Source organism: Mauremys mutica, chromosome 10 (assembly GCF_020497125.1).
Source record: "Mauremys mutica isolate MM-2020 ecotype Southern chromosome 10, ASM2049712v1, whole genome shotgun sequence".
Lineage (NCBI taxonomy): Eukaryota > Metazoa > Chordata > Testudines > Geoemydidae > Mauremys > Mauremys mutica.
Genome location: NC_059081.1, coordinates 17,201,133 through 17,273,221, shown reverse-complemented (window position 1 = coordinate 17,273,221; position 72,089 = coordinate 17,201,133). Strand labels below are relative to the sequence as shown.

The 72,089-nt window shown below is 42.5% G+C and overlaps 1 long non-coding RNA gene across 1 annotated transcript; it reads left to right on the top strand.

Moving 5' to 3' along the window:
- The first annotated feature begins 23,541 nt into the window (after positions 1-23,541).
- LOC123378879 lies at positions 23,542-56,282 on the top strand. Its single transcript, XR_006582775.1, has 3 exons — positions 23,542-23,667; positions 34,770-34,819; positions 55,218-56,282. It is a non-coding gene; the product is annotated as an uncharacterized LOC123378879 (long non-coding RNA).
- Positions 56,283-72,089: the final 15,807 nt, after the last annotated feature.

Below are 72,089 nucleotides of genomic sequence, written 5' to 3'. Positions count from 1 at the left end.
AGTTAGTGTTGGAATAATGTCCTGTGTTGTGACAGATGCCTTCGTTCTAAGGAACTGCTGTAATCCTAACATGAGTGCAATCTCATATCAATGAGAAATCCAGCCAGGGAGAGTTGTTCCAGCATTCCATCACTTACAGTTTAGTAGTGTTGCTCCGAAGTGACTGGAGGTGATGTATGTATGTAGATAATTGGGTAGTCTAATATCAAACAGGAATTGTATGAAGCATGCTTGAATGAGGCTAGTGCTAACACATGCCACACAGAGAGAAGGCACTGGTTATAAGAAGGCCAAATGGTCTCTTCAGTTTATTCTCTTATATCAGGGGTCCCCAACCTTTTCAGGACCAGGGACCGGTCATGCCTGCGGAGGGAGCGCTCATCCCGCGGCTCAGCTGGACCGCCCGCAGGCGTGCCTGCGGGAGGTCCACCGGCTCCGGTTGAGCTGCCGCAGGCATGACTGCGGACGGTTCGCTGGTCGCGCGGCTCAGCTGGACCGCCCGCAGGCATGCCTGCGGCAGCTCAACCGGAGCCGGTGGACCACCCGCAGGCGTGCCTGCGGGTGGTCCAGCTGAGCCGCGCGACCAGCGAACCGTCCACAGTCATGCCAGCGGGAGGTCCACCGGAGCCCCAGGAGCAGCGGACCTCCCGCAGGCATGACTGCGGAGGGAGTGCTCGTCCCGCGGCTCGGGTAGACCTCCCGCAGGCACGCCTGCGGGAGGTCCACTGGGTCGGTTCGCGGCCCGGTTTGTAAGAGGCCGCGGGCCGGTACCGGGCCGCGGACCGGGGGTTGGGGACCCCTGTCTTATATGACAACAACGATCAGATGACAATGCATGGCTGCATTCTATCTGTGAAATGCTAAAACACGTTATAGTAACACCATTCACAAGTAGGCCACGACAGTAGTTTCAGTCTGAGGGCTGGTCCACACTAGCACTTTAAATCGAATTTAGCAGCGTTAAATCGAATTAAGCGTGCACCCGTCCACACCAGGAAGCCATTTAATTCGACATAGAGGGCTCTTTAGTTCGACTTCGGTACTCCACCTCGACAAGGGGAGTAGCGCTAAATTCGACATGGCTATGTCGAATTAGGCTAGGTGTGGATGCGAATCGATCTTAGTAGCTCCGGGAGCTATCCTAGAGTGCAACACTCTGCTGACGCTCTGGACGCCAGTCCGAGCTTGGATGCTCTGACCAGCCACACAGTCAATGCCCCTGGAAAATTTGAATTCCTTTTCCTGTCTGGACAGTTTGAATCCCATGTCCTGGTTGCTCATCGGGGCGAGCTCAGCAGCACCGGCAACGATGCAGAGTTCTCCACCAGAGGAGTCCAGGCAATCTCACACTACAAAGAGGTCCCCAGCATGGACTGACTGGGAAGACTCAGATCTGATTGCTGTGTGGGGTGATGAGTCTGTGCTTTCGGAGCTGCGCTCCAGCAAACGGAATGCAAAGACCTTCGAGAAGGTCTCCAAAGCCATGAGAGACAGAGGATACAGCCGGGATACAACGCAGTGCCACGTGAAAGTCAAGGAGCTGAGAGAAGGCTACCAGAAACTCAGAGCGGCAAACGGACGCTCTGGAGCCCAGCCCCAGACATGCCGCTTCTACGAGGCACTGCATGCCATTCTCGGTGGGTCTGCCACCACTGCCCCACCAGTGACCGTGGACTGAGAGGATGGGATACTGTCGACGGACTGTTCCTCGGAGATGTTCGCGTACGGGAAAGTTTAAGAGGACGAGGCAGTCGACAGCGCTTACAATACAGATTTCCCCGACACCCAGGATCTCTTCGTCACCGTCAATGAGATCCCCTACCAACACTCCCCACCCGTTACCACGGACCCTGAATCAGGAGAAGGATCAATCGGTAACTGCTTCAAACATGTTAACATTTATTTTTTAAATAAACTGGGAAAACAACTAGGCGAACACAAGGTCTATGTACAGGTGGATGGAACTGTCATCTTCCTCTGACATCTCCAGGAAGCTCTCCAGGAGGTAATCGCCAAGCCTCTGCATGAGGTTCCTGGGCAGGGCTTGCTTATTGGGTGCCCCGAGGAAGCACACTTTTCCACGCAACGCTCTCAGCTGGAACTCGGGGACCAGCGCCTTCACGAGCATGGCAGCATAGGCCCCAGGGTTGTGTTGGCTTTCCTCCAGCATGCACGCTCTCTCTCTCCGTGACACTCTCCTCAGTGTGATGTCGCGCGCAGACTCCTGCATGTAATTAGAGTAATTTGTGTACCATTAGTAATGGTTGTGCTTAACTGTTCCTTTGCATAACAAGAAGCGTCACTGTACAGCCACGTGTAGGAGGCTGCAGAGTGGGAGAATACAGGGATCTCTAACAGGGAACGGCCGCGAGGGGCTGCAACAGGGGCACCGATTCTGCTTTCATGTTTGCCTGCAGCAGGAGGACAGTGCTGTAGATGCAACTTAAAGCTGCAAAAAAAAATTGGCTTACCATGCCTGGCCGCTCCATGGATTCTTCTTTCCTGCCCCGCTTCTCTGGTCTGCAGTGCAATACCACAGGCAATGAAAGCGAACCCAGAGAAATCGAACTTTCCCCGAGTGAGTGCTCATGAGAGAGGTGCTGTGCTTGCTCTTGTTCACACACACTGAGTAGACTTTGTTTCTTTTTTGACCAAAAATATCTCTCTATGGAATTCACTCACTTTTTCCCGTCACACAGGTGCAACTGTATCCCTACCTGATCCAGGCGCCTTGTCGATGTTCTGCAGCACCGCAGGAAGGAGGACGGAGCTCCCCTTCACTGCATCTGCGACCGCCGCCCCCCGCCGCAAAGTCCAATCCCACCATCACCCAAAATGACAAGAGGAAGGGGCACCAGGGGCCGTGAAAAATGTTAATGCACCACAGCAGAGTGCTAAACTTACAAAACGCTCTCAGTACCTTACTTTTGAGAAGTCCTTCCCTTAATGTGCTGTTCATTATAAAAAGTTTTTATTTTTTGGTAATTTCTTTTCCCGTCAGGTTTCTTTGCAGAATACTTTCCGTGAAGGGGGGAGAATGGTTTGGGAATTGCATAGGACTTTCACCGTTAATAGTGGTACAGATATGGGGGCAAGATCAACAGCTGGTCACTCACAGAGTGCAGCCTCTAGTCACCCTGGTCAGTCTGTGGGGTGATTTTCATGTTCTGCTCATAGGCGGAAAGTGCCCTGCGCCAGGTATATTTGCAGGTGGGTCTCTCCACCGGCCATGCCTGGATCGTGCCCTGTCCCACGCGGGTCTCCCCCAGCCCCGTTAATTCCCTGCCTGGAGCAGGTACCAGCCCCCACCTGCCACCCCTCCCCCGGCATTGTCTCTATGTGAAGGAACAGACTCTGCATGTTGCAGAATAGCTCGCAGTGAAAACTGCATGTAGATGTAATTGCAGCTAATCTCATACTCACTGTAGTCTTCAGCCCTTTGTTATTGGGGAAAAGAAGAGATGGGCATATCTGTAGCTACACTACCACAGGCAAGATCAGCAGCTAGATATTGTAACCTCTGTAGAGTGGAGATAAGTCAATTTATTTTCCAATTCTGTGCTACATAATTCCTCTATCTGACTTAAAGTATTTGCACAAACCATGAACTCCTATCCTTGCAAAAGACTACAGCTGGATTTTCTATAGGAACCCTCTAAATACTAAAAGTGGAAATTATAATAAGATTAACTTTCTTCTTCTCCTTAAGAATCAAGTACCAGTGTTTAACCTAAGACAGTTATGTCTACACACAATTAATAATTTAAATTTCTTTTTTATGAATAACACTCAAAAATACCCCACTCTTACAGCACAGCAGTTACAATGGACTCTAATGAGACTAACATCACTAACTAGAAATGTATTTCCCGTTAAAATGAAGAATATAACACAGGGCCTAGACCCCAATATATATGACATAACTGTCTTAGGTTAAGATATTTATAATATCTTACAAACGGGGCGGCTCCAGGCCCCAGCACACCAAGCGCGTGCTTGAGGGCAGCATGCCGCGGGGGGCGCTCTACCGGTCGCCGGGAGCGCGGCAGGCAGCTCCGGTGGACCTCCGGCAGGCGTTCCTGCGGAGGGTCCGCTGGTCCTGCGGCTTCGGTGGAGCATCCGCAGGCATGTCTGCGGGAAGTCCACCGGAGCCGCGGGACCAGCGACCGGCAGAGCGCCCCCAGCGGCATGCTGCCGTGCTTGGGGCGGCAAAATGGCTAGAGCCGCCCCTGCTTACAAAACAGATACAGGGATTGCGGCTTCTGACACTGGGAGATCTGTTTTCACATAGGTTCCCCCTGCTTATTACATTGACAATTAAATAAAACACTTAGTTGTACAACATACCCAATTGTTTCAGCATCCACACTATTGAGCACCTACCCAACTTCAAATAAATAAAACTTCTATATAGGGAGATATACCTATTTTATAGAACTGGAAGGGGTCCTGAAAGGTCATTGAGTCCAGCTGCCAGCATTTGCTATCTGTACCAAGTACTGATTTTGCCCTAGATCCCTATATGGCCCCCTCAAGGATTGAGCTCATAACCCTGGGTTTAGCAGGCGAATACTCAAACCACTGAGCTATCCTTTCCCCCACTTGACAGTAACTGTAGCTCTTTGGCTCATACAATGTCTTTGGGTCAGTGGTGTAATACACCTCCTGAAGGCATTTGGCCTCCAGTCTGTGATTCTTTGTTTTATGGTGTTTTCCCAGTTTCAGTCCCACTGATTTCTTTGTCTTCTCCCTTCAGGGTTGGGCTGGATCTGACTAGTGCTAAACATGGCTGTTAGTTTTGCACCCTGACAGATCTCACTACTGGTTGGTCAGGAGCTTCCAGTTTCTAACTAAGGGGCAGGGACGGGGAGTCTTCCCATGCAGGAATGTTTTCCCTTAATGAAGCCTTTCTCACAGCTTCAAAACAGCTACTGAGTATGGCTGACAACTTCCAGCACACTACAGAGAGTGCAGGATTAGCAACTACTTTGCAGTCCCTCAAGGTTCTATACTGTCATCTTGTCTGGAAATGTTTCCATATCAACCCCCAGAGCAAGTAGAAACAGCTGTAATTATAGCAAAATGTGTGTGTGGCTAAACTAGAGTGGCCATATTTCCCAAAGGGAAAATGGGACACCACGTGGGGCTAGCCTGAGCTCTCCCCCACCCTGCCATGGGGTTGGAGCCAGCATCATTACTTGTCTGTCCCCCATGCAAGACTCAGCTGGTGTTACTGCTTGTTCAAGCCCTACCTCTCCTCCCCCCTGCCCATGCAGGGATAGCACTGCAGCTTGCCGCCCAGATGTTCCTCCACACATACACTCTTTTTTTTTTTAAAAACAAAAGTGGCATTTCTCCCGTTTGCTCTTGCGAACTGATCAAATTGGGACAGCCAGGATAGGGCTTAAAAAAGGGACTGTCCTGGCCAAAATGGGACATATGGTCACCCTAGGCTAAACACCGCAAAATAAGAAAAAGTAAAGGGGGTTACACAGGAGTGGGTAATGTTCCTGTTGCATCAAAGTAAATGGAAAGTATAAAGTTTGCATGTGTACAATCTGGATGTGCTCTCTTAAATTGCTGTAGGATGATGCCAGTTAGGGGCATAAAAGTGGTAATCTCTCCCAGTATATTCACTGGAAGTAGGAATTTCATTGTCAGTCATCCTCACTTTGCATCAGCCGCAATTACTAAGAGCTATGTAGCTACTACTAGAGCTGGTTGAAAAATTTCTGATGGAACATTGTTCTGCTGGAGAATCCTGATTTGATTAAATCAAAATATTTCAATGAGGTTTGAAGCACGATAATGTCTAATGTAATTATAAAAGTGGAAATTATAAAGTTGTAACAATGTTTTGACCTCATTGAAACAAAATGTATCAATAAGGCCAAAATGAAATTTCATCCTGATTCAGATGACACTGCATTTGGAAGTCTCAGAATTTCCTATGGGATGGAAATTCCACTTTTCAACCTGCTCTATCTATTGCTGTTATCTGTGTGATGAAACAATCGGTCAGCTGGGATTGCTACCACAGAAAGTCTGGGCTTCACCCTCTTCTCCACAGCTATATCTCTGACCTCTGTAGAGATCAATCCCTGTAAAGCTGCTGTGGTACCAGAATGCTGAGACATTTTTGTGACATCTCTAATTTTGAGAGATGTAGGTTGTCAAGTTTGTTTGGCAACAAAATACTCAATTTTCACCCTTTTAACCCCAAATGGAATATTTAGTGACTTGCTAAGTTCAGGTCAAGTTCTTCATGTCAGTTGACATTGTTCCAGTTAAGTAGCTAAAAATACTGTATCGATCCTGTCATTCCCTCCATCCAGTAACCAAGAGATTTCAGTTTTGACACTAGTTTAGATCCAGCTCCTTTTCATACCAAGCTTCACAAATAATTTCAGAAGGTAACTTTAGCTTCACTATTACTTTTAAGATGTGACCATGGAATCCAATCTCTGAGTTAATGTCTTTGCTGATATTGTCGTTCTCTGAGATGTATCAGTCTATTTAATCTGTCTACTCCTATGTCAATGTCTAGCTAGCTGTCTGGGTTTCAGGACACAGCAGAAGAGCACAATCACTCAGTCACCTGTCAGTTCTGCTGGCTGATGCCATAACATGCATTTTGTTGTGCCTGCTCCTTTTGTGGGAGGGCTTGTATATGTGTGTGGCATCAAAGGCAACGCATAGTCAGTCCCTTTGCTTAGGAAAGCACAGGGACTAATTTCTCCTACTGACCTCAGAGGCACAATCTACTTGAAAGGGAGCAGGAAAATGGGACAGCCCTGGCTCCTGTACATCCAACTAGCACTCTGGCTGGGTGTGGAGAACAGAGCATGTAGGATAGTGCCTACTGGTCCAGGAGTTGTGCTGCCCAACAGCAGGGACATGTAGCAAGTGCACAGCCTAGCACTCTACTCTAAAAAAAAATCATGAATTTGCTGGTGAATATTACAAACCAAGAACCCTTGCTAGAGCCTGACATGGCAAAAGCAGGTACAGTGCAAACACCCTCACAGCAGTTTCTCAGCATGGAGGCTCTAGGTGTTTTCCAGTGAGTTTCCTAATTGTTTTACAGTGATGTCGCAATCCGATTTATAGTTATGGCTATGTATGGCCACTTGTCGGTCCACGGCCATCAAAGGACAAGACAGCCTCCATGTTGGACCAAGTTCTTGTTAAAGGGCAGAGATGCTATCCTGCCCAGCAACACTGGTTGTGTATGCTTTTTCCTTTTTTTTTACTGGGTCATCTAAGGGTCAGGCTAGTGCCGTGTGCAGAGACCTGATCCTGCCCAGCAACTTGTAGTGTCGTGTGCAACATTTTGGTGCTGTGTGCATTTTTCCCGCTCTTTTTGGGCCCGGTCGTCTGGAGGTCAGGCTGGTTCTGCCCAGCAACTCCAGAGTACTGTATACAGAGACCTGATTCTGCCCAGATACTCCAGTGTGCCGTGTGCAAATCCTTCCGACGTGGGGTGGCAACAGCTCAAATCCTGAAGGGAGGAGGGACCAGGGAGCCAATCAGATGCTGACACGAGGGAGTGAGACCTTTCAATAAAACTAGGTTTCCCCCCAGAAAATCTTGTCTTGACCATTTTCTTTTTGGTGGAGTATCCGCGTGTTAGCCGAAGGACCTGATCAACCTTTTGGCCAGGGTCTCCTCCCGGTAATAGCTAGCTCGTGTTCGTGTGGAGTATCCGCGTGTCAGCTGAAGGACCTGATCAACCTTTCAGCCAGGGTCTCCTCCCGGTATTGCTAGCTCGTGTCGTGTCGTTTTGGATCCATTTCCGTCAGCTCGTCATGCTCCTGGTGTCTGTTCTGCTGGTCAGCTGCGCCTGGAGTGCGGTATTTGCTTTTTGATATCTGACAGTTAACTTATTTAGCCTCTTATTTGTTCCCTTCCTTAACTTGGTACCAAATATCTACTCAGAATATCAGGATCGTATTAGTGAGCTCAGGATTGCACAATTGTTTAGCTAGCTTGTATTATTGTTCTCTTTGTTATTGAATTGTTAATTGCAAACTGCTTTATGTGTTTGAATCACTGCTCTGTCTGTGTCCAGTGTGTGTGTGTGTTTAACTGGGGAGCTGCCTCTACTTAGAGGGTGGCTGACCAAAGGGGTCCAGTCCCCGCGGTCTGAGTGAGTGGAATCTGCCCAGCTGCAGCCGCACCACACTCTGGGTTTACCCTCTGTGTGAAAGCAAGGGTGGCTGAGGCAGTGGCCCGTGGGTCTCCTTTCTGTGTTTGCACCGGGCACCGCCCTGACGAACCCGATTCCTATCTGTGTGATTGGTGTGTCTGCCTATTTGGTGTGGTGTGGTGAGCAGTATAAAGTGTATTATTACTGTGTTTTGGGGTGTGTTTGTACTTTTGATACCATCCCAGCCAAAGTTGCCTATTCCCCCAGCCCAAGTTGTAAAAATCCCTAAATAAACGCAGCCACTTGGCTTTTCAGTGTTACCCTGGTCCTGCCTGTCTTTTCCTCACTCAATACCAAGCTTGAACGAACCCCCAGCTAATTCAGACAAGTGACAGCTGACATCCCTAATGCATTGAAGTAGCTCCCCATACAACTCCACAAAGCCACTGTTATCCATCTTAAAACATACCTCTGTCATCAAATGTCTACAAAGCACTTGACTGTGTCTAGGCAGCTGGTACACAGTAACTGCTGTTTGTTACACTGATGGTAATTAGGGCTGTCTGGAAACAAGGATTCCAGTATGCAAAATAACTTGATGTTTTGGAATTGTTTTTTGTGCTGCATCAGAATGAAACTGAGACCTTTCCATGTTGTTGGTTTTTTTTTGGGGGGGGGGAGAAAATAAGGCAACCCCCCCACCCAAAAAAGCCCCTTGACTGCTAGTTAGGGCACTCAGCACTGATGTGGGAGACCTAGGTTCACATCCTTGCCTTGTCTGTTTTTTCCCTCACTCTCTTCTGCCCAGTGAATATTTAATTATTTATACAAAGCCGAACAGTTCAAACTGACTCAGGTAGAGCAGGGACTTAAACCTGGGTCAGCTACATCTCAGGTGAATGCCATGGCACTATGACATCAGTCTTTTTCCTGCATCCGTTTGTACCCACCAGATGTCTCTCATCATATACTTACTGTGTGAATATTCTGAGGCATTTTTCATTGTGTTGAGTGCCTTGTCCAATGGGGACCCAATCCCTGACAGGGCCCCTAGATATGGTTGCAGTACAAATAATAACTGGGGTCAAATTAATCCCTAGTGTAACTCTATCAGTGATAAGGGATATATTTTGCCCCAGACGACTGCTTTGTGTGTTGTGGCCTGTATTTCCCTAGTCTTGGGAAACCTCAGCACAGATGAACCAAGGCTGTTGGAGAGGTTAGAATTTCTTTCCACTAGTTTTTTAGCAGACTGGAAAGAGGTCAATGGAGGGTAAGTGGCTCCCTATCTTGCAAGCATATCTTTGGTCTAGACGAGAACCAAGGCTCTTCTTGGCTTGGACTTTAGCCCAACAAACATGGATGGCCCTGGTCTGGCCTGAACTGAGTTATGTGAGGCACCACCAAATGAATTTCTAAGTTTATTTTTTTCATCCCAACATGTTCCTTTCTCCATCTTGTCTGGTTTTCTTTTCTTCCAGCTTCATGGAAATGTTCTTTCTTGGCAAGAGAAATCCACTTTCCAAAACAATGATTGGCTTGTCATTAAATTAGATAAGTGCTGAGATAATACTGCTGTCAATAACCCCGTGCCCAAAGAAATACAACATGTAATAAATCCATTGCACACTACATTGCATGGAGACATCTCTTAAACCACACCTCAGTAGCTTTTGGATATGGAACTCATGTTCTACTCCAAGTGTACATACGTTTCTGTTGCTCTCATTAAATGAGAGTCCCATCTAGCTGTCATAGCAAGACTCTCATCCTCTTTGCACATCACCCACTTAAGCAGGCATGATCGCACACAACTAAGCAAGTCTCAGGCCACCCAGCAGAGAGCGCTGATACCAATACTCGGTAGCCAGACATTGCAACAGGTGCAAAGTCAGCCCCATTTACCTGCTGACAATCATTCCAAACAGGAAGGGCCACAACTCTTTGATATCAGTACCAGAAGCAGCACCTCCCAAAGATGGCAGTAGCAGCAGTTAATTGACATCTTCAGCTATAGGGTGCAGAGTGATGAAAAACCATTAATTTGTTATTTATGCAATACTGACAGTTTGCTCAAACAAAGAGTAGGTAAAAGACAGCCCTGACCCCAAGGAGTTTTACATCTATTATTTATGTATTTATTAACTAGTTAAATAGGTCCATAGATGTACATGGTTCTTGGGTCGTTACAAACATGAGAAGACAAAAGGTGATACCCTGACCCCATTGAAGTCAATGGCAAAACTCCTACTGAATTCCATGGGCCCAGAATTTCGTCCAAGATCTCTACCCCAAGGAGTTTACAATCTAAGGATTAGAGTGTGATTGGCCCTTATGCAGGTCATCAGGGACAGGGCATAAAGTCAAGTCCCTCCCTCTTTGCAAACCCCATGCAAGGGCCAGTCACATCACACACATGCTTTATGTGCACCATAGAAGATGCATGTTACCTCCTAAGGGGGAAGAGAGGAGGGAGGACGATGGCCTTGCCCTCTCCATACTAGTCTCCCATTCTAATGGATGGTACAGCCTGTGCAGTCCCGTGGTCCTGTGCCCCAGGAAGCTTCTCCCTTCCTAACCATTCCTGGCATGGTGCAGTTCTATAACCCTCTCCTCAGAGCTGTGCCTTAAAGGCAAAGTCTAATACTAAATTAGACCAATTGTAGGGATGCAGGAACCACAGAATGGCAAAAATAGGAGGAGAGACAGGGGATACCCAGGGTTGTGAAGCACCTTACCACTACCTGCCTTTAGTGGGAAGCAGTGTTGTCTGCCATGTTACTAGAAGGTTGGCTGGAAAGACCAAATATCTTACTGGAAGGCAATTGCTTCAGCCTCCAAACGGGCTTTCCTCACGTTGAAGGTGCTTGGAATGGCTGAGACAGTGACTGATTAGGTAATACATGCACTAGAAGCATTCATACGCTAATTTTACCACTGGAAGATTAACATTATGACACTTGCAGAACTGTGTTTCTGGATCTTTTCCAAGAAGCAGATAAATGGAGAAAAATTGCCACCAATGGGGATGCATTTATCCCTGCTATCAGGAGGGCAAATGATCAAGCAGTGGAGTGGTTTCAGGATGACTGAGCGCATCCAAAACTACCCTCTCCTGTCAGGCATGATGGGTCTTGGAGAACGGACTGATCAAACCAGTTATGTGTAAAGTACTAGGCACTCCCGAATCAATCCCTCAGCTAATCAAAGTGAAGTGTGTGCAAAGTGAAGATGCCCACGACCCAGCAAATGTTTTGCCAGCAGCCTGCCTTGTACGGAAATGCGTGAGTGTGACTTGAACAAGGATCAGTGTGACAATGTGTGCCCTAGACTGAGATGACACTGATGAGGACTTTGATGAATACATGTTTTCAGGCCTACATGTCAAGGCTAACTTTCCTAGGATTTCAAGACCAATGACGTGGCTTGGCTTAAATCTAATTGTTCCTCTTATTTTGTGTTTCAGAAATTACCTTTTAGTAGTTTACTCTGACATACCTCTTGGAAATTGAGCTATTCCATTTTTTTGTACTGCATTTACAGTGAGAGTTACTTACTCTGGCATGAAAGCTGGCAGAAAGCAGAAGTGAAACAGCATTCAGCTGCTGCCAAGACACACATGTGTAATACAGACCCAAAAGGAAGATCACAATTTTAATGCAGGAAACTTAAAATGCTGTGGGATGTAGCCGCTTGCTGTAACTCAGTCTTTCTGGCACCTCCATTTCTTGACTTTATTTTTGATGTAAATAATCTTCAAGGAGGGGAGGGCAACAAATACATGTGCAGCATAGGTAACTTTGGGCATAAAAAGAAAGGCATGACCAGCTTAACTAGCTATACTGGACTTTCAAAACTCAGAGAGAGCCAGAACAAACACAGACTTTTACAATGGAACTCTCTCTACAACCCTCACTTTTCCCTTTCACTCCTTTGGCTAAAGCCATAGAAGCTCAGGAAAAGACAGCTGTTTAGACCTCTTAGCTGGGAATCTCAGGGTACGTCTTCACTACCCGCCGGATCGGCGGGTAGCAATCGATTTCTCGGAGTTCGATATATCGCGTTTCATCTAGACGCGATATATCGAACCCCGAACACGCTCCCGTCGACTCCGGAACTCCACCGGAGCGAGTGGCAGTAGCGGAGTCGACGGGGGAGCCGCGGATGTCGATCCCGCGCCGTGAGGACGGGTAAGTAATTTGAGCTAAGGTACTTCGAATTCACGTAGCTGAAGTTGCGTACCTTAGATCGACCCCCCTGCCAGTGTAGACCAGACCTCAGTGAAGGCATATCTGTAGTCTTTTGCATGAGTTCAGTCGTGCCCATCAGGTGCAATGATACGGTGCCAGCTTCCCAGTTGGTTGGATATTTAGCCTAGAGCAGAAGTGCCAAGAAGTAATGGGTTTAGACAGGATACTTGTATAACATCGTAGGTGCCATTTCTTCCACAGTGAGTCCTGACTTTGTTCCAACATTCCCATGTTGTAGCTACTTGCATCCATGCACTTGATGATTTCTAAATGTATTCATCAGGAACAACTGAAGGTAGAGCTTGTCAAACATGTTCAGTCAAAACCTTTTTTAGTGGAAAATGGCCTTTTTTTTTCAAAATAAAAACTTCTATGGAAAATTTTTGTTTAATGTGAAATGCTCTTGTTTTTTAGGGGGAAAGAAGAAACTTTAGGTTTTTTTTTAAAAACTAAAATTCTTCAAAATTTCTTGCAAAAGAAACAGGTGGCATGTTTTGCCTAGCTTTCCATTAAGTATTTTGGTTAAGGAGGTTGTTTAACAAAACAAGTTGTCCTGCATCAGATGCCTTAAAAAATCACGGTTAAGCAGAGACTACAGGGAAACCACAGGACTGATTCTGGCTCCAGGTGACAAACGATACCACAGAGTGAATGAAGCAGATCTTAAAATACAAGTTGAACATTTGGGGACTGAATGGCTTAGGGGACTGGCAGCGAGATGTGCAACCTTTCACTTCTGGATAACTGGGCTATTTCTGGCAGAAAGAAGTCATAAGTCCATTAAAGTGCTACAGTATTTGGTACCAATATAAAATGGGTTTTGTGGTTTCAGTCCAGTTCCTACTGGACAGATGACCACAGATGACCACATTACAAAATCACCTTTGTAAATGGCACCATCATCAGCAGTCTCAAAAAGTGAGAACAAAAAATGGTGTGATCTGGATTGAGAAATACCTCTCGCTGTTAATTCTTTAATAGCTTATAGACCAATGCTATGAGACTGGGTAAAAGCGAAGGGGAACTGGAATTGTTCACTTATGAGAATAAATTCAATCTGGTTGGCATTCCTGGAGCCTGGTGGGATGGTTTGCACAACTGGAATGTTAAAATGAATCTATTTAGGAAGGATTGAGTGGACAAAAAGGGAGGGGGCGTGGCAGTCTGTCAAAAATGGCATAATGTGTTTGAGTCACTGAGAACTTGGAAAAATTATCTTCTAACAGATAAAGCACAAGATGGGGCATTAGTTGGTATCTGCTACAGACCACCAAATCCCGCTAGGGCGCGGGATGACTGGCTCCTTACGCATCTATCGATAAAGTGTAGGAGAAAAAGCTGTGTGATCATGGGGGACTTCAATTTGAGTGACATATGCTGGAGATCTCATAGTGCCAGTATTAAAACATCCTTGGAATTTCTAAATGTTATAGATGACAATTTCCTAACTCAAAATGTGTATTAAGTGACTGGGGGGAAGTCTATGTTAGAACTAGTCTTCTCAGAAAAAGAGGAACTGATTACAGACCTAAAAGTTAATGGTAGCTTAGGTACAAGTGATCATGACTTTATCACATTTATAATGTGCAAATGAAACAAAGTCCAAACCAGTAATATGTATACTTGGTGCCTTAAAAGGAACAATTTCACAAACCTGAAAACAGTTATGAGCCAAATCAGTTGTGAGGAAGAGTTTAATCAGAAAACTGTGAATGATAATTGGGAATTGTTTAGAACACTTTACTAGATTCCCAAAAAGCCACAAATCAAGAAGACTGTATGGGTTAAAAAACTGACCTTGTTTAAAGGAAAGAGGAAAGAAAGAGGAAGCTGATGATGATGAACATAAATTAGATGTTAGGAACTGTAGAAAATTGTCAAGGGAAGCAAAGGGATGCAAGGAGAAATCTATGAACAGCAGAATTAAGGAAAATAAAGAGTTTTTTAAGTATATAGGAAAAAATATCCTGACAATGGTATTGGTTCATTACTAGATGGAAATGGTAGAATTATTAATAATTAAGAAAAGGCAAAAGTTTTCAATAAATATTTCTGTTCTGTATTTGGGGGAAAAACAGATAATATAGTCTCATTTGATGATTGATGATAACATTATTTCCATTCCACTAGTATCTGTGTAGGATGTTAAATAGCAGTTACTGAAGTCAGCTGTTTTAAAATCAGCAGGTCCAAATAATTGGCATCCATGAGTTTTAAAAGAGCTGGCTGAAGAGCTCACTGCAACATTAATGTTGATTTTTGATACGTCTTGGAGCACTGGGGAAGTTCCAGAAGACTGGAAGAAAGCTAATGTGTCAATATTTAAAAAATGGTAAATGGGATGACCTAGGTAATTGTAGGCCTGTCAGTCTGACACTGATCCCAGGCAAGATAATGGAGCCACGGATATGGGACTCAATTAATAAAGAATTAAAGGATGATAATATAATTAATACCAACCAACATAAGTTTATAGGAAATAGTTTGACAGGATCTAACTTAATATCTTTTTTGATGATATTGCAAGTTTGTTCAATAAAGGTAATAGTGTTGATCTAATATACTTAGATGTCTGTAAGGCATTTGACTTAGTACCACATGACATTCTGACTAAGAAACGAGAAAGATATAAATGAACATGGCACACAGTAAATGGGTTAAAAACTGGTTAACTGATTGGTCCCAAATTGTAAATGGGAAGTCATCATTGAACAGGTGTGTTTCTAGTGGAATCTTGCATAGATTGGTTCTTGGTCCTATGCATTTTACACTTTTATCAATGATCTGGAAGAAAACATAAAATCATCTCTGATAAAGTTTGCAGATGACCTGAAATTGGGGAGTGGTAAATAATGAAGAGGGATATATTACTGATATACAGAGTGATCTGGATTGCTTGGTAAGCTGTGTGCAAGAAAACAATTGGCATTTTAATACTACATCTAGGAACAGGACTGGGGACTATATTTGAGGAGGCAGTGACTCTGACAAAGATTTGAGAGTTATGGTGCATAGGCACAGACTTCTGCTCACGTCGGTGGGAATTCGACCCCCACCCTCCGCCCCTGGCCCTGCCCTGACTCCACCTCTGCCCTGCCCCCTCCAGTCCCTGCCCCACCCCCATTCCAACCCCTTCCCCCAAAGTCCCCGCCCCAACTCCGCCCCATCCCTGGCCTTATTCCGACTCCTTCTCCAAATCCCAGCCCCGGCCCCGCCTCTTTCCTGCCTCTTCCCCTAAGCTCGCCATGTTCCTGCTCCTCCCCCTTCCCTCCCAGAGCTTGCTACGCTGCCAAACAGTGGCAAGCACTGGGAGGTAGGCAGAGGAGCGGGGACGTGGCGTGCTCAGGGGAGGAGGTGAAGGAGGAGGTGAGATGAGGTGGGGCGGAGAGGGGAGCTTGGCTGCCGGTGGGTGCAAAGCACCCAGTAATTTTTCCCCATGGGTGCTCCAGCTCCAGAGCACCCACGGAGTCGGCACCTATGTTATGGTGGATGATCAAATGAACATGAGCTTCCAGTGAGAGACTGTGACCGAAAGGACTAATGCAATTAGGGTCACCAGATAGAAAGTGTGAAAAATCGGGATGGGGTGGGGGGGTAATAGGAGCGTATAAAAGAAAAAGCTCCAAATATCAGGATTGGCCCTATAAATCGGGACATCTGGTCACCCTAAATGCAATCCATGGATGCATAAATAAGGAAGTCTCAAGGAGGAGGAGAGAGCTTACGGTACCTCTGTATTGGGCACTGGTGCAATCACTGCTGGAATACTGTGCCCTGGTTGGATGTCCACAGTTTAAAAAGGATGTTGATACATTAGAGAGGGGTCAGAGAAAAAGCCACGAGAATGATTAAGGGATTAGAAAACCCGCCTTATAGTGATAGACTCAAGTTGTTCAGTCTGTTTATCTTAACAAAGAGAAGGTTTGGGGTGATTTGATTACAGCCTAAAAGTAACTACATGCGGAATAAATATTTAATATTGGGCTTTTCAATCTACCCGAAAAAGGTGTAACACCATTAAATGGCTGGAAGTTGAAGCTAGACAAATTCAGACTTGAAATAAGGTATTAATTTTTAACTGTGAGAGTAATTAACCATTGGAAGAACTTACCAAGGTTCATGGTGGATTCTCTATTCCAGGCAATTTTTAAATCAAGATGAGATGTTTTTGCAAAAGATATGCTCTAGGAATTTTTTTAGGGAAGTTCTCTGGCCTGTGCTATACAGGAGGTTAGGCTAGATGTTCACAGTGGTCCCTTCTGGCCTTGGAATCTATGAACCTGCAAGAGGTTGAGCAGGAGGTTGAGCCTGCAAGATACAGAGCACTCTTGGCCCTGATCCAGCAAAGTACTCAAGCAGGTGTTTAACTTCAGGCATTTGCGTAGTCCCACTGATTTCAATGAGACTACTCATGCATAGATCTGAGCAAAATTTGCAATATCTGTCCCATAGGAAATTGCAACATTTTAACATTTGTTTTTGCCCTGAAAGGGGATGAAAAGTTATTACAAAATACCATTGAATGGAAATTCTAAAAAACAAACAAACAAAAAAAACCCCAAACCCCATTTGGAAATGTCAAAACATTTTGTTTCAACTCTTTCAAAGACTGAGACATTCTTGAAACAAACAATTAGTTTCAAGTCATTTCCACATGAAATTGCATTTTTCTATTGTCGCTCATTGCCATATGGACACTGAAATTGGGGAGCCTGATGTCCCCAGTTTCCCCTATGGGCCAGGTTTATTGGCTAGACTTCATCTCCCATAATGCACCCAGAGTCATGTAATTTCCATGATATACCACACAACTCAGTCAGAGGGTAATCAGTACATTCCCTTCTGAGACGTGTAGTACTTCAGGGAGCCTGGCTCATAGGAGAGAATTGGGGTCAGAACTACAACTCCCATAAGACAACGTCATAGGGAAGTGCAGTTTAATGTTTTGTTGATCTGATTAAAAACTAAATATTTCAGGTCAGTTCAAAAATCAAAATAGTCCAATTGGGTCAAACTGACCCAAAATGAAATTTGGAGAAATCAATTTTTTTTGGCAAAATAAAAAGTTTTCACAGAAAAATTTTGAATTTTGTGGAAACTGGATTTTCCATTGGATAATCACACCAATGGAAAATTCTTGATCAGCTGAACTCAGAATCTGCTTAAGTGTCTTGCTGGAATGGGGCCCAGATTTATTCATCATCTTTCATTTGCACTAAATTTACTCAAAAATTAACACTTCTAGATTACCTAAAATAGATATATTTTAAATTATTTTGCCCATTTTTTGGTGCTTAGGGAAGCACCCTGATTGTATGTGTGGTATAGCTAAAGGGAACAGTAGAAACAGAACACAGACCCCTGATCATCATTCTGCTCTCACTTACTAGTGTAATTCCCTCTTTGTCAGTGCTACTCCTGATTTACCCAGGGTTAATGAGCGCACAGTCAAACCCTCTGACTGCAAGTTAGTCAGATGGTCAGTAGTAACTCATTCAGCCAATTTATTCCTATGTGAAGCAATTATGTTGAACATGTAAAGGCCTCTTAGCAAACTCCTGGCATTTTTCATTCAGGATCAGAAAAGAGAGTGAAAGTAAAAGTAAAATTAGTTAGCTACATTGTATGTACCATACATATGAGAAAATAACATTTAAAACGGAGAGATCCATACTATATTTACTATACTATAAGTGTGAGGGAAATGGTGCGATGAATGTAGAAATTGCTATTGATGCCTTAAAATAAAAAAAGTGGTAGAATTCTATTCTTGCTCATTTGCATATATGAAAAGAAGGATTTGTTAGTGGAAAATAGCTAATAGTTACTGTCCATTGTGTAATTCAACAGATACAAAGAATCATAAGATCTAATATCTGAGCTAAATTCATCCCTAATGTTACTCCACCGGAATGACTTGGGATATATTAAGCCCGGTCTTCTCTTGCTTCCAAGCTCTTCAGATCTGGTGGTGATGCCAGTCTGCCTCTGTTTGATAGCACTTTCTTTTCAGTAAAGCATCTATCACATCACCAAGATGCACCACACAACTGTGGTGTGACTTTGTTCTAGTTGGGTTGGGGGTTTCCCAGCCTTGCACTTAGAGTAGCATAGGAGCAGTCCAGAAACAATGAACAAACAATCAAGAGTAGAGTTAATGGCAGCTGCATGTATAAAAATCCTGTGTGAATCTTGCTTGCCCAAACTGTGGAAGTCTAATTACTCTATATCACAATAGACCCTGTGTCAAGTATTGGGATAGCCGTATTAGTCTTTATCCACAAAAACAACAAGGAGTCCGGTGGCACCTTAAAGACTAACAGATTTATTTGGGCATAAGCTTTCGTGGGTTTACATTGGGTTTACCCACAAAAGTTTATGCCCAAATAAATCTGTTAGTCTTTAAGGTGCCACCGGACTCCTTGTTGTTTGAATAGACCCTGTATTTAGGAAGGAGCCTCATGAACATGGGGGCATTTCTAACATTATATTATAAATGATTTAGTTAGGGTTCCAATGTATTCTCTTCTCCCTGCACATGTGTCGCTTCTATTGATGGAAGTAAAACATACTTATCAAGAGGGGAACAGGCTCTCCTAAACAGCCGAACATTTAGTGTTTAAGGAAATATCAAAATTGTGTCATGATCATTATTTTCCAGCAGATGGCAGTACATGGCCTCTGAACAGTAGCAGGAAGAGGTAAACAGATTCACTGTAAGACACAGAACAACATAAATGCGATGGAGATGATACCAGTCTTATTAAAACACAGATTCTAAAGTATTTATCATATACGTCCCCCTTTAAAATACCCTATATTTTACATTATAAGTTTAAGTTATATAAACTTTCTATACAGGTACTGTTCCATAGTAATCCAAACAGGTTCTTGCTGCTTGAAAAGGAGATGAAGGAGATGGATTAACTGGTACTGAATAAATGCAATGGAATAAAGTACATTTAATAACCTACCAACGCATCTGTAATGAGTTAAACCTATAGAATGACTTCACGATTACTTTAGGGCTTCTCTGTTCAAGTTATAAAAGAAAAGCTACATAGTGATCTTTAAAATCTGCCTAGTATCCTTCCTATTGCTAGCTCAAATACTGGAAGCTCTTACTTAAAAGGTCACAAGGTGGCTGTTTAATCCCCCCCTTCCTATCATATTTAATGAAATGCAGGTCCCTTCTCTCAATACTAAAATAACATTGAGGTTTGTTGTGACCCAAAGCAAGAAAAGGTAGAATGGCAAATGCTCGGCTTGTGCCAATAACTCACTTGGTTGTAAAACTCAAGGTACAACTGTGCAAAGGAGGATTATGACATCACCTTTGTTATGTGATTCTTGACTATTGTCGGCCTCTGTCCAAACCTTAATGGTAGTGTATTTATATGTAGTTTATATATTTAATTTCCACATTAAAGAGGAAATCCATTCATGGAAAATTAGAAACTGTTCACTATTTACCCCTGAGAAACCTGCTCTCCCACAGCTGTTCTAGTCCATATGCAAATTTATACTTAACCTTTTTAAAAGTTACATAGCTAGCTAGCAACACATTCAGTCAAATTGATAGGTGCTTCTCCAGTTCCTCTGGAGCCATTCTGAGTATACTTGTGTTTTCAAGCTAGAATGCAATTGAGAAATGGCCTTGTAAGAGCTGTTCTAGCCTACAGGGTGAGCATGTATTTACAAATGTTGTTAAAATATGCAATTTTTTAACCAACAGGCCATAGTGACTTTCAAAAATAAGTAATACAAATAATCAAAACATTGTTACTCTGCAGCTAGCATCCTAGAAGTTTTCCCAGTATTCACAGCAAATAGTCATGTTAGTGGACATGAGTGATTACCAATATACAATGTATATCCACTTATGTACTGTATCAACTTTCATTCAAGGATCTGAAAGCACTTTAAAAACATACATTAATTAAGAATCACACTCCTATGAAGTTATATCCATTTTACAGAGGGTAAGGAGAGAGAAATGACTTATGCCAGTGAAAGACCTGGTAATAGAATACAGGAATCCCAACTCCCAGTTCTCTGCTTTAGACACTAGGATACAGATACTAATCCTGTCCTGTTACTTCAACTTCATTACATTTTTCTAAAAAGGTTAAAAAAAAACAACCCCAACCTCAACAGAAACATTTTGTTTTACCCGAAAATGAAAGTTTTTCAATTTTTTCAGTTTGCCAAAAATTTGTTTTAAAAATTGTTTTAGGTTGACCTGAAACAATTAAAATTTTTTAAAGTTCATCCACTTAATCAAAAAATTAGTTATTCACAGAGCTCTGCTTGGGACTATAGAATGCCCTGGTCTGGAGTTGGATGTATGAATCAAGCACTGTGTTTATGCCTTGGAGTCCAATTCTGCTCCTTTCATGTTGTGCACAAGTCTCTTACTTAATGAATGACTTTCCAGATGGGGAAACTTTCAAGAGTAATAAGATCTGTCTCTGATCTAGTGATTTTTCTTCCATAAATCTCTAAGTGCTTTAATAAAGGAAATCAATATCACCCCCACTTTACAGATGGGGGGACAGAGCACAGAGAGGGAAGTGAGTTGCCCAAGGTCACCAGCAGAGATTGGAATAGAACCCAAGTCTCTCAAGTCCTGTTCCAGTTGTCTAGCCACGCGACTTCAGGCATAAGCCCATTTACCTCACTCATATTTTTCAGGATTTTTATCAAGTTTGCTAATCACTGGAGATACTTGTATTTAAACAGGAATTTCATGCTTCATTGGATCCTGCAACTGATCTTTTCCAAAAGAGATTTCTGATAATAAACTAGAATTAACAGAGTCACAACTTAAATTTTTTCTTTGGTTTCAATTTTAAACCTCTAATAACTTTAAGAGGCCCCGGGGAGAAGGCTGATCGTAACAGGGTTGTAGGAGTCATGCCCCATGTTACAGCATTAGTTTAAATTTAATCTGCATAATACATGATAGTCATGTTGGTCTTTTGACTTGTATGTGGAAAAGGGACATTATGCAGATGGGCAAGTTCTTCCTATGTTCCCCATAATCTCTCTTCCTCTTGTTTCTATTTTTTCCCTTTGCATTGACCTCATGAAGATTCCCATGTGCAAGCTTCTGTCTAATGGCAGAATTCATTCCAGTTACAAAGTAAGTGAGAGGGCCAGTTCAAGTGGTTCCTTTTCTTAAGGCACTTATGGTATGAAGTGCCAAGCAATCTTAACTCTGTCTTGTGGTATGGGGAGCCAGTAGGCACATATAGCTTCTGCAGGGGTAAGTGCATTAGGAATCAACTGTGAGTAAGGGCAAACACCCCCTTACCTCTCTTTATTATTTCTTATTTGTATTACCATAGCTCCTATGAGCTCTGGCCATGGACCAGGACCCCATTGTGCTAGGCACTGTACAAACACAGACTGAAAAGATGGTCCCTGCCCCAAAGAGCGTACAATTTATAATCCTCTGTGAATCGTCCACATCAGTCTATGTGAGGGACACCACTGGATTGCTACTCCTCTTCCTGCGCAGGTGAGTGGGGAGTGGGTGGAGTCTTGGCTGGGTCATGACACAGGGGCAACCAAGTCAAGCCTGGGTGATTGGCACTGTTACCTGGAGCTTGCCACTTCCCCTGCTTTTACCATAACCACCAAACTATCAGAAGGCTCTCCACAACCTTCCAGACAGCCCGGGTTGAGAACTTCTGTTCTAGTTGTGGGAGGGGACACACTGAAGTTTTGCCTCCGGTGATAATTTTCTTGTATCTCATGTGCTCTGTCTAGTTCAAGGAAGGTGGGGTTCTCCACAATTTCTATATTGCACAGGGCACCAAAATTCTTTAATCTGGGACTGCTCGACCCTGATGGCAGGTAGAGGTTTAGGGCACCTAATGTTTCACAAGATTGGCTCTATAATCATCCAGAGACAGATTTGTTCTGGCCATTCAACTGAGAAATAAAATAAATTCTAGCTGCCCATCTCTGATAAGGAGGATCAGTGGAAAATTGTATACAGAATTGCAGTGGTCATGTCATAATGTTGAAATTTGTGGGAAATTGCAGGGAACTCTTTTTAGGCTATTTCATTTTACAATTTTGCAACTTACTGTAATGGTCACTAACTACTAAATCTGTCACTGTTGCTTTACAATGATATTAAATTGTATTCTCGGGCAAATAAGGGCTAGGCGAAGTAGCAGCTAGGGGTCTCTGTGTAGCTATGGCTGGCAGCAAAATAGGAGGCCTAGATGTATATCAGGTTCTGCATTTTACTCTGAAAGTTTGTAGGCACTCTACTTTGCAAAGGTATTTGCTGCTAATCCAGGCTTTGCGATTCCACAGCACCTCCTGCTCCTTATTCTCCCATTGACTCCTTTCCTTTTGTGTTTCCCACTCTCACATCTCCTAGAAAATGCACATCAAGGATAGGAATATGATACCTTTTACTTTTTCCCTTGGGGTTTAAAATGCTGCTGCACAGATTGCTTGGAAAAATGGATCAGGGTCTTGATATATACTTGTCTCCTATTTTGCTGCCTGCTACAGCTACTCAGAGGCCCCTAGATCTGTTTTACTTGAGAATACTATTTAATACTCCCTGAGGACAGAATTTGGCCCAATATTAATGGTTTGCAGTACTCCAGCCCCTTCTGGTGCTTTCAGATCATCCCAGCACCCTGAGAGATAGGTAAACATTGTTAATCCCTTTTCACAGGTGGGGAACTGAAGCCTTGTGATGAGGTGTCCACCCCACACAGGACTGACAGGGGTTAAGATGGCCAGGAAGGCCAATTAACTCCACAGGCTGCACCTGGAGGAGGAGCCCTGGTAGCAGGGAGCTAACTGAAAGCAGGCTCAGCTGGGCAGAAAGGGGAAGGTGGTGGGGGCAGGCACCAGCACGCCAAGCGCATGCCAGGGGCGGCAAGCTGCGGCGGGTGCTCTGCCGGTCGCCGCGAGGGTGGCAGTCAGGTTGCCTTCGGTGGCATGCCTGCAGAGGTTCCGCTGGTCCCGCGGCTTCGGCAGACCTCCCGCAGGCAAGCCGCTGAAGGCAGCCTGCCTGCCGTGCTTGGGGCGGCAAAATACCTAGAGCCGGCCCTGGGTGGGGGAGTGCCTATAAAGCCAGGTAGCTGGCAACAGAAAGGGCTGCTGCTGGGAAAGGCTGCAGTCACTCCCTGGGAAGGCGTGTGGAAGGCTGCAGAGACAAGTTGCCTAAAGTTATTCCCTGGAAGGAGGGAGGGAAGAGACTGGCAAACTCAGAGGAGTGGGGAAGGCCAGGAGGTATGGAAGTGACTCAGGGAAAAGCAGCAAAGTGCAGGGAACACTTCTTGGCTGTTGTGTAGAGCAAGGGCTGCGGGAAGTGGCAGCCAGCACATCCCTTGGCCTGGGCCACTTCCTGCAGAACCCATTGGCCTGGAGCAGCCAGGGGTGGCTCCAGGCCCCAGCATGCCAAGCGCATGCTTGGGGCAGCATGCTGCGGGGGGTGCTCTGCCAGTCGCTGGGAGGGCGGCAGGCAGGTTGCCTTCGGCGGCATGCCCGCAGAGGGTCTGCCTGCGGGAGGGCCACCGGAGCTGCGGGACCAGTGACCGGCAGAGTGCCCCCCGCGGCGTGCTGTCGTGCTTGGGGCGGCGGAATGTCTAGAGCCACCCCTGGGAGCAGCGAACCACGGCCAGTTGGAACCACGATCGGCCGAACCTGCGGACACGGCAGATAAGCAAACTGGCCCGGCCCGCCAGGGTGCTTACTCTGGCGGACCGCGGGCCAAAGGTTGCCGATCACTGGTGTAGAGGGTCCCTGATCCAGAAGCTGGAGTAGACAGTGGGCCTGAGTTCCCTGTCAGCCCCTGCAGCAGTGACACAGTGAAGCAGAAGACGGCCTGAGGCTGCTAGAGAACAGGAATTTTGATGCACTTCCCCCCCCCCCCCCGAAAGGGAAACCACAATGGGGACCTGGCTGGAGGGCTGAGTCACAGCTGAGGCTCCTGAGAGTGAGAAAAGATGGCTTGCTTATGCGATGGAGCAGCGCTGTAGTCCATGAGTAGCCCCACTTTCTTCAGTGAGGCTATTCGTGGAGTAAAGTACAACTCCTCGTGTATAGCGGTAGAATAGTCTGGCCTTATGTAACTTGAACGCGTTCACACAGTATTTCTGTGGCAGAGCCACCAACAGAACCTAGTTCTCTGAAGCCCCAGTTCTGAGCTTTCAACAACAGACAATAGTTCCTTTCCTCTAATGGACTCTACATCGGGGTGCGCAAACTTTTTGGCCCTAGGGACACATTGGGTACAGAAATTGTATGGAGGGCTGGGTAGGGAAGGCTGGGGGAAGCTATGCCTCCCCAGACAGTGAGGCGTGGCCTGGTCCCTGCCCCCATCCAACCCCCCCTTGCTCCCCACCCCTGACTGCCCCCCGGGACTCCCACATTCTATCCAAACACCCCTGCTCTCTGCCTCTGACCCCCCCTGGGATGCCTGTCCCCTTTCCAATCCCCCATGACCACCCCTGGGACCCTCTCCCTATCCAATCTCCACTCCTCCCCACCCTCTGAGCGCCCCCCTATCCAACCCTCCCTGCTCTCCCTGTCCTGTGTTACCTGTGGGGTGGGGGAAAGGGGTGCTCAGTCCTTTCCTTGTGTGTTTCCCCTGCTTGTTTGGCTGCTTTTCCTGGCAGTCGGGCAGGGCTCGCTCCCTGTCTGGACTTGGCTGCTGGGGACAGGGGCCAAGCATGGTGTGTGTGTTGGGTGGGGGGCTGGCTTGCTCTGTCCCTGTCCCTGGCAGCAAGGCCCTTGACTGCCCCCCTGCTCCCCGCCCCCTGACTGCACCACCCTGGAGCACCAGGTCTGGCAGTGCTATAGCCGTGCTGCCCCGCTGGAGCTGCAGCCATGCTGCCCAGGTGCTGGGGGAACTGTGACTGCGAGGGAGGGGAGCAGAAGAGGAGGGGCCAGGGGCTAGCCTCTGCCCCGCTCACCATGCTGGGGAGTTAGCCTGGCTCCTCCGCAAGCTTGTCTTGACCCTGCTCCCTGGCAGGAGCTTGGGGGCCAGAGGGAGGGGTCCTGCAGACCAGATGTGGCCCACGGGCTGTAGTTTGCCCCCCCCGCTCTACATAATAATTGGTTACATTTTCCTAATTTTAATTTTAAAAAAAATTGCACAAGAAACTGACATTAATCAACTATCAGAAGACAGAGGAATTATGCCCAGAGTGGGTAATGGTCTGGTTCAGTTCCCTATGGCCAGAAATTTTTAGCTCAAGGAAGTGGACAAAGTTATACAACTAGAAACATGACACGTCTCCAAATCGCAGCTCCTCTGATTTTATTCATTTACAGGGGTAGCTGACTCACAAGGGAGTGAATGATGTGGGGGTTTCTTTATTATTAGATCTGAAGATCACCAAAGGATCTCTTTGAAGAATTTGCTTTAGTTTAGGTTATTGATAAGCAGCAGGTGGCTTGTGGATGCTGATGTGATAATATATAATTCTTTAGGGTACTTTTTGCCAACTAAGAGTGTGGGGTGGTAGTTTATAAATCTGCTTAGTTGATTAAAGCACAAATCTGCCCACTTGGGCGATGGCTACACTAGAGATCTTACAGTGGTGCAGCTGCACTGATGCAGCTGTGAGCTCTCTAGTGTGGTGGCTCTAAACAGACAGGAGAGAGCTGTCCCGTCAAATTAACTAATCCACCCTCAATAAAGTGGTGGCAGTTATGCCACTTCTCCTGCCAACATAGCGCTGTTCACTCCATGCTTAGGTCTGTGTAACTTATGTCACTCGAGGGTGGCTTATTCACACCCTTGGGCAACGTAAGTTATACTGACATAAGTGGTAGTGTAGACATAGCCACTGACTTATTGATAAGGCCAGAAGGGACCACCATGACCATCTAGTCTGACTTCTTGCACATTACAGGCCACAGAACCTCAGTCAACCACTCACATAATACTTTAAATACATTCTGAATATTTTAACCTAGTTTGTGGATCTAGTTTAGAAATTAACTTTCTCAGCTTGTATCAAAACTTGTGACAATATGAAGAAGCAGCCCACTTGCATGCTGTGTGCTCATAGTCTACTGTATATGAACCACATGACACGGCAGAAATGGCAGTCTCATTCTAAAATTAACTACTTTGGGCTTTGTCTACAAAGACAGCTATATCTGTGAGCAAAAATGTTTTCAGTGTTCTGTACAGATCGTCAGTTCTACTATATATGTAAAATGATCATTGTTTTTAAGGAATTTTAGCCTCTGGTTGCCAGAAGCTGGGAATGGGCAACAGGGGATGGATCACTTGATGATTACCTGTTCTGTTCATTCCCTCTGAAGCACCTGACATTGGCCACTGTCAGAAGACAGGATACTGGGCTAGGTGGACCTTTGGTCTGACCCAGTATGGCCATTCTTATGAATTGTCATCTTGGCATCCATTATGCACCTGGGGAAAACAATGTAACAGTCAGTGAAAACATGCCTGTCATAACAGGACAATCTAGATAAGGGTCAGAGCCTGTAAGGATTTGAGCAACTCCTACAAAGTGTCAAGTACTCCTTACTCAGTCAGTGGAGTCAATGGGATTTGAAGACACACCACACCAGGAATTTAGAATGTTTAATCAAATCAATTTTAATGCACCCATTGCTCTGCAGGTTCATGTTGTATAAGGAAACAGAGCAGTGATGTGATGTTATTACTGACATTTTACATTTTACATGCAAAGATACAGTTTCCATAGCAATGTAGGCTAGTTGCTTTGAGCATCATGAAGGGAGCATCACTCCCTTATGGCTCTTGATAGGAAATGAAATAAGTCAGAGAAGTGGGCAAATGTTGCTCTTCCACATACAGAAAATCACATAACACATAATATTAACCCTTAATATTGGTAAGCAGCCTACCTGAGTGGGAGGATCCAGAGGTCTAGAACTTAAGTCTACTGGTCCTTGAGTGAGTGTCACATCCACCCTGCCCTCTAACCGATCTAGTAGAACAGCGATTGACAGGCTGTGAGTTTTGTGGGCCTGAGCACTGCAGGTTGTGCTTCCCATAGAGGGCCTGATGTCAGTGCTCCCAGGTCTCTGATTGGTCCAGGTGCACTACTTAAACCAGGAGGGAACACCCGGGAGTTGTGTGTGTAATGAGGTGGCTGCTATGACGGATCTTGCTTTTTTTCCTTGCTGTGATCCCTGACTTCTGAGTTCGGCTCTGTCCCTGAGCTCTTGGCCTCTGGCTCTGGCTCCACACACTAGGCCTCTCCTACTAGGCCTGACTACCCATGCCCAGACTGTGACACAGTTCGTTGTGGAGCTCCCAATAACATTTTTTTTTAGTTCTAATTAGACAGTAGGCCTTACCACCTTTCCCACCAAAGTCAACAGAAGTTCTGTTTTTGCCTATGGTGTGTTGCATCAGTTAAGTGACTTAATGGATAAATGGTGGGATTGAGCCCAGTATCTGATATTTTATGATATTTTATGAGAGATTCAGCGCGGGACACAGATTTTAAGTCTAGAAAGGACCACTCTGATTATCAGGTCTGCCCTCCTGCATAACACAGGCCAAAGATGTACAAGTACATTTGTGGTACCATCTCTGATCAGTAGCCAAACAAGGATATCAGAGTTTATCTACACCACTGGGACCTGTGTATGTGGCTCAAGGACATTGTGCAGTCTGAATGCTCTCATTAACTACAGTCCAAAAGCTTCTCCCCCTCTTCCCCACACCTGTATTTTGTTGCTAGGGAGAAGCAGCCCCAACCTGGATGCCAATATCTACCCTCCCCTTTCCTTCTCCTTTAGTACTCAGGGCCCCACCCAGAAGCCATCTGGTGTAAACCTATCTTCCCCATCCTTTGTCCAATGGAGGAGTGGAGCTCTCCCTGCGTTAGCAGCTGTGATTGTGATCCTTCCCTGACACACAAGTTGGCTTCACAGAGAAGACACAGGAGACATTTTCCTTTCTCATGTGGTCCCAGGACACAGTATGCTGGGACATTTCTTTTAGCCCAGACCATCAAAGTCACAATTGCAGCTTCCACATTCACCCGGAAATAATAGCAAGGTACATCAAAGTAAATATGATTTTATTACTCTGTAATTATCAAAATAGCAGCTGCAGCACGTGTTTAGAACACATAGGGCCAGATTCAATTCACTGACTGTGGGGTGGTATTACATCAGGGATGAATTTGGATCATTGTATCATTCCTTTTTGATACACCAGGTAAAACTGTATCAACTCCATGTTCATCTCAATATAATTACAAAAGTGAGCAATACAGTGTGCACTGAATTCTCCTTGCTCGGGATTCACATTGGGTACAAAGAATATTTCACCGCATCCAAGGAGCACAGAATACCATGGCTGCTCATAACATAGCAAAATGAAGCAGCCTAGGTGCCCTGTAAAAAAAAAAAAAAAAAAAAAAAAGTCTCATTGACCATAACAAAAACCACCCATCACATTCTTAAGGTTAAATTGGAGAACATATTGTGAATGTTGAATACATAGCAGTTTACATGTGCGTAGGCATCCAGCACTAATCCTTCTAGAATAAATACACAATGAATTCTGAGGGTTTAGAAGCAAGAGATTAGAAAGTCACATGCAGAGAGCGACAGGGAAACAGACCATCTATATGGTGTCTGAGATGGAGTAGCATTTATTAATAAAAAGAGACATGCATACAGCGCTAACTGCTAGCAAGTGAGGCACTCCCATGGAGTGGGTGCAAGTTTCCCACGGAATTAATTAAATTATGTTTAATCCCATTTATTATTAAACTAAATGGCAGAGTAGTGGGAAACCCGCATCAACTCCATAGGGGCCCTTCGCTTTTTAGTGTCCGGCACTATATCATGGGGTGTGAGTTAGTCAAAGAATCCGCACAAACACTATCCTGTGTTTTATGGCACAATTGCACCACTGTACTTTCCTTGTAAGAAAACACACTGTTGCCTATTGTTGCCTTATTAGTTCTGCTCAAGAGAGGAAAGGAGAGAAGGCAGACAAAGGACTTTTAGATGAGATGGACAGACAATACTACCAATAATTCCATCAGTATTGGACGGCCACTTTCAAAGATTTCTCATCTCAGAGATGGAGGGCAATAACCTACAAAGCTTTCCTTTTCTAGACTTACACAAAGCACTGGTACAGATTTGGCTCCGTCTGTGCCATGCTCTAGATCTTCTCAGAGTGTGTTAAATGATGTGATAAAGACTACATTAGGGGCTTGTAATAGGGTGTCTACCCCACACAAGGCCTGAAGGGGTGAATTAGGCCAATTAACCTATAGGCTGCATCTGGAGGAAAACCTGCCATGCCAAGGCCTAATTTGGTGATGAAGTCCAGATGGGAGAGGAGTTGTGCTGGGCTTATCAAGCCAGGAAGCTGGCAGCAGAGAGGAGTTTCAGGGAAGTAGGCTGCATTCAGTCCCCGTGAGTTGGGAGGTGTGCTTGAGGCTATAGCAGGGGTCAGCAACCTTTCAGAAGTGGTGTGCTGAGTCTTCATTTATTCACTCTAGTTTAAGGTTTCACGTGCCAGTAATATATTTTAACATTTTTAGAAGGTCTCTTTCTATAAATCTATAATATATAACTAAACTATTGCTGTATGTAAAGTAAATAAGGTTTTTAAAATGTTTAAAAGCTTCATTTAAAATTAAATTAAAATGCAGATCCCTCTGGACTGCTGGCCAGGACCCGGGCAGTGTGAGTGCCACTGAAAATCAGCTTGCTTGCTGCCTTTGGCACATATGCCATAGGTTGCCTACTCCTAGGCTATAGGATTCAGTAGTCTTTAGTTATCCCCCGTGAGGAGGGAGTTTGAGCTGATATCTGCAGGGATGGAACTGTAGGAAGGAATCAAGAGGAAGAGCAATGGGGTCTGAGTAAAAGCAACAATTACCAGGTATGGGGTCCCTTAACTAGAATCTGGAGTAATGGATGGGCCCAGGTTCCCCCACTGGGGAAGTGGTACCATCATGGCAGTGCCAGAGAAGACTGCCTGAGACCAGTCATGTGGAAGGTCTTTGGTACCCTGGCAGGGGGATAGAGGGTGAGTGACCTGGCTAGAGGGCTGAGTCACGAAGAGAAGGCTGCAGTTTGTGAAGAGAGAGAGAAATGGCTTGCAACTGTGGGAAGGGGTGTTGGGCTATTTCCCCAGAGTGACTAGGAGGAGGCACTATCCTAGCAGTGAGTGGCGCACTCTGTCACCGAGCTAATGTCAGCTCTTGGTGACAATCATGTAAATTCAAAGTAATTCTTTTTTACTAGAATGAAGTTATTTAGAGTTTACAATGATATGACTGAGAGTGGAAACTGGACCTAGATCCTTTCACTAGTGATAAAAGTACAGTATATAAATTTTACACTGTTTAAAGGTAAGGAGACATCATGCTTATATTTGTTCTTACCATTTCCCTCACTCCACAAGGGACAAAAAATAAGAAGTGCCTATATTCTGAAATAAGGTTTCATAAGAAATCAGGGGTCCTAACAAGGTCTAGTGAATAGAATCAGTAAACAGGGCCTGAATATGCAGGTTGTCTGTAAAGTTCGCACCACCACCATAAACACCTTGAATTAGTTGCCAGAATATTCTCTTCTGTTCCCCCTTCTCTTTAATGTGTAGGCCAGCTGTTTGGGACAGTGACCAACTTTCACTGGGGTGAGGGTATGGTGTAAAGTGCCCAGCTCTCTCTTGAGGAAGTGTTTTACCCTCTGCTAGTGAGGTTTACATTCTAGGGCAGAGGCCCTCAATCTGTGGGGGGTGTCACCCTACGAGGATGCGGAGGAATGTTTGGGGGGGGGCATGGCTGGGGCCTGGGCTAGCTCCCGGCGTGGAGTGTGGAGGGAGAGCCACCCAGCTCCGCTCCTAGCCCCAACCTCAGCTGCTGGCTCCGGCCCCCAGGCGAGGCTCTGTTTCACCCTGAGCTATGGCCCCAGCCTCAGCCCCCTTACTCCTGTCTGCATCCTCCCCTCCCAGAGCCATGGCCCCACTCCTGGCTCTGGCTCTGTGTGGGGAGGATATGAACAGAGGTAAGGGGTTTGTGAGGTATAAAGTTGGAGGACCATTGATCTAGGGGGACCTTTATGTCCTTGATTCTTCCTGGCTTCCCAGGTAGCAGGAGTAGTTAGGAGTGCTGTTTTTTGTCCATGTCTGGTTAGGAAGGTGCAAACTTTTCTCTTTAATGTATATCATGCCACAGTGATCCTTGATTTTTTGACCTCAAAATTGGAGGTAATCCTGAAGATAACATTTTGCGTGGTACATTCTATGCTCTGTGTATTGCACTAGCTTTCTTTTTGTTTCCAAGTACAATTCTAGGTATGAATTTGTAAAGCCTGTAGCATTAGGATTCTGGCTATCTTAGAGGATGTCTCTCTCCTCTTGCTTACCATCTCAACAGAACATCTGTGACTTCTCTGCTAACAGGCCTTTGATTTGAACTCAGAAAGGAGGGGAGGTAGGGCAAGGCTCAGGGAGCAGGATGTTCTCAGTGAAGTAATCTTAACTCCCTGCTGGTCTGACCAACCAAAACCCATGTTTGTTGACCTTTGTTTTCAAGGGATCAACAAATATGAGGGCAAGGGATATAGTATACTTAGATTTTTCAGAAAGCCTTTAACAAGGTCCCGCGCTAAGGCTCTTAAGCAAAGTAAGCAGTCATGGGATAACAAAGGTTGACTCGACTCGTGGATCAGTAACTGGTTAAAAGATAAGAAATGGCAGGAATAAATGGTTGGTTCTCAAAATGGAGAGAGGTAAATAGTGGTGGCTTCAGGGGTCTGTTCAATATATTCTTACATGGTCTGAACAAAGGGGTAAACAGTGAGGAAGCAAAATTTTGTAGATGATACAAAATTACTCAAGATAGTTAAGTCCAAAGCAGACTGGGAGTGGATGACAGAGGATGGATCTCTCAACAATTGCCTTTTCTGTTAATTCCCTCTGAAGCAGCTGGCACTGGCCACTGCCAGAAGACAGGATACTGGGTTAGATGGACCATTGGTCTGACCCAGTATGGCCATTTTTATGTTCTTAAGGCTTGTCTGTTTGTTCATTATTTTTACAGTAGTCAGGAGAAGGAAGAGATTGTGGTCATCCGTGTTTGCACTGGAAAATATTCATGCTTTTGTTCACTCAAATGGAGAGGAGGTTTATGCTTGTCTTCTTACATGGACAGTACAAGAACAAATTGCCTGTATTTCCATAGCTGCTGCTGCTGCATTGCCATGGAAACAGATATGGTGTGTTGCATCAGTTAAGTGACTTAATGGATAAATGGCACCTCTAGTCCATTTAAAGAACACTCCTGGCATATCTGTAAGTCTATTCATACTCCTTTACGGTTGGTACTTAGTTGCTATTTTCCAATGTAAATATCACACTATGGTTTTTGTTCATTTTGAGGCTGGTCTCTGGGCATAGAATGGTAAATCAGACTTTACTGTAATACTACACTTCAACTGTAATTCTTTTACTAGCAATGACTTTCTTATTTACGGAACAATTAGTGCTGTACAAGGCACAAAAAGAAGACACAGTCTTTGCCCTGAAGAACTTAAAATCTAAATGCTCACAGTCTTCACTGTGTAGTTCTTAATTTGTCAGAGTTGAATAAATATATATTAGTATAAGAATGATCAAAACTCCCAGTGCATTGAGCCAGTTTTGCATTATATTGTTTTGTTCTTTTAAAATCTGTTCACCTTTAAAGAGCGAGAAATAGAGCATTCTTGATATCTTTTTTGGCAATGGCTTCTGTATAGAAGGAACCATATTCTGTAGCTGAAGCACTGACCTTCTAGTGGAGCATGTTTAGGTTCCATCAGACTTGTAGGCTGCTGTCAAATGTCCGGTGGGGGCTAGTTTGCCAAAAGGGTATGGCAGAGATCTAAGTTGAATCATGATTCTGAAAGTCTATAGGTCAAAACGAGCATCCTGTTCATCAAGTCATATGCTGCTTAGAATCCTTGAAGCATCATGTTCTCTCTCTCTTTTACCTGTGATCTCGTCTTCCTTTCCTTTTCCTAGTTCTCTTCTCCTGTCTAGTTCCCTTCTTTTCTACCTTTTAGCTTCTTTCTAGCATCCTCCTCTTCCTCCATTCCTTTTTTTTTTTGGTCTGGATTCTGCCCGTTGGACCATTCATTTTCCTGCAATGTGCAGAATTTCTGCTACCAAGCCAATTTCTTGCACTGCCATTGCAGTGTGGTGGGGTCAGGAGCTGTTCTTTCAGTAGCAGTAGAAAAAATAAGTGGTTAGTCTTTTAGTCAATATTAGGTAATAAAACAGAATGCAAAATGCTGTCCTTACTATCTGCATTGGTAAGGTTGCCAAATACTCTTTCTAAATGACTACACAAAGTCTGAGTAACTTAAGGAGGAAATGTATAGCAATTCCTTGCAGGTTTTTTCCATGTAACCATACTAGATATTTCTTAAACAGTGCTCTGAATAGGTCTCCATAGTGTAAGATAGGTGTGCTTTTATTTTATAAATTGGACTTATGATTCATAATATCTATAATATTCAGGCACTACCTAATTTAAATTTATGTACTTAAAGTGAAAAAGGTCCTTGAAAGTGTTTAGTTTATGCATATATTTTAGTCTCATTTACCTCTACTTCTAGGCTAGGTAGACTATTACTGTTATCTGAAATGTTACTATGGCAACAGTTTTATACTGTCCTTCCTCTTCCTCATTATTTCTCCTAGACAGCATCTGTCCTTTTAAAATCTTGGCATTGCTGAAATAGGAGTAAAACCTTAATTATTAAAGACTGATGGCTTTATCTTGTAAAATGGAGTAGCTCTGAAGTCAAGGGAGCTTATGCTGGTTTGCAGCAAGAGAGGATTTAGCCCTGAATTTTCATCTTTTTTCCTCCCCCAAAATTTAACTATAAAACTGCTTCAAGTTCAAAACTGTATTTGTGATGCACAGGTTTCCCAAACAATGGACTCTTTTCAGCCACGACAGCTGCATCTTTTTCACCTTATTATTGTCCCCCAATAATGTTATTGGTTTGTGCAAACAAAGAACTGACGGGAGGTATTAATGATTTAATTTACCAAGAGTCTTTTTTTCCTTTGACGATTTCATCAAAAGTTCTAGCTCGTGCAGTAGTGAAGTGCCTGCATGTATACACCCTCTCCATCATGGCACTGAAGTATGAAGGTCACTCACTGAATTGAAAATATATCAGAAACATGGGTATATAATTTGAAGACATCAAAGCAATAATAGATGACAAAACTCATTGAAGGGGAAGTGTCCTGCCGCATTATTACAGCTCAGATTTCAATGAGGAAATAGGCTGGAGCTGAAATGAAAGACTCAAGAAAGATTGTGTTCATATGATCTTTTATCTTGCAGGTGAACTTTCATCGATGTCTGAGAGCTGTACAGAGACACATCAGGAAAAGGTAGGGATTATATGTTAGCAAAGTGAACTGCTAACTTTTAAGACTATTTGACAGAAAGGAGCTGTAGTCAAGGTAACAGAACAGAAAATGACTGCTATCAGTTCAATATTCGATCCTCTTAGAAGGAGCAATATCCTTCTCTTGTATTGACTGATCAGGCAACAGTCGTGGTAGATAGTGCAACCATGGTATTCTAAAAGCTATTTGTTTTATATTGATCCAGTACTGCTGAATTGCTATATCAACATAATTTTCAAACAACTCTCCACACACTAAATGCATGACTTGAGGATATATATATTATGTCACCACTCTTCTTGACTGAATGTAATCCCGTTTCATGCTTACAGAGGTCTGATCAACCAAAGTGATGTGGTCCAGTCCAATGCTCCAAACACTGGGAGTCAGGAGACCTGAATTCTAATATTAGCTTTGCTACTGACTTAGTGTGCAAGTTGCTTAACCACTCTGTCTACTTTCGTCATCTGTAAAATGGGGATAATACCAACTTCCCTATTAAAAAATCCACCCTTTTAAAAGCACTTTCCAAGTGCTATATACATTTTATTAAAGTTTTAAACCCTGTAGGATAGATTCATCCTTCTTGTTGGGAAGGGCCTAGGCCCCTTGCTGATGAAAACTGTTATCCTGCAAATGGAACACATTGAGTTGGTGACCTTTAAAAGCATGCTTAAGTCTTGGAACTCCCCAGAGTACATAGCTCACCATGTTTGAAAGGGGGGGGGGGGGGATATTTTTTAATTATGCAAATGGCACCCACCTTGCTTCAGTACCTTATAAATGCATAGAATAGCCACAAAATGAATAATCTCATCCTATGGGAAACAGAATAGGATGCTTGATGTGACTGGCATATTTGCCCCATCTCATGGCTGACTGGGAAGGCCCCTGGCTTTTGAAGGACCACAGCTCTCTAATTTCTTCTTTGTGTAGGAGAAAGGACTTCGGGCCTCCTTTTCTTTTCATTTTCAAATACTTATGAGTATCAATGTTTTTTAAGCAAGCACATCTCACACGGCCTCGTGTGTGAGCCAAATCCCGTGGCCCTTCCTCAGGTAAATGACAGCCACATTTGGCCCGTGTTCTTCAAGGTTCTCTCATAAAGCTTCCTAGGCATGTGTGTTTCAAGAAACTAAATAGGGTCCTATTCTGCCTTCAGCTATGTATTTATTAGTTTTATTTTCTTTACTAACACTAATAATTTCTGCAATAAGTATGGGCTGCATTGTGCATCTGAGGGTCCAGCTGAGACTGAAATCTACAGTTTATTTAGCCTTATAGCAATAGCTGACACAAAAACATTTCACTACCACACCACATCTATAGTGGGGTTGCAAAAAATTAGCTTTTACCATTATTCTCTTCCCCACACATATGTTAGATTTGTGCCGGAATTTAATGGAAATATTATAAATACAGTTTCAGTGGTGCCAATTTTAAGACAATGCTTTGATTTTTTTTTTCAAAAGAGAGTTAATCATGAGCAGTGCAATTAAAGTTAGCCAAAATAATTAAAATATAGATGACAGTATGGGACTATAGCCACTCATGCACAATATTAAATGACAAGAATATGTAAGAAATCAGCAAATTCAAGGATTAAGAAAATAATACTTAAAAAATTCAGCAAATCAGTCATTAAGGAAGGTTTCTTTCATCTTTTTCTGACTATGCCTATTCATTTAAGCCCCTATCATATAATACAAACTTCTTTGTATGGTTCAGTGTGCCTCAATTAAGGTTTTACTGGCCCATCATAAAGCTTATCACAGACTAAGTTTTCTTTTATTCTTCTTTCTGTGATGTATGCCAGGTTCTGTACCAGCTGTCAGTTGGTGCATTACATTTAGTGCCTGAATAGACACTTGTTCACAATGAATTTGTTCCCAAATTTCCCAGAGTTTTCAGAACTTTTACAACCTCTGCTATCTTTTAAAATCCCAACATAGAGCTTTTCAGTCAGAACCGATATTGCCACTGTGCACTGAAACATCATCTGACAATGGACAGCCAAAGAAAAGGGAAGTACGTCTATGGTGCTTAGCATGGTATTTCTGATACCTATCATTTAATAGGTGTACCAGTCCAGTTTTTTTATACCATTAACAGCTTGAATGCACAGAACATCGTTATCATCCCTCCCACAGCACAGCTCAAGTTTTTACTTTTAAAATACACACGTTATTAAAAACTGGATTGATAGGGCCTGATTCACCATTGCCAGCCATACGTATAACAAAAGTGTGACACACAGACATGCCAGTTAAGTGTGGCTGAACTCTATATTTCTTGGCCTCAGTGACCTGCATGTGTCAGAGTTACAAAAGGTCACGTGATGCTAGTCAGCATCAGATGTGTGAGACTGACCCAAAATAAAGGATACACAAGTAGTCTTGCAGGAAACTTAAAATGATGCAGGGTTTTTTCCTTTAGAGTAAATAACTGTCTGTTACCTGAGTTGCATAATTCTTTATTTCAGTTGCAAATAATTCTCAACAATAAAGGAGAAGGAACACAAATTTTTGAGGATCATAGGTTCTTTTGCAACTTAACTGTGTGATGCCCCTGAACAAGGGGGACAGTTGAGAGGTATGCATGGAGAGTTTGCAGGATAAAGCACCTTATTTATAGAAATGTCTGCTACATCTGCACATGGAGCTAGTGGTGAGACTAGCAGCTCATGTAGACCTACTCATGCTAGCACTCATCGAGCTAGTACTCAAAAATAGTGGAGTTGCCATTGTAGTATGGGCAGCAGCAGCAGTGATGGCACAGTCTTGCCACCCTGAGTATGTACCCAAGTGGTCCAGAAGACTCTGTACTCAGGGAGGCTTGCCTGTACCACCACTCACCGTTGCCCATTCCACTGTGGGTACTCTACTATATTTAGTACAGTAGCTTGTTAAGAGCTAGCACTTGAGCTGGGAATCACACGCCTGTCTCCAAGCATAGAAGTAGCCGAAGATTAGAGGGGAGGCTTTCAAAAGCCCAAAGGGCAGTGAGGTGCCTAAATCCCATTCCTGCCTTTGGAAATCTCTGCCTGAAAGTTTTTTTTTTTAAACCCCAATAATGGGGTTTAGGTTAAAATAGTGTTGTACCCAGGAACCATTCAGCATTCTGGGAGAAATGATTTGTGAAGGCAGAATTCAAACCTCTTCTGTACTGTCCAAGAATCTTAAAATGGTTAGAAAATGAGGAGTAAAATGATTCAGTTCCTTAGGAGGAAGAATGGGATCTGTATTAATTCTTCTGATGAAGCGACAATAATTTTCTCAACCCTTTCTCCCAAAATATGATCTTGCTACATGGACAAACAATGTCTCTGAACCCAATTTGTGTGTGTGTGTGTGTGTTGCTAATGGATACTACCAACCAAATGACATGGGCTTAATTTAATACCTATGCAGTTGAAATAAATTAAGCAATTTTAAAATGCTTCTCTTCATTATTTCCCTTTTGTCTGCAGTAAGTCTAGTCATACAGAATACTTGGTTCTGGAATACATTTCATCTTGGTTACAAAAGAAGGCATTTCAATTTGAAAAATGTTTTTCTTGTAATTGAGGTGACAAATTGGGCTTAAGAAGGTTAAGCAGTAAAACAGGAAAGAAGTAAACAATTCACTGTGAATTGTTCACACTCTCTGAAGCCTCCATGGTATCAGTGTCTTGCCTGGACTGGATATTTTGATTTATTCACCATTTGTGTCTTGTGTCTGATAAACTCCAGGTAAAAATCACCTTCATTTTAAATACTGTAGATCAACAAAGAATTATAGATAACAAAAATTTGTTTGGCATAAGGTCACCATCTCAATGAGAGATTCATGATGGCTCTTTTGAAGTCAAATGGGAGTTTTTGCCACTGACTTCAGTGGGCAAGGATTTCACCCACAGTGTTTTACAACTTTTTACTAGTCTTGTCAGTTAAACAAATTCAGATGTGGGGTAAGAAGGTGCACCACTATACTTATACAACTGTGTATGTACACAAATACTTTACCTGTTTTCTAGATTGTTCTTGGGGTGCCCAGGGACCACAATTATACTTTGCCTTGTATGGGAGCATAAAAGATAAGGCTCCTTGTGCCATGCCCTTCTTGTGTACCTGCATGAGGATCTGTCTGAACGTGCTTACCAAGTGCCAGAGGAAACAACTGATACTCATGTGACAAGGACAAGAAATATGAAATAATCATTACAAAATTTCTCCAAGTCACCCTATAAGGCTGTGATCCCTGCTTTCACTAACATTCCACACTCAGATAAAGGAAAGGAAAGTCCACCAAAATTCGTAGAATGGGTTTCATATCTCATGATCACACTGAACAAATATTCTTAACATAAGTGTCCCATTTAAAAAGGAAAGCAGCCAATGGTAACATTCTCACCCTCTTCCAAAACAAAACCATTTCCCCACTAAACCGCATCTCCAAGTTTCAAATTCTTCATTCTCTACTGTCTCTGGCTCTCTAGCAGAGGAATTATTAGACAATTTATCATTCTTCTGTTATTTCCCTCATGAAAAATCAAAGGACTGATCAGGGCCATAAGACATCAATGCCTTATTATGAAAAACAATTTGACATTTACATGGGGACAGGAGTTTGAAATCACCCTAAGAGAGAATTCTACTCCACTACAGTCATGTCCTAAACCCTGTTCTGAGTTGTTTGGGGAGATTATAGCAGGGCATGCTGGGAACCCTCCACGGTTCATGTGAAACAATGAGGGGATGTCCCTATATAGGCCAAGGAAAAGGTGGTAATTTTGATGGGTGGCTGGGCTGAAGGTGATCCAGAAAAAGAACCAAAGGATTTATGATTATGTGTATCCATAGTCCAACACTTTGAGCAAGTGACGGGTAGGGGCAATGGCTGGTATTCTCAATCATAAACTGGAATAGTAGCTGCTGATTAGCTGCATGGCCACAGGTTGGGTTGCATTCTGCTCTCCTGACTCCTGCATCCTTCCAATTACTAGAGCTATATATTGGTGCAGTGAATCCCACCCTTAATACAGTTAAGCCACAAGACTAAGGAGAGAGCTTTACCCTTCTTTTTCTTAACCTCTTACACTTTTGTTTTAAATCATGAGTAGTATTGAAATATCTTGCGTAAAGTTGCAATGCAGTTCCATTCAGTCGCTGGTAACTAGAGTTGGTTTCAATTTTTCAAATGGAAAAAAATGTTTTCACTGAAAACACTTTTCAAAACCAAATGTTTTGGTGAAAAATTGCTCATGTTTCATTTTGCACTTTTTTATTTTTCAAAAACACCAAAATATTATTGAAAATGTTATAGAAATATTTCATTTATTTAAAATGTTCTTGATTTTGATAGGTTTTTTTGTCTTTTCAATAAAATATTGGCAGGGGGAGGGGAATGTGCCTTAACTGTGGTTTAAAAAAAAAATCTGAAAAAACTTGCATTTCATTCTGAAAATTTCAAAATGAAAGCAGCTTTGAAACTTCAAGATTTTTTATAAAAATGTTTCCCTTTTTTACCAGCTTTCATACTAACAATTTGGATTTTATTAGACTTGACCATATCCTAATATAACTCAGTGGTAGATGGGGATGAATTTATTTTATACATTTACAGACTTGACTTACAAATCCAAATGCAGTTCTAAAACTGTTTACATCTTTATATCAACAATAGATCATCCCAGCAGTTTGGAACATGTAATGGATGATGAAGAATTTGTGGTGCTGGTATGAGACGAATATCCTTGATTGGACAATTTCTGTCTCAATGTTTTTGAATCTTAATGCATGAAAAGGAGTAAAGTTTGCATCTGACTGTTTGAGGCATACTTTATATTTATATTTAATATACATTAGTGGAGGATTTTAGATGCAGTCTCTAGATTAATGTGAATAGTTTTTTAATGTATAGTGCTATATTTTACAAACGTTGGGATGTGAAAGTAGATGTATCTTAAATGGCTTAGAGAACATCTTGTGCAGTTAGAAAGGCTGTGTGAATAGTGTGCATAAATCTTATATTTCCTTTTGCCAATAATTTTTATATATTGGCTGATTCACACTATAAAACAGATGCCAAGACATTAGTAACATAAATCATGAAAATGGAATAGCTGCATATGTGATAAGTAGTTACAAAATTTATATTTAACTGTAGAAGAATATAAGTGAATAACAAAGTGCAGACATTCAAAAGGTAATAGAATGAGTTAATCCACTCGTCTTCTGCATATAGACTTCTATTTAATAATAGGTTTAATTAATAACTTAAGTGAAAGACAGTTTGATCACATTTCTGTTAGTGGATAGTCTACACGTCAGAGATAATGCTGTCTGTACATACAATAATCATTGGATTCAATCTCAATAGAACCTTGCAGCTACACTAGCTTGTTTGATATGGGTAAGAATTAAAGTAAGGCAGAGCTGTATGGGGAAGTTTGCATAACACTTGCCTGGACTACAGATAAAATCTAGCCTTGAATTTCCTTCTTATTGCACACCATTGAGCAGAAACCGGACCACTCTTATGAAGAAGGAAAATATGCAGTAAAGGGACTGGCTGGATTATGTGTTGGATGAGAAGAAGGGAAAAGGGAGAGGTAATATTATGACCATGAAGGAGGGAGAAGGTATGAGGAATATCATGTGGGAGGAGCTTGCGTCAAATCTTGATTTTAGCTAAAGTGCCAATACACCATGTCCATGGTTCTGGGGGGTTCTCTCTCACACACATATCTATCAGCAACAAACTGATCTTTGACTAGTTGGGCAAAGAACCTGAGTGCTAATGAGACTCTGTGGATAACTCTTGCCTTCATTACCATCAAGTCACAGATATGACTATAGAATGCTAATCATACTTGACAAACTGTACACATAGCACTTTGCATCTGATGCCTGTCACAGAAAGGGTTGGGCTAATTACTGACCCTATCATTGGCGTTGACTGTGAGTAATGTAGCTTTAAGATGGAATTTCCTCCTTTTAAGCAAACGTTCCTGTCATGGTGACCTTTATCTGCTTTGTTTAATATTGTATATTGATGAACCAAGACCAGAAACCATCTCTCATTTTAAAAATATTTTGCAAACATTTATAGGATCACATTTTGGCTTGAGCTTATTATTTCAAGAATGGTTTGAATTAGCCAAGACCACTTGTTGCATGTATCAGCTGTGAATCAATGGGGGTGGAATGGGAGAACTGTTTTAATTCACCTGGTGTAAAGTTTAATGAGTGAATAATCACAAATTTGTAAGTAACAAAATAAATCAGAACATTTGCCACCAGGATGTTTAGAAATAAATGTGTTACTACCATATAATATAAGGGCTGGTCCAGACTGGGGGGGGTGGTGGTATCGATCTAAGATACGCAACTTCAGCTACGTGAATAGCGTAGCTGAAGTCAAAGTATCTTAAATCGATTTACCTTGGGTCCTCACGGCGCGGGGTCGATGTCCGTGGCTCCCTGCGTCAACTCCGCTACTGCCGCTTGCTCCGGTGGAGTTCCGGAGTCGACGGGAATGCATTCGGGGATCGATATATTGCGTCTAGATGAGACGTGATATATCGATCCCCGAAAAATCGATTGCTACCCGCCGATACAGCAGGTAGTCTGGACATACCCTCAATGTTAGTAAAACAAATAAGAACTAGACAATTTCAAACTGGAAAGAAGGTGCAAACTTATAACAGCAAGGGTAGTTAACCACTGGAACAGTTTACCAAGGGATGTGGGGGATTCTCTATCACATGAAGTCTTTAAATCAAGATTGGATGTCCTGCTAAAAGATATACTTGACCACAAGCAATTGGGCTTAATGTGGGAGTTACTGAGTGAAATTAAATGGTCTTTGTTATGCAGGACACCAGACTAGATGATCATAATGGTCCCTTGTGACCTTTCTATCTATGGGTAAAGTCCTAGATCCACTGATGTTAATGGAAACTTTGCCAATGACTTCAATGGATTCACATTGGATCACACTCCCTCTCAGTAAACTCACTGTTTGCTTGATTTTTCTGTTTTGGGCTTAATCTAATGAATCTATGAATAAGACCCAAGAATTCAGTTTATTTAACTTGTTCATGCAAGTAGTTCCATTAAAGTCAATAACAGGATGGATTCTGATCTCACTTACACCAGTGTAATTCCAGAGTAACTCCCTTACTTCAGTGTAGCTGCTCTGGATTTAAATTGATATAACTGAGATCACAATCTGGTCCAATTGAGCTATTTGTAGGAGTAAGGCGAAAAGTATTTGGGCCTAAAATTTGTGAGAAAAATTGATGATATGATAAGCCACATTTTATAAATAACTAGAAGCTAATAGAGACTCCAGCCACTCTGCCTTTCTTTGTTTTTGGAGGCCTAGAGAAAGAACATGTTTAGTATTGAATAGGGGTTTGTGATGTTTATTCCTTGTTCCTGCTACTCTTTCCTAGTTGGTATGTTGCAATTTTCTTTTTGGGTGGAAAGGGAACCCTCCTTATCAAGTTGCAGATGTCCTGGCTCAGTCTCTCTCTCTCTCTCTTCATACCTCAGTTTTCTTTCCCTCAAGGACATCAGCTCTGAGTGTGGCTCCTATAAAACACATTTAATATGCTCTGAGTTGCTATTAAAACTTCAAAGTGTGCAGCAGAACAAAACCAGAACTATGAAACCCTGACTCTCCCACGTACACGCCCTGTACAGTGCACAAGAATCTCACTGAAAGAACTGTTATTAAAAGAATGATTGCATGTGTTGTGCAAAGTTAAAAATACATATATCATAGAAGGTGTGTGCACATCACCTGTTATGGTCTCATCTGACCATTTATTAGCTTCAGACGTTAGCTGGTAAGTATTGGAGATGGGTAATTGTATCCATAAGTGCATATTGCAAAACTTTCACAAATCATGTGAGTTCCACAGTGTATTTGAGAATCTTGGCCTCTCCTAGGTGAACTTTTTTTTTTTCAAGTAGTTTGTTGTGATGAATAGCAAGGACCTTTATACTCCCCTTCTCCCAAAGGTTCCTACTGATAAATTTCCTGTTCTCTGAGACCATTGGGCCAAACACAGAGATGATGTGTCAGTGCCCTGAGTTATGTGCTGTTAAGCAGGTGTAGTGAGGCATAAAGGAGTACTATATAAGTTGGTGTAGTTTGCATCCTGAGGGGCTGCAAGAAGATATATATTAAGCCAACTTAGTCTACCTTAAACTCACCTCTGAATATGTCCTATTGAGTCTCAGTGAAATGCCAAAAAACCTAATATTGACAGACATGGCAAATGATTAAATTTTATAGTGCACAAAATACTCCTATATCCACCCCACTTGCCATATGTAATACATTAAAGCTCAGTGCCATTCATCAGAAGGTGTCACTCAGGATGTGCTCTGATACTAGTAATGGGAGCTATACAAGATCTAGGTGTATTCATCATGCTCAATGAGTTCTCTCTGTGGGTTTCCCAAACTACCTGACAGCAGCTGGTCTATGGGCCTTTGCATATATAGGCTTGCCTGTTTAGAGAGGTATTTTAAATCTAAAAGAGAATGGATACATATTCAAAAGTGCCTAGGTTCTGACTATCATTTAAAATTATGTCTCATCTGCCATTGGTTTCAGTTGGAGTTAGGCACTGAAATAGCTTTAAAAATCAGTTGAAGGCCCACTAAAATTCCCACTGAAGCACCTTTGGGATTTTTGGCTCCTAAATTGCTTCCCTGCTTTTGAAAATTTTACTCAATTTCTGTTTCTTTAAATAAAGTAGGTTTCCAGTCCCTTTCTTGTGCAAATGGCCTTGCACATGTAAATTTATGCAAATGAATCTCTGGAATTGAAAGGAACAAGCTATCACCAAACCTTTTGGCTTTCCTTTTGTGTAGTGGTGGTGCCATGGTAGACAGAAACGGTCTATACGTGGAAGGAGGAGGGTAACAAAAATGGTTTTCTAGACCTGCCCAAAACAGTTGAGCTGTGACAGACAGGTCCCTTCTGTGGACTGAATGGGGATTTGCTTTCATTCATTGTCTGATCCAAGATGTTTAAAAAGGAGCATGTGTTTGGTAATAACAGCAGAGCTAGTTAGTCTAAAATCTCCTGCTGTGTCTGGTTTCAGGAATATATTTTTATAAGGGGATAATTTACCCTCAATCTTTCTCCTATTGCCATATATATAATGTACATTTATATGACATCTCTCAGTCCAAAAGGATATAAAAGCTGAACAAACTATGCATACTTGCCATCACTGAAATGCAGCCATCTCCCATGGAGCAAAAGATGGTATGCCAAGGATACTGTTATTATGAAAAGGGATACGAGATCTTTAGCATCCACACATCACTGACAGGACTTGAATGTTTAAGATCTGTGTCCGGAAGCCCCAATAGATTATACTTGCATCAAGGCTGTCTGAAATCTATACTGGGCAAATTGTGCCTTTTGAAGTGCTGCCAGCTCTCTTGTCACATCTTACTCTCTCCAGAATTTCTAGTTCATTGCACTGAGAGAGAGCAGGGCATAACCAGAAAACTAATTGCAACTCAAATTACACTGGACATGGAAGTGCATTTGTCAGAGAGAAGAAATATTTCCTCCTGATGATGAGATCTCAAAGGGTAGGTGTGGGAAAGGTTTACCATTGTATTTTGCAAATAACCATTCTAGGAGCTCCTTTCCAACTGTACTTCACAATTGACTCTGTGGAACTTGACCAATAGAACACTTTTATTCGGTATAAATGGTTTCAAATATCTTTAATACTAAATGAATCAAACAGCACTGAATATTACTTGTGAGCAACTAGAGGCATGTTTGCTATATGTGTGTGTGTCTGTGTGTGTAAATATGGTTCTCTCTGGCTGACCTTACTGATAGGGGCCTGTTAGTCAGCTGGGGAGCCATTCAGAGGGGCAAGAGACAAAAAATTATAGACCAGTGAGCCTAACCTTTATAGTAGGCAAGGTTCTAGACATTAATAATGGATGAGATCACAAAACATCTGGAGAAATATGAGCTTACAAAAACTAGCCATCTTGGATTTATAAAGGGTAATTCTAGTATGACAAAGCTGACAGGTTTTTTTTTTCTTTTAAAGGAGATAATGCAGAGAGGAATGAGGCAGCGAACAAAATCTAATGCTCTCCAAAAGGCATTTGACCTAGTATTGTAAAGGAAACTTAGGCATAAGGTTAACAAGCACAACACTAGAAACAACTTCACAGTCATGTTCAAAGAGAACTGGAAAGGTACTTGAACTAGTGGCTTACTGATGGGCACAGTCATTAGTTAGCTGCTGTAGCTGCTTTGGACCTAGTGGGCTCCTAAGCCTTCTTTGAATCAATAATATTCCTCTGTCCTACAGTAATTTCCTAGGATGCCAGTATAAAAGAAAATAAATATTGAGATAGCGTGAGAACAACAAGCCCTTGATTACTCAGTTGAATGGAAGAAAAATTGTCCTGATAGGGAAGTTTCGGTGGTGGTGGTGCTTTCATTTTTTTTATTTAGGCCTGTTTCCCCAGGTATGGCATTATCTTAAAATTGAGTAACTCTCTGGGCCCCAAACTACAAACAAACAAAACCTTTTGTACATGGCCACATCACCAAGGAAAATAAAATACCGAGACACAAAAGCACCAATCTTCAGAGGAGATCATTTCTCCTCCCTGACAATGCAATGCAAGACCCTGTTGGTTGCCAGTGCCATCCTGGCAATATTAAACCTGTCCTCTTCTCTCTATCCTGGCTTCCTATCAAATTTCAAATTCAATTCAAAGTCTCAGTTCTTATCTTCAAAGCTCTCCATGGCCTGGGCCCAGGATATCTAAAAGATTGTCTGATGCTCTGGGATGAAGACCATGGTTGACAACTTTGCTCCTCTGGCACAATGGCACTCTCTACAGTAAGAGTAAAACTTGTCTGTGAAGGAAATCGAACTTTCTCCAGTGGCTGATCTGAGACCTTGGAATGAACTAAGGACTGTCACAAATTTCGCCACTTTCTGCTCCAAGTACTAGGCATGTTTTTTTGACCTGGAGTTCTCTAACATCGACACATAGAAAGTGAACCTGCGCCACACTCTCCTCATAGTAGTTCCTCAGCTCCTATCCCGCAGGACTGTACCCAGCTCTCTGCTCCAGGCATTATGACCTGGCATGTGGGGTCACAGTACCACTCAGGTATAGCCCAGCTGCCCGTCTGTCATGACAGAACTGCTGGGCCAAATTTAAGTGACTGGGTCACCGCACCACTTGGTTTGGGGGACCCTCTCAAAAGGGGATTGAGGCAAACTGCCTCTATCTCCCCCAGGCAGCCTTGAATTTAGAACTAGATTTACTAGGCCCAGAAGGACCTGAATAGAGTCTGCCAGCTGTGTAGATTCCTGATCCTTGAGACTGGATTGGCCCCCAGATAGACCAGCATAATCCCATAGGAATTATCAGCGATTCAGTAAAGCTCTTAAGTGTGTTTTCATGCCCTTCTAAATAGCTTTTCTGAACCAGGGCCTTAGGACAGTTTAATGGGCCTTCAGACTGAGGTTCTGGCCCACTGTATTCACTTGAAATTACTGGAAGAGATTGGACTCTTTTCTTACTGGAGATATGTAGACATGTACCTTCATTATCTAAAATCTGAAGGATACTTCTCAATGGGATTGTGCCTGAAAACAGTTAAAGATTTTTTTCCTAATTATGCAGTAGTGTGTCTCCAATGAAAACAGAACCACTTCTAGAAGAGAAAGTAAATTAAAAAAAATAATTTTAGTTAAAAATAGACAATTGCAGTGGGCCTTGCAGAGCCTTCTGCACCAAAAGAAAGTCCATGGTGATGCTGTGCAGAGGGATAGGGGAGCTCCTGGGTACTGTTGAAAAGCTGCTTTCTCCCTCCTCATAAAAGCCTGCATATATCAATGATGGACAAACAATCCTTGTATATCCCTTACCTACCTCAGAAGGGTGTTTTGAGCTTGAATTTATTTGCTCATGTTATTAAGAGTCAATGTTTGCAAAGCGTTTTGATACTCTTGGGTGAACAGTTCAATAGAAGGTCAAAATACTAATATTTTTTGTTTAATATGGAATTTTTAGAATTAACTATGTACACAGGCAACGTAATATCACCATGTGTCACCTCTATTCTTCAGGCAACGATGCAACTTCAGGAAGATTTATTCTAGTGTTCTTGTACTTTTTCTGGCACGAACAACTACAGTAGATACAATATATTACATAATGTGTACATAATTTCAACATATGAGAGTACTTAAGGGCCCTATCCTGCAAACACGTACTACAAAGCATAGTGTGACTTCTGTGAATACTAACCCCAATTGATAGGAAGTGTTTGCAGGATCAGGCCCTCAGTACTGTTGGACACAACCTAAAAGGGTTGGATTGTGCTCCATTTAAATCAATGGCAAAACTCTCACTGAGGCCATTGGGACAGGATCAGGCCATAACTAAGCACTGACTTTAATTTAAAGACTAATTGGCAGCAGTTAGAAAATGGGACCAAATATAAACACCACGTCCCTGAATAGTGGAGGAGTTTGGATTTGGATCCAAAGCTTCATGGCTTAAGCCCATCTCTGATTAACTTGTTGCTTATCTTGTTTGCTTTGGCTGAATCAATTTTTCACTAAATATGGCAGTGGGTGTAATTCCTTGTCATTATTAAACTTTTTCCTCAGAGAGGCAAAAGCTTGAGCATTCTAAATTGTCCTCTTATTTATACTACAGGAAACCAACATAGTTATGCAAACCCATAGCCAAAATAATCATGTGCTGATGTATAGAGATCTAAACTACCTCATGGACAAACAACTCCAATCTGGAATTCTTCCCAAAAGTGGGATTCTTAATGCTCCAGCAACTGAGGATAGACAAAAATCATGTCATAAGATATACACGTGAACTGCTGGTAAACCCTTTGGTAATGTGATATCATGTAAAATATGTAAGACATTAACATAAATGCTCTTTTAAAATATTATGCCTTTGTCACAGCTATAGAGTAGATATTATCAATTCTCATTTTACTTTACATTTAAAATTTTCTATAGTTTGATAAATAAAATACAGCCAAAATATGTTTTCTTAACCTTGTTCTCCCTTGCATTTTAAAACATTTTTCTGAGTACTTTAGAATGATCACAGTCAAGAAAGATGCTGTGTATGTTGTATACACCAAAATCCATAGTGCATAAATTCTGCACAGACTGACATATTAATAGCCTAGGATGGGAATCAAGATCCAAATACTTAACTGAAATCATGTCAATTGATAATTTGATGTGAAACAACATAGCTCATTGAAGGAGGATCTGGACCCTGAATTCATATGTTAGGGTGTGTGATATGGACATTCTTTTGTGGTTCACTGCTCTGTGCCAGCAACTCTTGTTGGGCCTGATATTCTCCTAACACACAGTTGTCATGATATGTACTCAAAAGGTGGCATGTAATATGTCACTGGAAAACTAATAGCTCACTGATCATTAATATTACTGCATGATGTATATACAGGGCAAGTACATAGAGCTATGGATATGTGCTAGAATTATGTTGTTAAAATGTATTTGGCAAGCAATGCATAAGCCCAGTCTGCCTTAGACAGGTTTTCCCCCAGCAAGGATGGAAGGGAGTGATCTTCCTTTCTCCAATGATCTTAAGTAAAGTGTGAACAAAAACAATAGAAGCTCCATTTACATACGAATGAGCAGGGGGATGGGAAGTCCAAAAGAAAGGAAGAACAGCATGAGGTCATTCTGAGACTGGGGACAAAACAGTGAGTTTGGGAAGATATAACGGTAGAGAAGAAGCCATCTTACCATCTATCACTGGACAGACACAAGGCGCCAGAGATTTTGCAAGCTGAGAAAGATGGGCCCTTTAGGCAAAGTGGTTGAAGTCTTTTTGAGAAGTGAATATAAGTGAAAAATCTGCTTAGGCAAAGATCTTTTACCTAGGAAGACAAGGGAAATCAGCATTTAATTTCAGAAAGGGGAACTATGCAAAAATGAGGAGGTTAGTTAAACAGAAATTAAAGGTACAGCGACTAGAGTGAAATCTCTGCAAGCTTCATGGACACTTTTCAAAGGCCCAACTTAAAAGTATACCCCAAATTAAAAAACACAGTAAAAAAAACTAAAGAAGAACCACCATGGCTTAACAACCATGTAAAAGAAGCAGTGAGAGATAAAGACATCTTTTAAGAAGTGGAAGTCAAATCCTAGTGAGATGTAAATAGAAAGGAGCATAAACACTGGCAAATTAAGTGTAAAAATGTAATAAGAAAAGCCAAAAAGGAGTTGGAAGAACAGCTAGCCAAAAACTCAAAAGGTAATAACAAAATGTTTTTTAAGTATATCAGAAGCAGGAAGCTTGCTAAACCACCAGTGGTGCCCCTGGACAATCGAGATACAAAAGGAGCACTTAAAGACGATAAAGTCATTGCAGAGAAACTAAATTAATTCTTTGCTTTAGTCGTCACAGCTGAGGATGTTAGGGAGATTCCCAAACCTGAGCCGTCCTTTGTAGGTGACAAATCTGAGGAATTGTCACAGATTGAAGTATCACTAGAGGAGGTTTTGGTAAACTTAACAGTAACAAGTCACTGGGAGGAGATGGCATTTACCCAAGAGTTCTGAAAGAACTCAAATGTGAAATTGCAAAACTATTAGCTATGATTTGTAACCTGTCCTTTAAATCAGCTTCTGTACCCAATGACTGGAAGATAGCAAATGTAACACCAATATTTAAAAAGGGCTCTAGAGGTGATCCCGGCAATTACAGACTGGTAAGTCTAACGTCAGTACAGGGCAAATTAGTTGAAACAGTAGTAAAGAATAAAATTGTCAGACACGTAGAAGAATATACATTGTTGGGCAAAAGTCAACATAGTTTCTGTAAAGGGAAATCATGTTTTACTAATCTATTAGAGTTCTTTGAAGGGGAGGAGAGATTAAAGAGGCTAGGACTTTTCAGCTTGGAAAAGAGGAGACTAAGGGGGTATATAAAATCATGACTGATGTGGAGAAAGTGAATAAGGAAAAGTTATTTATTCCCATAATATAAGAACTAGGGGCCACCAAATGAAATTAATGGACTGCGGGTTTAAAACAAAGAAAAGGAAGTAATTCTTCACACAGTGCACAGTCAATCTGTGGAACTCCTTGCCTGAGGAGGTTATGAAGGCTAGGGCTATAACAGGGTTTAAAAGAGAACTAGATAAATTCATGGAGGTTAAGTCCATTAATGGTTATTAGCTGGGATGGGTAAGGAATGGTGTCCCTAGCCTCTGTTTGTCAGATGGTGGAGATGGATGGTAGGAGAGAGATCACTTGATCATTACCTGTTAGTTTCACTCCCTCTGGGACACCTGACATGGGTCACTGTCGGTAGACTGGATACTAGGTTGGATGGACCTTTGGTCTGACCCAGTATGGCCGTTTTTATGTCCTGACTAAGAGAAAGTTGGCCATGGCTGGAAAGAAAAAGATTGGTAAGAAATCCATCTTAAACCAAGGCTATAGCTTGTTGAGTTAAGTCTTAGCCACTAGAAAGTGTATTTTACTTTTATTTGGTTGTAGCCATTTGGTCTTTATCCCTTGTACTTGAACTCACCTAAAACTGATTTATTTTTGTTAAAAATGTTTTACTTTTAATCTAAAACAACTCAGTGCTGAGTCTGAATTGAAGTGATTAACTCCAGTTAAAGCAACTCACTGTTGCCTCTTTAAAGGAGCAATGGACTTTATTGCACCTTTGAATGTTCCCAGAGAGGACTGGACATTTCAGGGCAGACAGTTTTGGGGAAATTCAGGACTGGGAGTTTGTTGGGGGTCACTTGGCTAGTAGTAACCAAGGCTGGTGGAGACCAGAGTGTGACCATGGTATAACAAGCAGGCTGCTGGTATCAGAGTTGCTGAAATAGGGCTGCTCAACACATAAAACACTCAGCATATGCTTGAATGCTATCTGGGAGCATTGACACAGGGAACTACAGCAGCAGAGCATTTTAAGGTACCCAGTGTTACAGGATAAGCAGTGATGCAAGCTCTCACTAGTCTGAATTGCATCCCAAAATATAACAGGGTGACACTGTACCTAATTACAAATTCAACTCAGTATGGGCATCTGGGATCAGATTCTCAGCTGTATACTGTGGAGCTATTACAATTTATACCAGCTGAGGATCTTCCCCCTAAGTTTAAAAATATACCCTGCATAATGAACACCACCATTGGCACCTAAATTGCAAACACAACCTACGTATGGCAAACAGTCCCAAGTTAGGAAGAGGTGTTGTGACAGTACACAAAGACACACTTATTAGCACCAGGATATGGATTGGTCTTTTCAGAGTAGTCTTTCTTGTGCTCTACAGCCTAATCATTCTAGACAGATAAAAGAGAAGGGCTGGGTGGTAGAACACTATTAAAGGAAGCAATACATTCTCCATCTCTTGATGTCTTCAAATCAAGAATGAATGCCTTTCTGGATGATATGTTTTAGTCAAACACAAGTTACTGAGCTCAGTGCAGAGGTAAGTGGGTGAAAGCCTGTTGTTAGTTGAACTGTCTTTTAAAATTTTGTTACAGGTACCTACGCCAACTATATGGCAACTTCTTTGTATAGTTATTTTTTCACAGCAGGGGAAGTGGGAATGCTTGTATTATTGCACTGCTGAGGTAACCTTTGACTTTATATTTGCATGTCTTATGAAAAGATACTAGGGAGATGGGACTAACATCTGTCTTATGTCACCTTTCTTGGAATTGATGGTTTCCAGCTAGTTTGAATTCATCCACCTTGTCAACAAAACTTTCACACATGGAGGAAGTCAAAGTTGCACTTTTGTTATCTCAGGTTCATATGGGAGGATTGTCGACTGTTCAGTTTTGGAGATCATCACCCTTATTAAGAACAGGCCTAGAAACATTTATAAAAGTAGCACAGCATAATGGTGTGATTTGTAACCATGGATAAGTCATCAAATATATGCTTGCCAGATAACAAGTATTACACAGTACATTGTATATGCTTGGCAAAGGAGCCAGCTGGCGTTGTATCTGCAAAGCAATCTGGAAAATGTAGGATAGCTTGTGGGTAACAACACTGACATTCGAAAGGTTTGCAAACCTCCTACTCAGTTTTAACCATTTATTATTTATAGTTGATAATAGCTTTCTGGAAAATACTTTGCTTATGAGCTGGTCCACTAATTATGATACATCAGCTCTGCATGAGACAGTACAATGTGGCATGCTGTGTCATGCAATCTGTCACTGAGCTGTATGAATAGGCTGCTTTTTGTCCTTCATACAACAGATAGGATCAGGTCTCCAGTGTATAGGTGCTGCTGAGCGAGACTGGCCTTCTTAGAGACAGATGCCATTAAAGAATGATATACAGCATGCACTATGGCTTGTTGGGATTACAACTGCGGCAACATTCAAAAGCTATGTATAGTGATTTCATTAGTCTCTAGATTGCCTCCTGCACAGTCTGTTGGAAATCTTTACAAGGGCAAGCTCAAAAGGAAAAGTAACATGGCATGTTTTGGTATGTTACTCCAGTCTTGAAAAACAAGCAGAAGATCTGCTCTCTGGAGAAGCTACCAATTTAAAAGAATAGAGAATGTCTCAAATTGCAGGTGTACTAAATAGCTTATCCTCACAATGTACACTTGGTATAATCTTCTCAAGGTTCTGCGTGTCCAGATAGGGATTGAAGACATCTGGAATCCTCTGGATTTTTTCAGCCTGAGATGTTTATCTCCTTGCTTCATAATTGGCCCCCGACAGATGTTCATCTTCTGTCAGGAATCCAAATGCGACATCTGCAGAGTTCTTAGGACTTTCAGTTCAGGATGTAGCTGTGAAGGAAAACATATGACATTCTGTTGTATTCATTTCAGCTTTATATCCCCTCTTTTGGTTGAGGTTTGCAAATATTATTAGCACAGTGACATTCTGAGTGAACCAGGGGAATTTTCTAATGAGGATCAGTTTTGGGGAAACCTTCTTTTCATCACTGCATCCAAGTAACCACTAAATTAAGCTCCATAAGAAAGCAAATTTCTCTGGTCCAGACACCTGCATGGAAGCACCAGCCTCATTTTCACCAGGACAGAATGAGTTGTGTTTGACAGTTTTTGAATCCTTGGTAGAGTTTGAAGCCTGGAGTTTTAATTGTCTGGGCCTAGTATGTGTTACAAAGTTAGGGCAATGCAATGTGAGTGTAGACACTGCATTACTTATGTCAACCCTAATTGTACTCCCGCAATGCCCCATACTGATCACTCTGGTCATCACTGTGAAATCCACTGCCCAGGTCACTGAGACTGGAAGCCCCTCTCCCCTTTAAAGCCCTCTGAATTTTTGAAATTCCTTCTTCCTTTGCCAAGCTTGGTAAGCTCACCTAGCAGCTCTCCATTGTTAAGTGCAACTTCCCAGCTGACCATGCCAGACGTGCTCCTGCTAGGAATAGACAAGAGATACTGGATCTCCTGGGACTATGGGGAGAAGATGCTGTGCAGGCACAGCTCCACAACAGCTTTAGAAACATTGGCATCTGTCAGCAGATTGCTCAGGAGATACAGGAAAAGGGCCCTGACAGGGACCAGCATGAACAGTGAGGAGGAGCAGTATGGGGGACTGGCAATTGCGGGATCCAGCCGTGCAATGAGCCAGCACCTGTTTTTGACTCTACCGCAGTCCAGCCAGCTGAGCATGGATGAGCCTGATGAAGGGGAAGAATCTCGGGTGAGGGTGTGGATAGATTTTCAGTTACAGGGATGGCACCCCCAAAGTAGCAGGACATATCTTTTGACTTTTCATTAATTTACTCACACTAGAAAAGGTAATGGCACAACCAGAAGAGAGAGCGTTTCTATCTGCTTTTCATTCCCCTCTAGAGCTAGGCAGGGGGGTAGGGGGCCCGTGGAGTACTTTGTTTATGTACACAGGGATGTCTTATTTCTTCTTCCGCAGTAGGTCACTTTCCCATGCCACTCAGCGATAACTTTAGCAGGCACCATTGCAGTACACAAGCTAGCAGCATATGGGCCCAGCTGTGCTCTCTGCCTCTGTTACCCTCAGGAGTGAGAGCAGCTGAAATCACCACCACCTGTGGAAAATGGTGCCAGTATTCAGTCCCATTGCTCTATATTACTAGAATCATGCAACCAAGCAATTCTTTCATTTCCCCTGTGGGTCATACTCCCCTTGGCTAGTGCTGTGAAGGCCATGAACAAGCAATCCCAAGCAGAAGTGAGGATGTAGTGCTTAAAACTTTAGGGGAGCAATGGAAGTGAGTTTAGCATCTTGCTTTGCTTTCTGTAGTGAATGCACTGACAGTGGGACCACTGTGTATTTTATCTTCAGATGTTGCCTTTGTAGCCTTTCGGGTCTCCTCCTCCACACCTGTGGAATGCTTGAGCCAGATAAGGAGGAGAAAGAGGGCTTGGAACGGCATGTTCAATGAGACCCTGCAAGCCAGTGCTGCATCAGACTGTGAGCACAGAGTCTGGAGGGTGAACATTGCAGACAGCCTGGAGAAGGAAAGAGTGGAGAAGAGAAAAGTCCCAGCAGGCACAGGAGAGGAAGATGCACCAGGACATAATGGGGCTTCTCAGGCAGCGTAAACAGATGCTGCAGATTCTGGTGGACCTGCATGTTCAACAATCCCAGGCTCCCTTCCCTCTGCAGCCACTGAGAACTCAATATGGGGACCTCCCTATACCTCCCCCTGAAACATTCCACAGGGCATCAGGAGTCATTGCAGTATTCCTGCCACTCCACCCCAGGGAACATTAAAGACAATCACAGCTTCACATACACTGACCTGCGAAAGCCACGGTAGGTGTATGTGTATCAGAAATGGACATGAATTTTCTTTCACATAAGTTCTGCTCTCTTAATGAATTAAGTTTTTAATGTATTTGTTTTTAAATTGCAAGGATTTTTTTTGTACACTGATTTTGTTACAGAACAAAATTCTATTAGGTGGAACATAATTCATCTTTATTAGTTCACAACATATGCTGCTGAGTACTCAGCAGTTCTGAAAATAACCAATTACTGCACAATGTCATATAACTCATAGGATCGTTCACTAACAAAATTAGCAGATGCATTGACAATGTTATATTCCTACCTGTACCGCAACCACCACACGATTCCTACCAGGCCACTAAAGAGCAAGGCCAGGTAGAGCAACAACATACACAATACTCTTGCTCACTGTTAAAATGGTCTACAATGAGCTCTTCTACTAGCCCTTGTATCGGCTAGTCAAATTCAGCAGGCAGCCTCTGCACCTCTACCCCAGTGGAAACTTTTCCCCAGTTGTTTCACAGATATTATGCATGACAAAGCAGGCAGCTATAGCCGTTGGGATATTTTTCTCACTGAGGTCTAATCTTGTGAGTAAACAAAGCAAGCAACCCTTCCGATGACCAAAAACACATTCAACTGTCATTCTGCACCTATGAGCTGGTAGTTGAATCATTCCTTGGTGCTGTTGAGCTGGCTGATGTACAGCTTCATGAGCCAGGGGAGCAAAGGATATCCTGGGGGACCCAGGCTAACTACTGGCATTTCAACATTCCCAATGGTAATCAGCAGTCGGGAAATAAAGTCCCTCCTTATAGCTCTCGGAACAGTCCTGCGTTCTTAAAGATGTGAGTGTCATGCCCTTCCTTGCCTAGCCCACGTTGATGGCAGTGAAGTGTCCCCGGTAATCAGCCAGTGCTTGCATAATCATAGAAGAGTAGCTCTTTCTGTTCATGTATGCAGTGACAAGGGGGTCTGGTGCCAAAATAGGGATATGCATGCTGTCTGTCACTCCACTGCTGTTCGGGAACCCCATTGCTGCAAATCGATCCACTGTGTCCTGCACATTGCTCAGAGTCACAAGGTGATTAATGTCCCTGCATACTTGCATGACAATGGCCTCCATAGTTGATTTCCCGACTCCAGATTGCTACCAGTGAGAAGGGGAATCAATCTGGTGTTGTAGGTTTCCACAGTACGATCGCCACTTGCTTCTCCACTGTCAATGCAGGTCTCATTTGGGTGTCCCTGTGCCAAAGACCTAGGGTGAGCTGAGCGCACAGATCCAGGAACATGGCCTTGCACATCTGAAAGTTCTGCAGCCACTGCTAGTCATACCAGACCAGTATTATGACGTGACCCAACAGTCAGGGCTTGTTTCTGAGGCCCAGAAGTAGCGCTCCATCATCTGGAGCTGCTCTGTGAATGCCACTAACATCCTTGCATTAATTCTCATTATTTCCCACAGCAATCTGTCCTCCAAGGAATCATTATGCTTCCCACTCATTAGGTGTTTCTTGTGGCTCTGCAAATACTCCAGGATTATGTGCCCTGTGCTTGCAATTCTCATAACAATAGTGCAGAGCTGTGCAGACTCCATGCTTCTGTGAAGATGGCAGACAGCGAGAAGGGCTGCGTTGTTTGTGGGATTTGGGGGAAAAAGGGCATGAAGATTATGGGATACAGATAACATTATGGATGGGGAGAGTTGCGAACTGACCCCATGCTCCCAGTCACCCCTGTGTGCCTTATTTTGGCCCCATCATACATTCCCAAAACTTCCTAAAAGACAGTACACCTGACAGTGGTGAGCTGCACAATGGGATACCTATTATTGGTGCACCTCACCCTGCACTGATACAAGCACTCTCGGTGCGTATGCACATTGCTGACACAAGGAGCCAAGTATGCGAGCACACAAGCAATATACTAACTGCGGCGGCTGTATGGTGACAGAACTTGAGTTGACATAAGTCTGTAGTGTAGACATGGCCTAACACTACAGTAAGCTGTTACTGCTTATCTGCAGCTGGGTAGTACTCAAATTATGCAGAGCAAAATTGTCTCCTGCTTTTGAAAAACAAAAGCAGCAACAAACTCATTTCCAATCTGATTGCTGCAGAATAAGTTACGAGCAAACATTTGGGCACTAATGAAAACAGGTGTAAGAAAGTAAGATTAGATCCACATCGTCCACTGATAACTACAGACAATAATCAGTAGAACCAAACACCGCTATGTAGGAAGTCTATCCTGTTTATCTCCACTATCCTGCTGTGTCTTTTCCTGATGTGAGATGGTGACTTTCCTACCTGCTCTATGCTTCTGTCTGCAAACCCTGTGAAGGGCTGAAAACTCACCCCCTTCCTTGGGGTTTGAATTTATTAATGAACAAATAAGACAACATATGGTTTTCCTTCAGTTTGGCTGCTCCCCAGGTTTCTAGTTCAACCCTCCATGCAAGGTCTTCTCTACTTCTGACATAAGATCTTTCTATCAGGGCAGCATAGCTGAGAAGCCTGCTTCTCCTTTTTCACTTTCTCCAGCATGAGGGCCTTCTCTCCAGGCCTCTTATTGCTGGTGAATGCACTTCCAGCCCATCGCCAAGGCAGATAATTAATACCTTCAACCCTTGTTTCAGGGTAGAATGTCTACACTCCAATGCACTGTCCCTATTCCTTAACTCAGGGGTTCTCCAACTGGGGTCATGAGGTTATTATGTGGGAGGTTGCGAGCTGTCAGCCTCCATCTACAAACCTCACTTTGCCTCCAGCATTTATAATAGTGTTAAATATTTAAAAAATGTGTTTTTAATTTAGAAGCGGGGTCACACTCAGAGGCTTGCTGTGTGAGAGGGGTCACCAGTACAAAAGTTTGAAAACCACTGCTAAATGAAAACTTCTCAATAGACTGAACTCAGTACAGGAAAAGGGCATGGCTATGCCCCCAAAAGTGTTAGTGCCACCCACATGAGTGCAACACCAATGTGGATGTAGTAATTAGAGTTCATTTGCAGTGTGGCCACTCTCACTCAAGCTAGGCTAATTCAGAGAACTAACTAGAATGTAGATAACTCAGGTTAACTCTGCAGTGAAGACACACAATGCAGCCTGCCAGTTTCCCTGGCTTACCTCCTCTGGCCTGTGCATAACCAGAGCCTGGCCCTTCCCATTCCTGAAGGCTAGAATAATCGCATACTCTAGCCTCCAGCAATTGTTAGTAATTTATATTACCTCAGTATTTCTTTATTAGGATAGAGAATACCATAAATTCCATTGTAATAAGGAAATAGGCAAAAATTGTAAAAATTGCCATCATGACTGCATGCTAGTTTTTAATCAGTCTGAAAAACATTTTGGCTGTGGAAGAACTAGATAGATATCTGATCCTGCTCCCATTGAAAGTCAATGGAAAGACTCCCAGTGAAGGAGAATGAAAGTGGAATGGGGCACTGAAAGACTTAAAGGTGAGCAAGACTTGCCATTAATTTCTATAACTTTCAGTATATTCAGTGTAAAGATTTAAAAACAAACAAAAAATGTATGAAATGTAGGCTGATTTTTGATTCCTCTTTAAAAATTATTTGCATGGGCTTGGTATTCATGAGAAGTGCCATTTATGGTAAGTGATTGTAGTACTTCCCCCCCCAGCTCCCATGATTATAAATAAGCTATATACTGAGATTTAAACTACAATATTTCTATAACCAAATGAATATGATATGCACTGTAATGGCTTCATCTTTCAGGTCTCTTAAATCACCATTGCATCTTTTTATAAGGCCTAGGGGAAAGTCAAAGGTCGTGTTCTTTGCTGTCTTTTGTAAATATGTTACAGTCCATTTCATCTAGAGTCTGGCTCTTTTCACAGCTGGTTGTAGAGTCAGATCTATAGCCTTTATTATGGTTTAAATCACTTAACATCATACTTTGTTTTGTTTTCTGAAACGTGAAGAACTCTGGCCTATAATATATATAGAAGTACTGTTTGTTGACTGGACACATAAATCATTGTTTTTCCTTTTTGTAACTCACATTTGTAAAGGGAAAATGTTTAAAAGTTTTTAATAATGGTTAAAATGAAATCCATGATTGTTTATTTTGTATCAACATATATTTCTTAGTTGCATAGGCTCTCTTTTTACCTGATGGATGCAGTATTATGAGAAGTCAAGTATGACAAGCTATGCTGGTTTCAGAGGAATAAATGTCAGAGACCACTTTTCGCAGTCCTATGGTATTTATACTATTATTAGATTATTCATGTTATGTAGTGTCCCTCAGTGGACTCTAGGAGACCTGGACAATCACTTTGTAATTAGACCACCCACAAAATGACAGCCAAGAGAGACCTTGACAACATCTTCTGTATTGGTGCAAATTTTATTATTTAAGCTGGTTGGCAATTTAAGTCAAAATATTTTTAATGGAAAATGTGGTTTCCAGAGAATTAAAATTTTCCATTGAAAAACTAATTTTTGCAAAAAGTTTTTGCTTTTCTGTTGGGAAAATCAAAAGGAAATATTTTGTTTTAGGTCAGGTCAACTTGAATTGAAACATTTTGGTTTGCTGAATTGCATTAAATGTGTTTTTGTTTCAGGTCCTTCTGACACTAATCAGTGTCTGCCTGAGCTGCCACAGTGTCTCAGGGGAATTGTAGTTCAGATGCCTTCAGGGGTGTGTGCAGAAATTTAATGTTGACCCCTTTGGAGTGGGGGAGAGGGGGAGCATGTTCTGTGTCTGCCCTGGCCCTAGGAGGAGCTCACTCTTCCCTCCTCCCCCTCCCCCAGTAGGAATTCTCTCTTCCCTCCTGCTCCCCCCAACTCTGGCTTCAGCAGGAGCTCACTCTTCCTCCCCCCACACCCAGCAGGAGCTCACTCCCTCCCCTGTGGCCCCAGGGCTGGGAGGAGCTTGCGCTCCTCCTGCCCCCACTTCCACCACGGCCGGAGGAGTTCTGTGCCCCTGATGATTATTGGGGGTGCCCCTACTTGCATGCCCTTCTCCATGCCCCTGCATGCCTCATTCCCCCATTCTTCCCAATGGCTAGACTCCCTACTTAGAAGATTTAGTCTATGTATAGTCTCTTTGGTTGCTGATCCACTGTGGTGTATGATGGGAGTTCTATAATTACAGCACTGTCAAGCTGTCCTACATCAACCTCAAGGCAGACTTAAGAAGCAGGGCACAGACTTTACATTGGTTGTGGGTTCTATACTTAGATTTCACCAACCGATTGTCAGCTTCTCCGACACTATAACAGCCTTAACACGGAGTCACAGACAGTCCTCATTGGTACTTCAATCTGTCTTGACACCTAGATAAGATAAGACGTCACACCAAAGACATTGCTTGTAGCCTATCCTAAAATAATCTTGTCATAGGTCTCACCCCCACTTGGAGCTGTTGGGCTCCAATGTGGGGACCTGACTTGGTTTCCCTCTAAACTAAAATCCTAGTTTAGATCTAGTAAGCTGCCACCACTCAATCAGATATGTGGATTGAGACACAGTCCTTCCCCAAAATCCTAGGGGATTCCAAGAGCCCCAAATCCATGGAGTTCTTACACCCAGGAGAAATAAACCATTCCCCCTGCTTCCTCCCCCCTCCCTTTTCCTAGGAGAGATACCGGGATCTAACTACAGAGGGATACCTCCCCCTTCTCTTTCCCTGAGAATCCACCCAAGGAAAGACCAAACAAGTCCTTAATAGAAAAGAATTTATTAAAGAATAAAAAGAAAGTAACTTGTCTCTGTAACTCAAGATAGAACAATACAGCGTCTAAGCTTATCAATCTCTGGAGAGAATCCCCCTCCCCCTTTCTTTCTCAGTGAAAGCAAAGTAACAGCAAACAGGAATAAAGAATTTCCTTTAGCAAACACACAATTGCAAATGTAGAAAACAACTTAAAAGACTAATTCGCCTTTTTAATTAATACTCACTATTAAATAGTAGAAACTACTCCAGGAGAACTTGGAGACATGACTGTCCTCTCTTAGATCCAAAGAGAGCTCTAACAAAGAACACAGACAAAGGCTTCCCTCCACAGAGATTTGAAAAAATCTTGTCTCTGATTGGTCCTCTGGTCAGGTGGTCATCAGGTACTGCATGTTAACCCTTTACAGGTAAAAGAGACCTTAACCCTGATCTGTTTATTTATGACAAATCTATCTAAAGATTTATTAACTAGGGAAAGAAAATAAGAGCATTATTTACAAGGTTAAGGCAGGTAAACATATATACACACACAAATAAGTTCCACTCTTAAGTTTCAGAAAGTAATATATTTCTGTAATAAGCAAGATCTATGTCCTTTAGGCCTAACCCAAGCCAAGCACTGTGAATCTTTTGCTTATGCTTAGTAATCCTTGCCCCTCAGAGTTCAAGCAGCATACAAGATACAGTTCCATCTTGTTAGGGCTTTTTATTCCTTCCCTCCTTTAGCTTTCAGTTGCAAATTCAGCTGTGTGGAGGAATTCACTTGTCTCCTCTTCATAACCAGTGCAGGGGTGGGAGGGCAGAGTAACCTACAGTCTTGTGTCCCCTGATGTTCCACAATATTTTGTCTGGTGTTGAGGGCCTTCTTTGTCAGGCATGAGATAACACCTGTTGGAAATTAGTATTTCAAACTTGCTAATGCTTCCCTGTGTAGTGATTTACAGAGCAAACAATTAAATATTACTCTGTAGTGTGGGATACAGATATTTCAAATGAGATAAATGCATGCAGCAACTTTCAAGCATTTAAAAAAACTAAACACATTCTTATAATTCTAATATCCATTTTAACAATACCAACACATAGGTGAGCCTGACTGGTTCCTGTCAGTGTTCAGTTGAGATCTAGGGGTCTCTGCATAAGATGGCACTTGGTTTGCTGGCCTCACAAGTGCATCATAGGAAAATGGTGGATATGAGGCAACCAAACTACAACTCTCATGAGGCAATATGGTGGCTCAAGCAGAAGAAGAGATTAATATTGAACTGAGCTGAAACTAAGTATTTTGATTTGGTATGACAAATGAAACATTTCCATTTGGAATGTCAAAACCACATCATTTAAATAAAAATAGCTAAAAATAAATATTTAGACATTTCTGAACTAAATGTTTGGACATTTTCATTTGATAAAAAATGCTGATATTCTTACTTTTTGTCCCAGTTCAGGATGCAAACAAATGTCTAAATATTGGAATTTCCCATAAGATGGAAATTCTGATTTTTGATCATCTCTATTTACAATGCAATATCATTGTATGCTATGCTTGTTTTGTCTCAGTGGCGCTATTTAATAATTATCTCCTCTCCCTTTCCTTTCTTCCTCCTTCCTCTAAGCTACACTGTGTCTGTCTCTCTTCCTTTCAAGTGCCTGAAAGTGGAGAAGGTGTGGAAAAAGTTTCCAGTAGCACCATTCCATTTATTTGGATTTCCTTTACATGTGTCAAGCTGGTATGGAAGCATTCTTGGTAATTTTCAGTCTCACTACACCTGCAGCAAGATATTTGAGTCTTGGACCAGATTCTGATTTCATTCACACCAGAGTAACTCCATTGTTCACTAGGGAAAATTCTTTTTTTCCTTACTTTTTTTATTATGTCAGGTTCCCCAAACTGTGGTACGTGTCTCCCAAAACAAGTGACAACAAAATCCTTGCTGTGAAGAGGATAGTCTAATTTCGACACAAGACAACCAGAAGGTAGAGGGGAAGAGGAAAGGAGGTACAAGGGTGGCATAATTAACTCACCTAGTAAGTCTCAGACATCTTGAGGTTTCTGTTTTCTTTTAAGCCAGCTTTCTTCCTCTTTGCTTTTCACAGACTTCAAGGCAAAAGTGAGTTTTCAGGAAGGGATTTGAATGAGGTGAGGAAGATGTCTTGATAAATGTGTCTGGGGAAAACGTTCCAACCCTAGGAGGATCATAGAAAGGGCATGGAGACACCTGTCAGAGGAAACCTACATAGTATCAAGGCTGCATCATTTACAGAGTGGAGAAGATGAGAGGGAATATGAAAGGAAAATAGCTTAATGAAGTAGACAATGGCTGCATGATGTATTGGCTTGAAGGCAAAGATAATAAGGTTAAATTCGATCCACAGCACAATGGGGAGCCAGTGAAGTGACTCAGAGAAGATCTGACTATTGCAGCAATAACACTTATTCTGGAGGGACTGGAGGAGGGTTAGGTAGTATAAAGAAGAGGATATTGCAGTAGTCAAGAAAGATGATACAGGGGATTCATACAGGGAAGTCCTATGGCCTGTATTATGCAAGAGGTCAGAGTAGACAATCACAAAGGTCTTTCTGGGCTTAAAAAAATCTATCACCCTGTGATGAAGGATTTAGTCATTGGGACACAGATTTTAGAAGTGTTTTGTAGGTAGATGTGACCACCCTTGGTCATAGGTTGCATGTGGGAGTAGAAGACGAGGGAGGAGTCAAAGAGGACCCCCAGGTTATAGGCCTAGGTGACATGGATGAAGAGGTTATAGCTGACTATAACAGAGCCTGGAGATTAAGGAGAAGGTTTGGGAGGTAACATTTTTAGTTCAGCTTTGGCCATGTGGAGTCTCAGGTGACAACTTGCTATTCAACATGAGTCAGGGAAAGCTGAAAGTCCCAAAAATAAGGTTTCCCCTAAAAAGAGAAGTTTCTGCCCTTTTATGAAACATGGCAACCATCATCACCCACACCCACCCTGAAAAACATCCTGGCTTTACTTGTGAGATTTCACAGAGGTTTTGGAGATGAGCCCAACTCGAGATTCTGTGGGTTTTGCAAACCAGGGCCCAGTTTTATCCAAACACCAAAACTGCAGGTGTTTAGAAGGGAGGAGAGAAGATAAAAGCTTTCGGTTTTGGCCCCCCTCGAGCTGTTTTTCAGTGCCTGAGCCTAAATATGCAGCATGTGCCCTTCCCCTCCAATGGTGCAAGTTCATTCTTGATTTCTTACTTCTTTCATTTTCTTGCCTGTGGGATAGGAGGATCTGCTACATTGAGGAAAGATGAGTAAACTTGACCTGAAACTTAACAGATGGTAAACATACTGGTTGCAATTGCATACTTAGACTTCAGTTTTAATTATTAAACCACATCTGTCAACAAATCTGCAGTGACCTAGACAAACTTCATAGCTTGCATTGGAAAGTGAGTGGGAATGGACCAGAATATGGAGCCAGTCACTTTATCATGAAGCCATTTTTAAAGAGCTTGTGTTCCTTCCCAACCCATCTATCACTGGCTAGTTTCTTCTCAGACCACAGCTTACTCCATTTTGTTGGTGGGTGTCACATGTCCCATTCACCTCTGATGGCACCACCTCCTCCTGGTCACTTTGGGGATAAGCTCTAGCCAGACATGCTGTCCTCTGGCAGTTTCTCTCCCATTGTCCTCTTGGCCTGCAGACCCCTTTCGCTCTAGGAACTGCAGCCTCCTCTTTGTGGTTCAGCCCTCTGGGGAGGTCACTGCATTGTCCCCCCCTTCTGGGGGTGGAGGAGGAGACCAAGATCCCTGTGGAACAAAAAGTCCCAGGCAATCTACTATCCTTTACCTGGTCTATGCCACATCCTCAGTGACTGGTAGGGGAACCTAGGTCTCCTGCCTACTCCAGATTCCAGCTCAGGTGCCCTCCACTCAATAGCCAAGGCCTGCAGTGTCTTACCTTGCTGCTTTCCCCTGAGCCTTTCCTACATTCCTGACTCCCCCACATCTATGGGTCCACTAGTCTCCCAATTCCCTCAGGGAGTAGCTGTGGCCTACCCTGTATAGTCCCATAAACAGCTCCCTTCTTCCAGGGAGCAACTGAAGCCTACAGCCCCTTCTGTGTCCAGCTACCTGATTTATCCAGGCTCCTCCTGTTTCTGTCCAGCTGAGCCTCATTTAATCAACCACTGGTTCCTCCTCTAGGTGCAGCCTGGGGAGTTAATTGGTTCATCTGCCACCTTAGCGCTTTGAAGCCTTGTGTGGGGATGATACCCCCATCACAGTGGAACACTGCTCAAATGAAAAAGGTCATTGAAATGCAGAGTCCAGGAAATCAAGATACTGAAGCTAATAGTGATAAAATGGGTAAGCTGGAGTCAATACAGTTTCTGATTCTTGGGAATAACCTGTGTTTTACTAGTATATTAGTAGTACATCTGAATGGAGAGCCAGTAGACTCTGAAGTTTTGCCACTATCACCATATTTATTATATGAATCTTGCTTTTTTTAAAACTCTCATTTCTGATTTCTAAATCCTGAACAGCTTTTCTGCATCTTATTCTTCTATAAAATCATAATTTAATGAGTTTCACAACATGAATAAACACTTTGGGTGAAATTCACCTCCTTTTCTTCCATTCTGCACAGTCTGAATAAACAGATATCCTGTAGGAAATTACATGGTGAATGGAATCCATCTCCCCCCCTCATCTCACCCTCGACATGTGAGAAGCATGAAGGCAGTCTATAGATCCTTCCCTGTTCAATATTCCAGCTCCTGCACTGGAACAGAGTTGCAAGATCCGCACTCCGTACTTCGTGGTTTGTAGCCCCTAGATCTCCATAAGCATGGACCCAGTGGCAAGATCCCACTTCCAGAACGTTTCTGTCCTATATAGAGCTGATATGGAGCATGGCTTCTCCGTGCACAAGGGTTGCTGAATCTTTCTGCATTCACACTGTGCAGCTGCTCAGAACTCTGCTATACTGAGGGCCTTTTGTAGCCCCTTCCCCACTGCAGGAGAAACCTCCTTTGCCTTCTACAGTCTGATTTACTGACATTACCAAGGTGGATTCCCTCTACATTTTAGTATAGTTTGCCCTGTGGAGTTCAGAGGGTTGTATCAGGATTTTCTCTCAGCGCCCATGTGGAGATTTTTAACTGGGGAAAAGTCTTTCTTATTATTTCATTGACAAGTCACAGCATGGCATTAAAATCACAATAGGACACCAAATATTTCAAACCTGCTAGGAGTCTTCGGGCTGGTAGCCAAGAGCTTTGTTTTTAATCATTCTCTATATGATGAAATGTGGTAGATTTTTGTTGTTGTTGTTTTGTTTTTTGCTATTCTTTGCAAAAATAGCATCAGAGCATTAACCGAATGTTTGGAACTTCAGAAATTAAGCACCCAATTTTTAGGAGATAAGCGTCCAACTTTCAGCAACATCTTCAATACCATCCACTCTACGTGCAGGTGTGCATGGTCTACTGGTCAAAAGAAAAGAGGCAGCAGCAAAAGAACAATGACGCCCCCCATGTGCTTCTGTGGCATTAGATGAGTCAATCCATCAAGAACAATCAGTCTAGCACCAGGGAGACCCAGAGGGATCACGTTGTAGTTTTCCTGTATCAGCAGCAGTGTCTCTACTGTTCCTTTTTTTAAAGTTACCTTCAAGTGAGACCTAGGGCATGATTGAAATGCTAGTTATTGCAATTGCTGTGGAACAATCAATTGTCATGAGTGATTCAAGGAAAGCCTGATTCTGGGCTCTTTTGACATTTTCCTTTGACTGATAGTGATTGTTAAGACTACTCAGTGTTTTAAGAGCTAACAGGATGATTGTTTGCTATTTCTTTATGAGGACCATGTACTGAATGGTAGGGAGAGAATTTTCATTGTGATTATAATTGCTCAGTGTGGAAATGTTTGTTCTTAACCAACTAATTCCCAGGCATTCCTTTATCTTAGTTAGATTGTGGTTGATCCCTTTCCAAATATAAATTCTTATGGTTTGTTTTTCAAGGGCATTATTGAGCATTCAAGCATCCATGCAAAGTTACTGCGCACGTATCGCCATAATTGTGATGAATCATCATTCCTGTTGTTAAAGTTTTACAGCAAGACTTTAGGCCAAACAAGAGTGGGAGAGGTTTATTTAGAGATCTGAAAAACAACACCCTGGATGTGTTACACGGGTAGATTCTTTGCCTCAAATATGTAGCTCATTTCATTTTAATAAGACTTAGTAGGACAGTACATTTCAAATGCTAAATGATGGTGATAGTACAACAGTCTATCAAAATATATTGGGTGATATTCACTGCAAGTCTGTGCCAGCATAAGGCGCCTGCACTAGAAAGTCTGCTGAAGCAATAGTTTGCAGCAGTACACAGCACTGTCAAACTCTGTTGTAATGGGGGAAGTGATTTAAATGACCAGCCCTGTCCAAAAATGGTTGGTACTGACTGGGAAGGGGTCCTGGCCAGGGTAAGTGGAGGACGCACTTGTTCAGAGCATCCCCACACCATTCTCTGCTAGTGGGACTCCTTTGGAAACCCACGCTATAAATTAAAGCCCTACCCCTCCCTGCAGAAACCCAGCTGGCCTTTCTCATTGTGCATCCCGGAGCTAGCCCTAGGTAACTGGCCCATAACTGTTAATTCATGAGTATGCTTAAAATTGCTTAGTCCTCAAGAGGTGTTTTAAGTAATCCAGTGGGATGTTTAGAATTTAGATGAAACTCACATGCAAGATTTTATCTGTGGGCTGTTCCCTTGAGCGTCACAAGAAGACGTTGCCTTCTGATCCATTAGTAAACATCGATGCAAAAATTCACCCGAGCAGGCAAGCTCCTATTACCATTGTGGAAATACAGAATTCTGGGAATGTGTTTTATTCTCTGTTGTATCAGTTAAGGGACCAAGAAAACACAGAAAGTTGCTAAGAAATAAAAAATTCCTCTGAACCTGGAGATTACCAAACTTCAATCATTCCACTTGAGTCTGTAATGCTGAAACACTCCCCTCATACCCCAATTGTTTCAAACTTTCCTTCTTACTTGTAATGTTTTTCTCCCCAACCCTCTCCCTTGTTCAGTTCTAAGGTGACCAAAATTCCCTTATTCTGCGTGGCTTGCCCTACTTTTCCCAAACCCTAATCCATAAACGTGTTCATTATCACTCGCTTGAGTAACTGTAACTACCTCTGTTCTGCTGCATCCTAGCTATGCTCTCAGCTTGTACAAAATTCAGCTACATAATTACTCACTTGATGCAGAATAATTGACCATATCACTGTCTTCTGTACTGAAAGAGCTTTACAGGCTTCTGGTAAAAGCGCGGATCAACTGGAGGATCCTGCGGCTTATGTCTGGCTGTGCCCTGCTTTATCTTCATGACCTTAGAGCAACTCTAACTTGCTTTGCTATTAACACTGTAACCCTTTGTCCCTTTCGTATCGCCATGCGACATTACAAACAAAGACTATACTGTTGAAACACTTAGTATATTTAGTGTCCTTAGTACAGGTTTTCATAATGACATTTTAATATAGTAATGCAGTTTTCACTTCTATAGTGTCATCCATCACTGGCATCTCAAAGCTCATTATTAATATTAGTTCAATGTCACTACTATGTATTGTAACCCCGTAAGGTAGGTGGCATGATACCCATTTTACAGACTGTGAAACTAATGCATAAATTGGAGTAAGCGATTTTCCCTACTCCTGGAAAACCATTAGAACTAGCTGTGATCTGATTCTTGGAAATTTAATCCTTAAAAATAGAGCTTTCCTGGACTAGCAGCTCATTCTTCAATCTACCTCTGGTGGCCTGAACCCGTCCTTGTGCCTCTGCCTGGGGTAGCAGAGCTCTTTGCTGTGGTAAAAAACTGGGACAGGGAATGTTGTGGCCAACAGGGGGGACCTTTCTAACGGCAGCAGCTGTTCAGCTCCTCATAGGTAAGTTTGAGATTCTGAATAGCATAGGTTGTACATTTTCTCTAGACTGTTTGATTAGGTATCTGTTATTGACTTATTACCAGTGCTGAAAACACTAGTAGCTCCTCTCCCTGAATTCTTTATTTTTAATTGACATGAAAAAAACAAAGTACAGGATTGTTCCCCCCCCTGTAAATTTGCTTATCAGTGTACAAAACAGAGTCAGACACAGTCTCTGACTCAAAGAGCCTACATTCTAAATCATACAGACATTAGGCCGGGGGTATTATTATACTCCTTTTACAAGTAAGCAGACTGTGACTGAGAGAAGTTGGCCAAGGTCACATGATCCTGCTGTTGGTGCTGTCCAGATGGATCACGTGCCTATGCAAAACCGCATTACAGTCAACATAGATCTGCATGGCTCATGGATCTGTCCATGCTAATCTGATTGTAGGATTAGGGCTGATGTTTCTGGAGAAAAACGGGATTCTTGACTCCCAGTCTTCGGATCTAACCAACAGGCCAAAATTTGCTCTTGGTTACACCAGAGTAAATCCTGACTAACTCAGCTTAAATGAATGCAGATAGCTGGATTGATAGTGGTGTAAATGCAGAATTTGACCCCAAATGTGCTAATTGAAATGTACCCTTTCTAGTTAGAGTAATAATAGACATTAATCTTTTGAAAGACCTTACTAAAAGTATTTACCTTTCTCCCTTCTGCTGTACAGTGATATTAAGTTGTGTAATCTTGAAGTAAAGACAATTTTAGACTCCTTTGTACTCAGGCTTGCGTGTACAGTAAGTTATATTTTACCTGTCTGTCTCTGTGGAAGAAAAGCTTTAATTTACATCTCAATTTAATTATGTCCCATGGACACTGTACCTCGAAATGCATGATGAGATGATAACATTTCTTACTTATCATGCTTACCTGCTTTATGGGAGGAATTAGAGGCTGGATCCACTAATGTCTGTATAGCATTTTGAGTACCATTATTAAAAGAATATGTGAAACAAAATTTTTAATAAATACCTTGTAATAATAATTGCTGAGCAATTACAGTTAAAAGAAGGATAGTGTACACAGGCAGAATGTAAGCCCCATCCTGCAAATTGAACCCCTATGTCCATGTAGAATTCCACTGACATGAGTGGGGCTCTGTGGCAGGATCTGGCCACATGTATCACATTATACCATTGTTAGCAAAAATCAAATTTTAATCCGCATTGTCTCATGGGTAATGTTGTTATATGTCACAGTACAGTGAAGATGTAATAGGTTACTGAAAACCAAGTGTGTGAGAGCTGTCATGAGTTTCATTAAACTAATGAAGCAGCAAAGAGTCTTGTGGCACCTTATAGATCAACCGAGGTTTTGGAGCATGAGCTTTCGTGGGTGAATACCCACTTCGTCGGATGCATGTAGTGGAAATTTCCAGGGGCAGGTATATATAAGCAAGCAAGAAGCAGGCTAGACATAACGAGGTTAGCTCAATCAGAGAGGATGAGGCCCTCTTCTGGTGGATACCAGTTTCTCCTCCCTTGGTTTTCACACCTCAGCTGCTAGAAGAGGGCCTCATCCTCCCTGATTGAACTAACCTCGTTATGTCTAGCTTGCTTCTTGCTTGCTTATATATACCTACCCCTGGAAATTTCCACTACATGCCTCTGACGAAGCGGGTATTCACCCACGAAAGCTCATGCTCCAAAACCTCTGTTAGTCTATAAGGTGCCACAAGACTCTTTGCTGCTTTTGCAGATCCAGACTAGCATGGCTACCCCTCTGATATTAAACTAATGGAGATTCAACGGTTATACATTATAATTGGTAATGCTGTCCTTGCAGTGACTTCCCAGGAGGGCTTTCTTACAGGCTGTGGATGCCCCATAGATTGAATGGAATCTGAGTAAACAAAATACTCAGCTTTACCACAGGCCCCAAGGCTCTGGCTCCATTGGTATCCCTGGTTTGCTTGCTTGGTCCAATCCTTGTTACCGATGCATGCACAGCCAAAACCTGAGCAGCTACAGTAGGATAGGAAAACGAAGCTATAGAATCTGCAGAGCTCACATTGAGTTCCCTTAACAGATTATTTATTTACTTCTGTTCTCTCCCAGGTGAGCAAGACTTTATGAGTGGTATGAAATATTTTAAAATTATTACATAAATATACCACACCTTAGCTACATGTTCTGGAAAAGACTGGCACAACATCGCCTTTTTATCTATCTCTTTTTTTTTAAAGAATGCATGCTTTAAAGTTGTTACCGCATGACACATAAATCATGTTCTGTCTAGTTATATGTCATCTCATCAGGCTGGCCATAAGTATGTAGCAACTGAAAATGACATATTTGTCACGGTGCATCCAAATGCTCATTTGAAGCTGAAAACATCACCTCAGGGTAGCAAGGTCTGAGTCACATGAAAGGTGATGTTTAACTTGTGCAGGTAGATGATTTTAGACTATTTTGATTCCACCCTTGATTTCTTGTTTTTATGTTGTCTGGATGGGTTCCCTAGTGGATTTCATTCTCCTGTAATCTTCAGTGCCCTCTGCGTGCTTACTAATCCTTCATCTTCTGCCCTGAAAACTTGATCTCTCATTTTATGTAAATTCCTACCCCTCCTCATTTGTTAGCTCAGCAAAGCAAAACAATTGGTAAGCTATTTTCTTCCATCTTGGTGGACACTGTCAGCCTCATGCAGTTATTCCAGCAGAGCGTGACTGAAGTGAGACTCCCTGTGCAAATTATACACCCACCAGGGTGGGAAAGCATG